This window comes from Apium graveolens, chromosome 9, assembly GCF_009905375.1.
Source record: "Apium graveolens cultivar Ventura chromosome 9, ASM990537v1, whole genome shotgun sequence".
Taxonomy (NCBI): Eukaryota; Viridiplantae; Streptophyta; class Magnoliopsida; order Apiales; family Apiaceae; genus Apium; species Apium graveolens.
Genome location: NC_133655.1, coordinates 269616744 through 269687542, shown reverse-complemented (window position 1 = coordinate 269687542; position 70799 = coordinate 269616744). Strand labels below are relative to the sequence as shown.

The following is a 70799-nucleotide window of genomic DNA, read 5'->3' as shown; positions in this document are numbered from 1 at the left end:
TTGTTGATATGAAGCCTAATACTGCACAGATCAGAACATATCTTGGTATTAAGGGACTTGAATTCAATCTGGAGTCTGACAAAGCTTATGTCATAAGACTAGATCAGGAGTTGAGAAAAGCAAAGATCAATGATCTCAGAGCTGCAATCTTTCAAACTGGTGAAGATACTGCAAAGCTTAAAGATGTCAAAAGGAGAATGATTGATGAACTCAGATATGCTGAGAAATGTTTGTTGAAGAACTATCTCTGAACAACTCCTGACATCAGGGAGATCAGATGATGAAGCCAAGTCGAAGATCTACAACTGCTTAAATTCTGATATTTATACAGACTGAAGTTGTTATCAGAAGTTGAAATTGGTAAAAGCTTTAAGGACTGCAAGTTGTAGTTATCTAGTCTAATTCTCACGCATTTGTACTTAATGTTTTTGACATCATCAAATATCTGTTAAACTTATATATTATGCTAATTTACAAGTTGGGGGAGATTGTTAGATATATTTGATAATGTCATGGCTAATATAATTTATGTTTAGATTTCAGATCTTACTTAACAGGACAAATCAGTACTTAACTGTTGATCAATACTTATACTGGAAGTCAGGACTTAAGGATATCAGTACTTATGTTATCAGGAGATAATCATCAGAAGATAGATATCAGAACTTAAGTGCTGAAGGATGATTAGATAAGGACAGTAGCTGATTAAAGGAAAGAAGATCAAGATAAACATAAGAAGAGATATGCATGAAGAAGGAATTCCGTGAAGAATGGAATACTTGGAAGAAAAGATATCTGATTGATATATTTTAGGAAGCAGAATTATATTCCATATCAATTAGCGATTATCTTGTAACTGTATAGTATATAAACACAGACATAGGGTTTACACTATAAGTGTTATCATAATTCGAGAAGATTATTCATTGTAACCCTAGCAGCTCTCGTGATATTGTTCATCACTGAGAGGTAACAGTTCCATACTGTAACAGAGTTTATTGTTTCAATAAAGTTTGTTTTCTGTTTCTTAAAGTTTGATTTGAGTGTACTATACACTGTATTCACCCCCTCTACAATGTGTGTGTGACCTAACAATTTATATAAGGCGTAACAACTGCACTCCTGCCCCGCAATAACCACTCCGATTGCGATAAAGTAGGTTTTTGAAATCCTTGATTTTCTTCCCGATTCTTCTCCTTGCCAATATGACGTCCCCATTCAATGTCACCCTCCTCCCTAAGCTACTTACTCTTACTTACACCGACCGCCCTGCGCGGCTGAGCATGCAGCCGATGCCCTCATTCCTTGCTAACCATTTCACTGCATGTTTCAAGTTTTTTCTTACAAAAATGCTCATTATTGGATAAGAAGCCACATATGAAGCAGAAATCACCCAACTTCTCATATTTACAATTAACTACTACCTCTGTTTTGTCTTTTTTTAATATTTTCTTCCTCCTCTTCAAAGGTTTACGTACATCCAGCTTGATTCTCAGACGCATGAATTCTCTCCAAATATCGGAATTATTTTTTAAATCATAGTGTAAGAATGTTCCAAAAAATATTCCTAGCTGTTTCCTGACCACTTCTGTCATGTACCCTATTGGAAGATCATGAATTTGTACCCAAAAGTCCACTTCAAACAATGGCACCTTGATTGGATCCTCTCCTGTTTTGATAGTGTTTAGAACTAGCAGCGCATTATCGAACGTCCATGGGCCATTTGAAAGTACCTACCCCATATCATCTTTATGATAGAACTGGAAAAGAAAGATCCCGGGTTTCAAATCTTTGATGTTGATTCCCAGGGCTGGCTTCCATAAATCGTCTAGCTTCGTCTTCATGGAACGGATGTTTATGTTTTTCGCCGTCAGAAAATGACCTACTAGGCGCAACTCAAATCTATTTACCTCATCTTCCACCCCTTCATCAAAAATCAATTATTCATTTTCCTCTATATCGATGTTCATTTCAGCCATCTGCATTTTGATTACATCCATAATTGCTACAAAAGATAAAGATCTTACAATCTCTAGGATAGGAGAGACAAATTCACCAACTCTCACAATCTAGAGGATAGGAGAGAAATTCATTTTTTTTTACTATATAAGAAAGGGTACCTTAATTTAATGGGGGCAGTTGTGTGTTAAGCTCGTGATTCCTAGCTCTTCTCTTCCTTTATCTCTACTTCACAGAGGTAAAGGTTACGCACCATCATTATTTTTATTATTTTCTCTTACACATCTATTTTAAAATACATGAATATTATTTTATTTATTTTCCACGTATTAGGGCTACTACTTAGTACTAACTAAAATTGAATAAGTATATTTTAAGTTTGAAATTGTAATTGTAATAGAAATAAACAAGGGAGGTAATTAAAGAAAAAAGTTTCTAATTAATTAGTTAAAAAATAGCAAGATAGTTATGTTGGTGCCAAATTATTTTCAAAATATTTTTTTCCGTAATGATCGGACGATCCGACGGTTTATATCCCAAGTTTGTTGTCGGGTCATATTCAAACGATTAAAAACCTAGAAAATCCTTAAAACTGCATCACGGTAACGATTTTCAATCTGTTATATATTATTAATATTTTGTTTATAATGTATATTTGAATTCACTTCTTGGTTTATCTGTGCACATTCATAAATTACTTCAAATACATTCTTAAAATTAATTATCATTAGTACTTTATTTTTAGAAAATGCATCCTTAAAAAATATGTGCTTAGTTATTATCATTACAACAAGATAAATCAAACAGTGCAGCTTAAGAACTCCAAGCTTGAAGCAAATATGCTTGTTTTTGTAATAACATATAAGTTATGCGCGATATTGTAAGATGAGCAAAATTATGTTAATAACACAATTGAAATTCAAACTTCTTAAAAACAAATAATCTATCACAAAGAAACTGAAAAATTACAACATACTGTTAAAGTTTGTGAGCACAAATTGTTTTTTAGAACAAATAAAAAAACCAGGGTCTGAAATTAACAAAAATAAATAAAAAGCAGGACATATTTTATGAGTCCATCCGATAATAGCATAGACAGATTATCTAGCAGCTGCATAAGGTCTGAGACTCCCTATTAAATGGTAATTATGACCATTGAGCTTAAAACAATATGACACTTCTCCATTGTTGATTCTACAATCTATTTTCCCCCGATTGAGGTGAATTGGAACATTGAATTGTATGTTCTGATTTTCAGCTTGAAATGATTTATTTTTTCACCTTCGGATACCAAGAAAGCAAGACACGGAGGAGGACTTCTTTTGCAGGAAGCTTGTAAATTACATGTTAAGATAAGTATCATTTTGTATTACAGTAATTACTTCTCATTAGAAATGCAGAATGGTTGATCTATATTTGTATGTAAAAATCTATATCATATTAACATATCCAGTTAATTAACTTTCGCTATATACTTTTCTGAAAATATCTTGTGCTACAACAGCAATATAAACACGGAGAAAATTTCAGAGGTTCTGGAAAATGTAAGTGACTGGCATATGAAATGACCTGGTGATGTTATGTCAATTTGGTGCGAAAAATCAACTCCATTAGGTCTTCGCTGGGACAGTATGTTAAGAACTGTAGCACCTCTCGAAAATCCAAAAAATTATATGACAAATAAAGGTTTTAAATGTAATGGTTTACGGAAAAATAAACTGTATTCCATCACTCAGATTATTATTTAATCTACTAAGGACTGGTAATAAAAAACAAATAATCTCCTTTATTTAAAAAGGCCATGTAATATTGAAATATTCCACAGATTCACATAGCATCCACATATATGGTACATGTGAATGCTTCAACTGCAAACTTTGATACCTAGATGAATCCAGAGATAGAAATTAAGATACATGATTGCTTTAACCTTTACTAAATATTCACGTACAATTAGCATAACTAAACATTCCTATGTTTCAACAGCAAACTAATATACCAATATGAATTCAAAGATAGAAATTAAGATATGTGACTCCTATATGTATTGACCTGGTGATGTTCCGTCTTGTTGTTGAGAAAAATCAACCTCAATACCAACATAAATTTAGTTGGAAATGCCTTGGAGACTGATATGAAGCCAAGCAGCAAGCTACTGAGATGAATGTACCCTTGAAAATATAATTTCAATTCTACATGAGTCGATGACCCACACATCAAATCATAAAGTGCTTGCTTTCCTTTTTATATGTGCAACAAATAAATATACTTCAGCACAAAGGATAGTACTACGTAAGTAACGTTCATCAAGTATAAAAGAATTTACTCCATTTCAGCACAAACTATCAGGCAAGTAAAATATTTTATTTTGGTGAATGGGCAAATAACAATTTTTTTAAAGAAAACAATATTAAAATTGAAATACCTTTAAATCTCAACTATTATGCCTGTTAAGAATGGTCCATATCAGCTATACTAATATTAAAGCATTATAATGTTGGTTTTTGTCTTAATACTCATTTTCTAAAAAGTAAAAATAACAGAGATAACTATCAATTTTTAAGCTCACTAATGTCAATTTTTTGTTCATCTAGGATCATTGAAAATAAAGATATTAGAGAATAAGGATCCCAAGGTAGACCTTAAGAAAATTTCCGAAGGTAATGGTTGATTTGGGTGTTTTAAATTTTTTATCTATTTGCTTACTTTCCTAGTTTCAAAGCCTTGCAAAATATATGGTAAGTAAATATTTAATAATAAATGATTAGAAGTACTTGTTTACATGTATTTGTGGTGATCTTAGGAAATGTATTCTAAGGTTAACCTTAATTACGATCTTTATTCTCAAGATATTATAAATATAAATAAATAAGCTTAGGGAAGTCTAACCTAAGTAAAAAAATGCAATATGCAATTAAGATAAAATAATGTCAACAAATAACTAGGCAAAAAATAAATTTAGGTTAGCGATTCCAAATAATCTCACAGAACAAAAATCAGGTTTAAAATTTGATTAGCGGAAAACATTCAAACAATTAGCATAGTTAAATTTAATCAATTACAGACCTGTGGAATTCTGAAAATTTGTATTAACACTTGGCTGAGAAAATCCATCAGCTCAACATTTACTGTGTAATATACTTTTATAAATTGACGCATCTTTTTCTTAAACAAAAAAGGACAACGGTTATTTTGTCATGCATAAGGCACCGAATGGAAATGAAGAATTATGCAAAAGTGCTTTAACAAAAATAGCCGAAGTAAATATATAAATGAAGCATCAAAAGGTTTCTTTATCTTTAATTAATTTACAAAAATAATATAAAATAACCTGTTAACAGACTCCCTTTTTGGCGCGATAGTTCAGCATAATCAAATGTCCCATTAGACGGGGTATCAAGCACTGTAGAAGATCCAGGATTCCCGTAATATCCTGAATCAAATAATTTAAGACATCTTAATGAACGTTATCTGTTGAATGAAATGCTCATATGAAGTGCAATGACATGTATCACATAATACAGAACACGAAAATGGTTGAATCCTACAGACATGAGGAGTTCTGGAGATTTCTTATTGCATTTGCTTGGGTTGCTTCAAATGTTGTTGTCAATTTCCATTGTGTCAGCCACTTTGGTTTTTCCACAGTAAGCTCTAATAAACAGAGGACTAAACAATTAAAAGATGTACATACTGTGTATAGTGTTATCAAAGGGGTTAATAAATATAATAAGTTTTACAACTCAACATGTTATATGCTGGTAGAGACACATGTTAACAACATAAACGAAGCACAAAATAAAGTTTTAGTATTTATAAAAAATAAAGTGCAAACCGCAAACATTACCTCTGGTATTTGATGAGTGCATAACATTGGGATCACTATTCTCAGTAACTATGGAATGAGACATTGATTTGTCATCAACATTTACTTTATGAGATGCATTAGATGGTCATTTTTGGATACTACATAAAGAACAATCAAAATATAATGAAGAAACAACACAACTAAAAAAATGAAAAATGAAGGATGGGTTAGAAACAAACCATTATATACTGATGAAGGAGATAATGATTCAAGTGGGTTTCGTTTATGACCTTAAAACAGAGGTAATGTTTTCATTAATGCAGATTCAATAAGAACATCGTAAACAAAGATTGACATGTATATATTTACCATCTTTGTCCATAATAAAGTTTTGAATATTGTGACTGAAAATAAGAACGACAAACGATAACCACTGCATAGAAGATTGCTGACTAACTTTATCTTTTTATATTTATGATTTAATGAATAGAGTGGTTTCCATGATTGAATATGGTAACCGTGTTTTTAAAATTTAAAAATTTATTGATTATAACTTCCAAAGGTGATAGGAGATATGGTTATTGAGGGAGTTATTAAACTGATTCCTACAATCACGTTATTTGTAGACAATTTAGAATTATGGGCCGACAGAAAGATGGATAGTCCTACAAAATCAATATATTCCTTTGTATTTCTCAAAATGATTAACCCGACTTTGATTTGGATGGTCTGCATAATTTTTTTGGACAAAAAAGGACATCTACAGGAAGTTTGTAAAACAAAGAAGCAGGGGTAAGTACTGTAATTTGCACAACCTAATGCTAGTAAACATAGGAGTATTTTTATATTGATAATGATATTGATTAGTACTTTATTTTAGAAAATTGTTTTACAACTCGTTATCTTTACTTAGAGCACCATCAAGTAGTTTCACCACTATTTAACGCCTATTATATTGGATTATATATATCAAAGTTATTGTTCAATTATTATCCAAATTTTGTACTAAAATTATTGTTACAAGAAATTTTATCAGAAAAAAAAAATTATTTGATTAATTTTTCAATAAGTTACGTAAAAAGAATGGACCGATATCCGCAAAAATCAAAACAAATAATTTTTACCATCAAAATTTTTACTTTTAACCGAACACACTTATTTCAGTTTTTCAACCTTAATATCCTTCATTTTTATTTAATCAATTAATTAAATACTTACGCACATATAAATAACAAGAAGTTTCACAATTACATTACATATATACTAATTTCTCCCACGCAATCAAATTTGCCCAAAACCCTTCTTTCTACTTAATCTTCTCAATTCAATTTTTTCTTCAAAAAAACATATATGGTCCCAACCCAACCGTTTATATCCCAAGATTATCGTCGGTCATATTCAATTTCACAGCTCAAAACCTAGATTATTATGAAAGTTGCATCAACAGTAACGACTTTCAATCTGATATACATATAATATTATATTGTTTATGTTGTATATTTGACTTCACTTATTGCTCTATCTGTGTACACCCGTAAATTATTTCAACTACACCTATAAATTCTATTAACATTAATACTTTATTTTAGAAAATTTCTTTACAAACTCGCTATCTTTACTTATAGAACCATCAAAAAGTTTCAACACTATTTAATACCTACTATTGAATAGTATATATCAAAGTTATTGCTCAACTATTATCTAATTTTTGTACTAAAACTATTGTTACAAGCACTTTTATCACAAACAAAATTTTAATTTGATTAATTTTTCAATAAGTTACGTAAAAAGATTGGACCGAGATCCAAAAAAATCAGAACAAGTAAATTTTACCATCAAATTTTTTATTTTTAACCAAATATACTTATTTCAAATTTTCAATCTCAATATCCTTCATTATTTTTATTTTTGTAGTATCCCGAAAATCAAAAAGGATTAAAAAAGAGGAAAAGTTGGAACTTTCTTAAGACTAATCAATTTACAAGTATTAGATATTATTATCATTATTATAAAATATTTAGACAAGAAATCGTAAACTTCCTTTGTCAAATCCTCTTAATCAATTATGTTGTGCACGACATGCCTTAACATAACAAGACTAAGTCATATTGAAAATCCTAAAATTTAGTTAATTTATAATTTTATGTAATCTGTAATGATGTCTCTTGAGTCTGTAAAGTTGTTTGAATAGACTAGACTATAGCATTTTTTAATAAACAGCCAACAAGCTAGGAATAAATCTCTGGAAGAAGATTTAGCTTAATCATGTCTCAGAATGAAGATAAACTGTTTCTTGAATAATTAAGATGTAGATTAAAAAATATTTTAAGACAAATGTCAAGAAGTCACAAATGTATATCGAGAAGTCAATTTGTCCTGTAGAGAAATCACTTCACCTATAGAGAAGTCACTTTACATATAGAGAAGTCACCTCACTTGTAGAGAAGTCACCTTACCTATAGAGAAGTCACTTTACTTGTAGAGAAGTCAACCTGGCCTATAGAGAAGTGGAGATATCAATAAGTCAATTTGACATGTAGAGAAGTGGAGATATCGATAAGTCCAATTGAATTGTAAAGAAGTGGAGATATCGACAGGTCAGATTACATGTAGAGAAGTGGAGATATCGACAAGTCAAATACATATAGAGAAGTGGAGATATCGATAAGTCATTCTACATCTCGATATGGACATCTCTATACAATATGAAGATCTCAATACCAGCTTCAAAAATAACAGAAAGCATCAACCCTGAAGATTCAAGATTATTTGTCAATAAACCATTTTATCATCAAAATGAAAAGTCTACAAATGCAGCTTGAGGAATGCAAGATCAAGGGCTAAGATGAACTGGACAAAGGAGGGTCACAAACCTAGAAGATCATATGCAGATTTGCTGCACTTATAATAGAAATAAACAAAAGGACTTTAAAATATGTGTTAGTTTATTTTAGTGCAATCTCTGTAAACTGTGCATTTTGATTTATAAAACATGTCACAGGTTATTAGTTCAGTTGTAAGAAAATAGATCTAGAAATTATTGTATTCTCTCAACGAAGTAGTTGTGCTCTAAAGTATTCAAGAACATAGATTTGTAGCACAACTAATTTGATTCTTAATAAAGATCAAGTAAGTTTTGATAATTATTTTTCTGTATTTCCTATAGCCAATTAATTATCACTACAAATTTCATATAGCATGTTAAGTTCCAAACCTTAAAAATATAAAATTTTATTTTCTTGAAAGTAATTTATAAAATCCAAAAGAAATCAAGAAACACATATTCACCCCCTCTTTATGCATTTCATACCTAATAAGTGGTATATGAGCCAAATATGAAACCAAATATGAAAGTAAACATATTAGATCTTAGAAGTGTGAGTGCACAAAAACTTAACAGTATCAAGATCCCTGTCTTTGACAAAGCAAATTATACTTTAAGGAAAAGAAGATGATGTTGTTTATGAGGATGGCTCATCCACTGTATCTTGAGATTCTCGAACATGGAACCTTCATTCCTATGGTGAGGGTACATGAAGTAACTGAAAGTGATGTAGTTATTCATGATCACTATGCTCCAAAAGATCCATATATATACACTGAAACAGATAAGGAGAAAGTCTCACTTGACAGTGATTTGCAACTCATCCTTATAGAGTCTCTTGATAATGTCATGTACAAAAATATTATCAACTGCGAGTCAACAAAGCAAATCTGGGAGAAAATAGAGATCTTGTGTGAAGGTACTGGGGAAGTGAGATTAAACCAGAGAAGAATTTTAATCTCACAATATAAGGGTTTCATGGCTAAACCTAAAGAAGGCATTACAAAGGTTTTTGAAAGGTTCAACAAACCAATAAATGATTTGCAACTGCATGACAAGTTCTATGATACTGAGGAGATCAACCTGAAGTTCTTGCTAACTCTTCCTGATCATTTGGAACAAAAGATCTCTGCAATAAGAGAAGGGGGAGATTTAGGCAGAATACCTTTGAAAGTTTTATCTGGTATTCTTAAAACCTGTAAATTGGAGATGATGAAGAAAAAATTATTAAAGCTAAGTCAAGGACATGTTGTGGATGTGTCAAGTGTCTTGATAACTAATAATCAGAAAATGACGGAAAATGAAACTGGATCTCAGATTCAAGTTGTGCAGCCTGTTGATCAAAAGAATAAGGAACCTCAAAAATAAGTCATTCTAGAGTTGAAAGAGGATGAATATTACACTCTTGATGAGTTGGATGAAATGGATCAGTCTATGGCCTACCTGGAAAGATAGTTCTCAAACATAAGATTCAAGAAGCCCAGGTATTTCAAAGGTAAAGGTCAAACCTCCTAAAACAACAACTGGAAAGGAAAATCTCAGACAAACACAACTGGCAAAGGTGGCTACAAGTCAGGATATGTTGACAGATCTAAGATTAGATGTTATAACTATGATGAGCTTGGTCACTTTTCCATAGAATGCAGGAAGCTAAAGAAGGTGAAGAAAGATAATACATACCTGGAGCTTAGAGTTAAGTATGAAGAACTTATAAAAAAATAACATGGAAAAGCATATATTGCTGAAGGAAAGAGTTAGGATGACAAAGATGATGTAGATGACAATGAAGAATATGGAAATTATGCTCTCATGGCCTTGGAGGAAGGAGAATCATCTACATCAAAATTTGAGGTACTCATCCTAACCACCATTGATTTGAATGCCTCACAATATAAGGAAACTGTTGAAAAGATGAGTATGAAAATATTTCACATTCACACAAGCATGGTGGTTGCCATTGAGAAAATGAGTAGATTGTCAAAATTGAAGGAGCAACTAAAAATTGAGAAACAAGAAGTAGAACTGCGGCTTGTGAGCCTAGAGTTTGTTAGGCAAGAAAATGAATATCTTAAAAACAAGCTGAAATGTGCAGAGGAAATAGAAGTTGTACTAAGAGAAAAGATTGAGAAAAATGAACTTAAACTTAAGTCATTTAAAAATGCTTCTGAATTAGTTGGCCAATATCATGAAAAGAATAAACTCTGTGCTAACATAGTAGTTGGGCTATACTATGAGGCTAGTTCATCTCAAAAGAAAAATCAAGTTGATAAAGGCAAGGAAAGTATGAACAAGGAAGTTCATGTGGTGCTTCAAAAGGTAATTGTACCCTTGTTTAAAGCATGAGAAGTGAATTTCAGTGAGGAAGAGCTCATCATTAAGAAATAAATTGCAGATGAGGATGAAAGCAAGAAAATTATTAAATTAATTATCAACACTGAAAGTGAGAAAAAGCCTGAGACTAGTCCAATCATCAAGACGCCTAAAACTGAAGCAAAGAATGAAAGCACATGGAAGACAAAGAAAAATAGGAACGGGAAAATTGGATTTAATAAAAGTAACAATTATGCTTATGTTGCAGATGCCCCTAGAAAACAGTGTCAGAAATGTGGCTCAAAAAATCACCTAACTAATCTTTGTAAGAAGACTGTTAGTGAGGCAAATTATGGGGCATGTAAATACAATAAAGCACAAACTGATGATCCTAATTCTATTTGTGATAAGTTTGAATGCATACCCTGCAAACATGAAGGTTATGACTAGCTGTCATAAACTAAGAAAAGAAATAAAAGAAATCAATCTTGGATATGAGGTCAAAAATGAAAATGTTAATCAACCTAAGAAAACTATTTTTTGAAAGCTCAAGCTCTACTCCTTCTAACTCTGCAAAGAAGAAGAATGTGCCCAACACTGCTTGGGTAGCTAAAAACACTTAAAACTCATTGTGTGCATGGTAAAAAAATAAGGTCATGTGTATCATTGATAATGGATGTTCCAGGCACATGACAGGTGATAAAGCCCCGTTATCACGGTTTCAGGAGATGTCTGACCCTTTTGTGACCTTTGGAGACTACAATAAGGGATTTACAATAGGATATGGCAGTTTAGTTTGTGGTAATGTTGTCATTCAAGATGTAGCACTGGTCGGAGGACTTGAAGTTAATCTTTTAAGTGTCAGTCAATTTATAGTTAAAAGTTTTAAAGTTGCATTTGACAAAGAAGATTGTTCAATTACAAACAAAAAGACTGGTGAAATTGCTCTCAAAGGAGTAAGAATATGAAGCCTTTTTATTGTAGACATAAACTCAACAAGCAAGGATAAAGTACGTCGCTTCTACACTAAGGCATCAAGTGAACAATCCAGACTTTGGTACAAAAAGCTTTCTCACCTAAACTTCAAAGCAATCAACACTCTTGTGAAATGAGAATTCGTGAGAGACATGCCAGCGTTGAAGTTTGTCCAAGATGAAGTCTGTGAAGCTTGTCAGAAAGAAAAGATGAAGGGATCAAGTCACAAAATAAAAACTGTGAACTCTATCAATGCTCATATACAACTTATTAATATGGATTTGTTTTGTCCTGTGAATGTCATGTCTATTTCTAAGAAAATATATGCACTAACATTGGTGGATGACTACTCAAGATACACTTAGGTGGAATTTATGCATTATAAAGATGAAACTCCATATATTATCATTGAGCATATATAGAAGATTGAGAAACAGGCCGAAGATCATAATTCTGTGAAAAGATTGAGAAGTGACAATGAACTGATTTCAGAAACTCTATACTAAATGATTTCTGTAAAGACAAAGGTATCGCTCAAGAGTTATCAGCTCTAAGAACACCTCAACAAAATGGTGTGATTGAAAAAAAGAACAAAATTCTAGTTGAAGCTGCAATAACAATATTGCAGGATGTCAAGTTGCCAGCAAGCTTTTGGGATGAAGTTGTTAACATAGCATGTTACACTCAGAACATATATTTGGTAAAAAAAAATATTGGCAAGTCACCTTACTCAATCATGCCTAAGAAGAAGTCTATTGTTAAACATCTTCATGTATTTGGAAGCAAATGTTTTGTGTTAAAAGAAAACTCTGAATATGTTGGAAAATTTGACTTTAAAGTATTTGAAGCTATCTTTCTTGGCTATTCATTGGAAATGAATTCTTATAAGGTCTATGTACTAGAGAAAATAAAGATCATGAAGAGAACATATGTGACTTTTGATGATGACAAGTATCCCGGTCTGGAATGTCTTGATGAAAGTAAAGCTGAAGATTTGAGTTTTGAAAATCTCAACCTAGTTAGTGATTCTGAAGATGATGATGGAAAGAATGCAGAAAGTAGAGAAGAAGAAGCTAGTGAACCAATAATTTATGTGCATGAGGATTCATCTCAAGATAGAAATTCACCAGAATTTGATAACACAAACTCAGGGGGAAAAGTGAAGGGAGTTCTGTAAGTCATTCCAATAATGAAGAAAATAAAGACACCTCTAGTCATCAAAAGTAACACACCAGAAAATGGGACATGAATCACACTAGAGACACTATTATTGGTGATCCTAGTACTGGTGTGAGAACTAGAAGTGCCACTGTAAATGAATGTCTTCATGCCTGCTTCCTATCTCAAATTGAGCCTAAGAAAACTAAAGAAGCTCTACTTGATCTTGATTGGATAAATGCCATGCAGGCATAGCTAAATGAATTTGAAAGAAACAAATTTTTAAAGTTAGTTCATGTACCAAGAAACAAAAGCATTGTTGGAACAAAGTGGGTGTACATGAACAACATGGATAAAAATGGTATTGTTACTAGAAACAAAGCAAGACTTGTTAACAAAGGCTACTCACAAGAAGAATGAATTAATTATGATAAAACTTTAGCTCCAGTTGCAAGACTGGACGCAATAAGAATATTTCTTGCATTTGTTGCACATTCAAACTTTAAAGTTTATCAAATGGATGTGAAGAGTGCATTCCTTAATGGTGAATTGGAAGAAGAAGTCTATTTGCAACATCCTCCTAGCTTTGAAGATCCAAAATTTCCAAATTTTGTTTACAGACTTCTAAAGGCTCTCTATTGTTTGAAGCAAGCACCAAGAACATGGTCTGACACCTTGTCAGAATTCTTGATCAAGAATGGATTCACTAGAGGCACAATTGATAAAACTTTATTTTTCAAGCAACATGCTGATGACATTATCCTTGTTCAAATATATATGAATGTTATCATCTTTGGTTCTACTAATGAGAAATTTTGTCAAAGGTTCTCAAAACTCATACAAAATGAATATGAGATGAGCATGATGGGAGAATTAAGCTACTTCTTTGGCCTTCAAGTTAATCAAAGAAGTGATGGAATTTTTATTAGTCAAACTAAGTATGTCAAAGATCTTTTGAAGAAATTTGGAATGGTGGATTGTTCACCTACATCTACTCCAATGTCTACAACTACCAAATTGAATGAAAATAAGAAATGAAAGAAAGAGTGTAGAAATTTCAAGTTATAGGGGAATGATTGAATCTCTAATTTATTTTAAGTTTGGTATGGTTGATTGTTCACCTGCTTCTACATCTATGTCTACAGCAACAAAGTTAGATGCAGATAGAAAAGGCAAGAGTGTAGACATTTCAAGCTATAGAGGAATGATTGGATCATTGATTTACTTAACTGCAAGTAGACCATACATCATGTTTGTTATATGTCTGTGTGCAAGATATCAAGAAAATCCTAAAGAATCACATTTAATGGTTGTCAAAAAAAAATTCTGATGTTTAAAGGGTAATCCTAACTTGGGATTATGGTATCCTAAGGGAACTGGTTTTGAAGCTGTTGGATACACAGATGTAGATTTTGTTGAATGCGGGTTTAACAGAAAGAGCACTAGTGGAAGCTGTCAATTTCGTGGCCAAAGACTTGTATCCTGGTATAGTAAAAAACAACAGTTTGTGTCTGTTGGATTATTTATTTAATCTAAACATAATTAGTTTAGTTGCTTTTATTTGTTTGAATAAGTCAGGTGTTAAACGTGGATGTATGCATCTAGACCTGGTCATTAGGAGTTGTATCTGTTATGGAGTCGTGGAGATAAACTAGGAGCAATCCCTAGTTTATAGTTGTCACCTTAGAAGTTTTAAATACTTTAGACATTGTGTTTTATTTTCTTATCTCTTCAATTTATGTAATCTTCATTCAGAAATAACCATAAGTTTGCAAACACTTTGTGTTATACATCTTGTTTAAATTCTATATCTGGAATCAGAGCCTCGCTTAAAAAACTCAACCTACTGACCAACGACGGAGACCGGAAAGGGCAGAGAGAGTTCATTCGGAATGAGCTATCCATTACTCTGAAAGACTAACTATACGTCATGGGCTATAAAGATGAAAATCTTTATTCAAGCACACGGCGTGTGGGAAGCAGTAGAACCAAAGGACCCTAAGGTTGTCGTCGAAGATAAGGTGGACAAATGAGCAATGGCTATTATTTACCAAGGAATTTCGGAGGACTTATTACTGTCAATCACAGACAAAAATACATCATAGGACGCATGATAGGCGATTAAGACAGTACACCTGGGTGCTGACAAGGTGAAAATGGCAAAGGTACAAACTCTTAAGGAAGAGTTTGAATCTCTTACTACGAAAGAGACGGAGCAACTTGATAATTTTTGCATGAAATTGAATGGCTTGGTAGGGAACATCCGAGCATTGGAGGAAAAAATTGAAGAAGCTTTTGTGGTTAAGAAAATTCTCCAAGTTCTGCCTGCTAAGTTCCTACAGATAGCGTCAACCATAGAATAATTTGGCGATTTAGAGATAATGTCCATATAAGAAATAGTTGGGTCTCTTAAGGCTCTTGAAGAGCGACTGCGCGGGAAAACGAAGAATCAGAGTGAGCAACAGCTTCTCCTTACAGAGGAAGAATGGATTAAGAGGGAGAGTAAAGAAGGGCAACTACTTCTTACATAGGACGAGTAGCTAAAATAGAGTAAAGGGGGAATTCGCAACCAAGTTGACACTGGTGGCAGAGGTTTTGTGCGAAGCGGAAGATACATGAGCAAAATATATTATTTTAACTGTAGTGCCTATGGGCATTATGCGGCGGAGTGTCATAAGCCTAAATGGGATAAAGAATAAAGAAACAAGGTGAATTTGGCTCAGGTTACTGATGACGAACCTACATTCTTACTTGCGAAGTGTAATGATAATAAAGAAGTGGTTTTGTTGAACGAAGGAGTGACATCAAGGTTTTGCAGCACAGAGAACGGAAATGGTGCTAAGTCGAGTATATGGTATCTCGACAATGGCGCTAGCAATCACATGTAAACTTCCAAGCTATTCGGGAAACCAAGAGTATGTGTTTTTAAGCAAAAGCAGAAGTGGTCTCATGGTTGTGGAATTCGAGGCTGGGCCATATAAACTTCCAAGCTATGCTTTTCATGTCACTAAACAAAATAGTACATGGGATACCTAAGTTTATTTCTCCCAAAGATGTGTGTAAGGGATGCATAATGTTAAAGAAGGAGAGACGTCCGTTTCCAAGTCAGACTAACTTTTGTGCGAAGGAGCAATTCGAGTTGGTACATGCATATATTTATGGCCCGATATTACCATCAACTCTATCTGGTACAAAATATTTTCTACTATTTGTTGATGATTTTAGCCATGCCTTGTGGATATATATATGCTTAAAAACAAGGACGAGGCTTTTTCGTGTTTTAAAATGTTTAAAGCTCAAATAGAGAAAGAATCAAAGCAAGATATAAAAGTGTTACGGACATATAGAGGTGGTGAGTTCTGTTCTAAGTATATTACCACTTACTGTGCCGAGAAGGGAATTGTTAGACACTTCACAACATCAGACTCCCCTCAACAGAATGGTGTGGTGGAATGTTATAATTGAACGGTCGTAGCCATGGGAAGAAGCCTGTTAAAGGAAAGGGGGTTTCCTTCGTGCATGTGAGGAGAAGCAATCAGATACGTAGTCCATTTATTGAAGAGGTTTCCCACTCGTGCAGTATCCGGCAAACCACCGTATGAAGGATGGTCAAAAGTAAATCCACAGTTGGATTATCTGAATGTATTTGGGTGCATAAACTTTATGAAGATTCCTAGTGTACATGTAAAGAAGCTGGACAATAGGAGTAAACATGTGCTTCATCTTGGAAGGGAACCAGGAACAAAAGCTTAACGGTTGTATAATCCTGAAATGAGAACGGTGCATATAAGTAGGGACGTCGTATTTGAAGAAGAAAAGGCTTGGGTTTGGGAATAAAAAACAGACAATACATAGGCAGCATCGTCTTTTATAGTTGCAGGAATCCAACTCGAGTTGGAAGACAGAGACACAGTCGAACACTCTCATGTCAGAACAAATGAAGAAAGTGAGGATATGCAAAGTAATCAGTCAACACCACAGTTATTTTCATCGAGTTCATTAGGCACGGAGAGTTCACAACAGACCGAGAGTTCACAACAGACTAAAACAGATGATGATCATGATGAGAGTGAGCCTCCACGCAGATTTAGATTAGTCAGTGATATCTATGATGAGACAGAGGAGGTCGATGTCGAGCTACTACTGGTTAGTGTTGATGAACTTGTATGTTACAGTTTGGAAATAAAAGAACGAGCATGGAAGGTAGCTATGGACTGTGAGATCAACGCTATTGAAAAGAATAAAACCTGGGAACTAACAGATCTCCCTGCAGGTCATCGTGCTATCGACTTGAAATGGGTTTACAAGGTAAAGCGAGACACAAATGGAGAGATATTGAAACATAAGGCACGGTTAGTCGCGAAGGGATACGTGCAAAAATTTGGAGTAGATTTCGAAGAGGTTTTCGCTCATGTCACAAGGATGGAGATGGTTCGACTCTTACTGCCCTGACAGCTAAAAACAAACGGGAAGTTCATCACTTGGATTTGAAGTCAGCCTTCCTGAATTTCCAGCTATACGAAAAAGTTTATGTCAATCATCCGGAAGGGTATGTGAAGGAGGGAGCATAAAAAAAGGTTTACAGGTTGTTTAAGGCATTGTACGACCTTCGACAGGCGCCATGGGCGTGATATACAAATCTTAATAAGTTTCTTAAAAAGCTTGGATTTACAAAGTGCCCACTGGAACATGCGGTTTACACTAAGAAAGGAGGAGAAGATTCCCTGATCGTAGGGGTTTATGTTGATGATCTGATTATCACAGGGATGAGTGTGAAGAATATTGTTAGATTCAAGTCTCAAATGAGCAGAGAGTTTGATATGTGGGACTTGGGAAAGCTGTCTTACTATCTCGGGATCGAAGTTGTTCAAGGGAAAGGTTTTTATTGAGCTTAAACAAACAACTTATTCTAAGAAAGTATTAGAGAAAACCATGATGTCTGACTGCAATCCGGTGAAGTTTCCCATGGAACCTAAGTTACAATTGCACAAGGATGAAGATGGCAAGGCAGTGAATTCTACATAATTGAAAAGTATAGTGGGTGGGCTTCGATATCTGGTGCATATACACCCATATATTAATTATGCGGTTGGAGTTGTAAGTAGATTCATGGAGCGACACACTGCTCTTCATCAAGCTGCCATTAAACGAATTCTGAGGTATGTAAAAGGTACTCTCAACTATGGATTAATATACTCCAAGGGTCGTGGGAACTATTTTTTGTCAAGGTTCTCAGATAGTGATCTAGCATGAGATATTGTAGATAGGAAGAGTACAGGTGGAATGGCATTCTATTTGGATGAAAGTTTGATCACTTGGGTATCGCAGAAATAAAGGTGTGTAGCACTATCATCATGTGAAGCTGAATTCATGGCAGCCACCACAGTAGCATGCCAAGGAATCTGGTTGTATAAGTTGTTGAATCAGATATCAGCTGTGAAAGGAGGGCCTATAGTCATCTACATCGACAACAAAAGTGCTATAGACTTGGCCAAAAATCCAATTTTTCATGGACGTAGTAAGAATATAGATGTGCGATATCATTTCATCAAAGAGTGTATTGAAAATGGGCCAATTGTCATCAAGCATGTGAGTACGGAGCAACAGTGAGCCGATGTTTTAACCAAAGCTTTGTCAGTTGTTAAGTTCGAGTGGATGCATAAACTTTTCGTAGTTAAAGATTTAAATTATGTTTAGATTAAGGGGGTGTTTGTTGAATTATTTATTTAATATAAACATAATTAGTTTAATTGCTTTTATTTTTTTGAATAAGTCAGGTGTTAAACCTGGATGTATGCATATAGACCTGGTCATTATGAGTTGTAATCTATTATGGAGTCGTGGAGATAAACTAGGAGCAGTCCATGGTTTATAGTTGTCACCTTAGAAGTTTTAATACTTTAGACGTTGTATTTTATTTCCTTATCTCTTCAATTTATGTAATCTTTATACAGAAATAATAATAAGTTTACAAACACTTTGTATTATACACCTTGTTTAAATTCTATAGTGTCAACTTTTATAGCTGAAGCTGAATACATAGCTGCTGGAAGTTGTTATGCTCAAGTGCTTTGGATTAGAAATCAACTAATGGATTATGGATTAGTGTTATAAAAAATTCTTATCGTGTGTGATGATATTAGTGCAATATCCATTGTTGCTAATCATGGTAATCATTCTAGAACAAAGCACATTGATGTAAGGTACCATTTCATTAGAGAACATGCTACTAACGGTACCACTGAGCTCATTTATGTTCCAACGGAAAAACAGTTAGCTGACATTTTCACTAAACCTTTGGATAAAACTACTTTCAAAAGACTTGTATGTGAAATTTGTATGCTTAAAATTCTTCACCCTAAGGCAAGAACTTAGCTAGCATGTTGCAGCAGATTAATTCTTAATGAATCAAAATTAATTTAATTTAATTAGGAATTAACTAGAATATGATTTATAAATATTTCAGAAATCTCTATATATTTATGTTTCAAAAATAAATTAAACTTGGAATTTTTCTAATTCTAAAAAAAAACAGTCCAAATGTTAATTCATATTATTGATATGTGAAATTGATACAAGACAGAGTAAAGTTGAAACAAAAGTATGCAGAGAATTGAGTTCTCGATAAGTCTAAAATGACTTATCGATCAGTCTTTCATGACTTCTCGTAGAGTTCTCAATAAGTCTTTTTGTGACTTCTCGATAAGTCATGTAGAGATCTCAATATACTTATCAATATTAGGGCTGCCAAAAAAATTGAAAAATCCGATATTCATCCGAAAAGTTCGCATTCGTATCCGAAATAAAGCGGATTTTATTCGTATCCGAAACAAATTCGATATTATCCGGATTCGAATCCAACAATTACGGATATGGATACGGGTATAGGCATATTCGTATCCGATAATATCCGAATCTGAATAAATATATTATATTTAAATATTTATATAATTTAAAATTTATTATATTAAATTTATAGTGTGTGTGTGTGTATATATGCACACACACATACATATATACATGCATGCATATATATATACATACATATATACATATATATTAAATATTATGTCTATACAAATTTTATATAATTGTAAAAAAATTATATATATATATAAATTATTTGAGTTCAACAATTTCAAGATAATAAATATATTAAAAAGATAAATAACAATTGATTTTTAAATAACTTATAATAGGGTTAAATCGCTTTAACTCTTATTTTAATTTTTAAAAATGATATTTAAATTTTTACTATATATCTTTTATTTTTTTTGAATTTTTAATATTAAAATAAAAAATCAGATTGAAAATCGGATTTGGATATTATCTGTATCCAGATAGCATCCGTCAAATTTGAATTTAGATATTATTCTTTAAATATTTTCGGATTCGAATACGGATACGAACATGGATTTTCGGATTCGATTCAGATACGGATATATGCAGATCTGTATTCAAATTATCCGTTTGACAGTCATAATCGATATGGAGTTCTCTACAAATGCAAATCTAGACTTCTCGATAACTCAGACTAGGATAATCTAATTTAATAAATTATTTTCTGTAAAATACTTTTGATATCGAATTAATTTTAATTATAAATTGTTTTTCACAATATAATTTAAAATAAATTTAGTCCTGAAGGGCAAACTGGGTATTTTTACAACATATTGATATGTCACTATCTAGTTCTCGATAAGAGTCCAATAAAAAAACATCTCAAGATGAGTTCTCCACAAGTCACATGTGACTTCTCGATATAACTTTTGACCATTTTTTATTCTTCTATCGAATAATATATCTTTACACTATAAATACCCATAAATCTCGATATAACCCCTGTTTACGCTTTCGAGATCTCAATTGACCTAATTACAGTGATTTTTCACTATTTCATATCTTTTCAAGCGCTCTCTCTCTCACAAACACTTAGGCACTCATTTTTATTAAGCTTTCTAATGGCATCCAACACAAACAACAAGAGAGCGAAAATTTCCAAGGATGGAACCAACTACTTAGCTTCTGTTGATCCAACACAGGCACCTGACAATTTCAAGTGTTTTGTGAAGTTTGTGTATGACTCCTATCTTGCAGGTGCTCTCACTGCTAATCCAACCTTGTATTTGGATGTGTTGAACGAATTCTGGAACATTGTTGTTCTTCATACCAAAATAGATGATAACCAAGCAGTTTTTATGGTGGTGAATTGCACAATAAAAGGTATGGTTGTGGAGTTTAATGCTAATGATATAAACAAAGCACTGGGCATCTCCACAGAGAACATAGTTGAAACTCCTAGCTCTCGAGACCTGGCAAAATTAATGAACAACAAGAAAAATCTGAGAAGAGAGTGGTCTTTTGTGTTTGACACAATAATAAGGGCCTTCACATATAGGAAGACATGCTATGACAACATATCAAGTGTGGTCCGGAAGCTGGTCTACTCGATGGCTCATGACAGACAACTTGATGTTGGAAGCCTCATACTTCGAGAGCTGAGCACCATGCTAACAATGCATTTGATAAGTAGGGGTAAGGAAATTTTCTTTTCTAGATTTATCATGTTTGTTTTAAACTATAAGGTGAAAGATATTCAACAAACATCGGGCTTTGATACTAGTAAGATAGGAATTTGTAAATCAGTGTCCCAAATTATATTTGGGTCACTGAATATATTTGGGTCACTGAATACAAAGAACCAGGTAAAGGTGAGCCTAAATGTCACTAACTTTATGTTGGAGAAATTTATGACTTACCCTTAACCCATGCCTGACACGAGGAGTAGTGCTATTGCTAGTACAACTATGGCTCCTGGTCTTGTAGAAGTACAAATACAAGCACATCCACAGGAGCCTACCACAACTGAAACCATTTTTTCTCAACCTCTAGATGTTAGCAAACCAACTACTTCATCATCTCAAAAGGGTGGAGCCGGTAAAATGAAGAGAAAGTAAATCAACCTAGTTGTAATTAATGAGAGTGAAGAAACACAAGCTGAAGACGTGAGTCACCTGGTCAAGAAACTAGGGAGAAAGAAGATAGAGCTAACCACTCAAATGACCACCTCTGCATCTTCTCAACAAGGTGCAGTTGTAAATAATTTATCACTTCATAAGGCAATGTGCGGAACACAGTGAAGTTTTTATCAAGCATGTTAACAGTGAAGGACAGAAGGCGGATATTTTGACAAAGGCCTTGACAACAGTTAAGTTCGAGAGGATGCGCGCATTGTTGGGGGTCAAGAATTTAGGAAAGCAAATCTCAGATTAAGGGGGAGATTGTTGAGTTTTAATCTGATATTTGATTGCTTTCGAATTGATTTTATTTGTCTGAGTAATAAGTGTTGGACGAGATTACATACAGCTTGATCGTGGCAATCAGTTGAGTAATTTTTGGAGCCCCAAATCAGTGATAGAAGTTCAGTAGGAGTTTTCCTTATTTATTTCCTAATTTTTAGATGTTTATGTTGCAATAGTCCTTTATATGTACCTTGCAGGTTATTAATAAAAAAGCAATTCTTTGACATTGCATTACTGGTGTTCTTGTTTCTTAGGTTCTAAATATATACACTTAATATATTAGTACTTATATATATTCTGTAGTGTAAGAACATGCTTGATATGTGTAGTCATTAATTACACAACTTAAACAAATATATAACAGTTGGTTTGGCTTTAAAAGTATGTTACATTTACATGACTGCTTCATCTCTCTATCAGAATATCTTCATGTTATATATAATTGTGTACTTTGCAGCATCCACAAGATAATAAGTCCAGAGTCTGTATGAGTAAGATTAGCTGAAGCACGATCAAGATTTCACAGTGGAAAATTGATTTTAAGTTCCCTGAAAAATGCATCTATTTAAAGAGAAAATCTTTTCGGTTTTGCATACTCCAATTGTTAATCTTGATGAGATTAAAATCTTGTTGAATTTGTATACTCGAATTGTTGATCTTGATGGGATTATTACAACGTTAATTATGTCAAAAGTGGGAGACAAATATTTGGAAAAAGAGTTCCTTCTTAGTATATCCTATGTGCAGATACCAAGAGGAGAAAATGAAGAGGGTCAAATTAAAAAAAAATAGGAAATTATGAGGCAAAGAATATCATCATTCATCGTAGTTTAGAACTCCCCAGAAACTATTATCAGGCTAACAACTGGGGTGGTGCTTCTCTAATGTTGGCTAATAATGTGCCCAAGAAGTCCCAAGAGCCAAGTTACCCCAATCACAACTGTATTTGGACGAATGGAGTCCCAGGACATGGTAACGTATGGAACCTTTCTTAGTGAAGTTGTTGAAGAGATTTTGTTTGCAGAGGTGAGGATAAGATTTGATTGCAAGCAGGCATCCTTAATGAATCCAACTGATTCAGATAAAGCTTATCCATAAATCTCGCATCTGATATACTCTATTTAGTTATGATAAGAGTTGATTAATTTTATTGTAATGTTTATCATGTAAAATATACATAACAGTAGATAAGAATTATCTTAGTCTTTGTACTCCGATACATATATAAATAACATTGATCTGATGTAAATATTTCATCAATAATACAATTGTTAGGTCACACACACTGTAGAGGGGGGTGAATACAGTGAATAGCACAATCAAATCAAATTCTAATAACACAAGTAACAGAAAATAGACTTTATTCAAAGCAATAAACTCTATTACAATGCGGAAATGTTCTCTCAGTGATGAACAAATATCACGAGAGCTGCTAGGGTTACAATAAATAATATACTCGATGTTGATAACACGTATAGTGTAAACTCTATGTCTGTGTTTATATACTACACAGTTACAAGATAATCGTTAATTGATATGGAATATAATTCTGCTTCCTAAAATATATCAATTAGATATCTTTTCTTCCAAGTATTCCATTCTTTATAGAATTTCTTCTTCATGCATATCTCTTCTTACGTTTGTCTTGATCTTCTTTTTCTTTCAATCAGCCGCCTTCCTTATCTGAACGTTTCCTTTAAGTCCTGATATTATCTTCTGATAAATATCTCCTGAACCTTAAGTACTGATAACTTAAGTTCTGACTTCAGTATTAGTGCTGATTTCAGTTAAGTACTGATTTCACCTGTTTAAGTAAGATCTGAAAACTAAACATAAATCATATTAGTCATGACATTATTAAATATATCTAACAATCTCCCCCAACTTGTAAACTAGCATAATATACAAGTTTAACAGATATTTGATGATGTCAAAAACATTAAGTACAAATGCATGAAAATTTGACTAGATAACTACAACTTACAGTCCTTAAAGCTTTACCAATTTTAACTACTGATAACAACTTCAGTCTGTATTCATATAAGAATTTGAGCAGTTGTAGATCTTGACTTGGCTTCACTTTCTGATCTCTCTGATGTCAGGAGTTGTTCTGAGATAGTTCTTTAACAAACATCTCTCAGCATATCTGAGTTCATCAATCATCCTCCTTTTAGCATCTTTAAGTTCTGCAGAATCTTCACCAGTTTGGAAGATAGCAGCCCTGAGATCATTAATTCTAGCTTCCTTATGTCCTGATCCAGTCTAATCAAATATGCCTTGTCAGACTCAAGATTGAATTCTACAGCCTTAAAACCCAGAAAGGTAGTTATAATCTTAGCAGAGTTAGGCTTCATCTCAACAATATCACCCTTGTGATCTCTGTACTTTGGAAGATATGTGCTGTCAGACTTTACAAAATAAAGCCATTTCTGTCTCTGAATTTGATTCTTCAAATAGTTTGCAGCACTTTCTGTTATTCTGTCATTCACTTGAAGTAAGAATAATACATGTTCCAATTCTTCAAAATACTTCAGTGGAATAGCATTTTCCCTTATATGATAAATCCTACCATCTGTCATGAAATACAACAAGATGTGTTCTTTCAAGTAGGTATGGTAAACCATCTGTACAGATTCTAGTTGGTTCAATCTTTCAGGAGTTGCTCCAATACCTGGTTCACTTAAGGAAGTTGGATCATTGGTTGTGTTCTGTACTCTTCTTTCATCAGCACTACCCAATCCAGATTTATCTCTTGCTTCCTTTTCAGTAACCACTCTTGCTTCAAAACCACTTGATGCAGTCTTCAAAGGTTGAGTATGTTTGGCTTTGGTGAATCCTGGTAGGAGTAACTTTGAGGGTTTAACATGAGCAATGTCAGAGGTTTCCTTTTCCTTATCTTCTGATATCAAGTCAACTTGAGCTATGTCAGAGGTTACTTGCTTCTTTGTAATATCAGAACTAACTATATCTTGACTCTGAACAACTTGAGCCATGTCAGAGGTTGTCTTATAAATCTTCCTTGAAGTTAGAGTAAGATCAGCATCTTCAACAGTAATTTCTTCATCCACAGGAGGCACATAAACCTTTATAGGTTCACCAACTTTTTCTTTGCCCTTGGACCTTGGATCTATCTGTAATTGTGATTTGACCTTGGTTGCTTCAGGATTTGTCCTTTCTTTTATCACAATGCCTTTGGCCTTAGGAAGTTTCTTTTTACCAACAGAAGCTTCAGATTTAGAATTGACTGTTTATGACTTAAGTCTAGCTTCTTCTTCCATCAGACTCTCCAAGTCCATTCCTGGATTTTCTTTCAGAAATAACTGTCTTGAAATTTCTTCATCAAGATCCAAAAGTTCATCAGAACTTATTCTTTTACCAGTATCAGAAGTAATTCTTTTTCCAGTATCAGAATTTGTTCTATGACTTGTAGCTTCAGTTCTTCTTGATGAGAAACCACTACCTTGACCATGACCTCCACTCATTCCAGAGTTTCCCTGGTCATCTTTTTCATCATCCTTCCCCTTCAGTGTCTTAACAGTTTTGCATTTGGACTTAATTACCTTCTCCCCCTTTTTGGCATCAGCAGATAATAGAAGAGAGACAGACAATTCCACTGAGGATTGGATTTCATCGAGTTGAGATTGTTGAGAAGCTTGATTTTTCAAAATATCATCAATCTGAGACTGTTGCGGGTCTTCTCAATGTAAGCAACTCTGTCAAAGGTAGGTTGGAAGAAAGTTTTCTTGTCAATTTTCTTAATCATTTCTTGCTTGAGCAATTCTTCCTGAATTTTATGTAACTCTCCATGAGTTGTTGAATGTAGACCTTGCAGATGTCTAGTACCCAATGCAGTGACTCGAAGTTGTGTCTTGAAATCAGCATTAAGCAACATCTCATCAGCTTTTGCCAAGTGCTCAACAAGAATCTTTTCATATGGAACAAAGGTAACTGTGTTCCATTCCTTAGTCCACTCCTGTCCTCTAGGAGTTTCACTCCAAGGTACTGGTGCTTCTCCTCGAACAAACTTCTTGACTAGTTCAGATTTAGAAATAGTCTGTTGAGGTACATGTCCTGAAGGACCAGCTTCATCAGCATCTGCATTTATAGCAGCATCACCAGTATCATCAGCATTTGCAGCATCAGAACTGACAGAATCAGCATCTTCTGTTAAAAGAACAGTATGAGAAGCAATTAAGACTTCAACATCCTCCTCTAAGTGCTGATATGCTTCCAAGTTCTGATCAACATCCATAGTCTAATGCTCACCTATATTCTGATCATCAACATCTAGATGCAGAGAAGGTGTTGCAGATAATTCTGGAGTTTCATTAGCATCAGTAAGTGGTGTTGTTGATGGATTTATTATTGTTGGAGCTTCTAAATAGAGAACCTCAGGCACAACTAGATTGTGAATATCAATTTTAGCACTTGTGCCTGGGTCTTTAGTAGATATTGGTTCATGTACAGGAGACACAGGTGGTGTAGATGCTTTATCTGTAGCAGTAGCTTCATGAGTTGGTGACAATGAAGAGGGAGATGCAGTAGCTCTAGCAAATTCTGGCTCTTTTGAGATCAGAGATTCCTGATCTCCTTCCTTAGCTGCTGCTTCCTCATCATCTGAAGCTGGCCTGTGAGCTCTCTGTTTCTTTCTTTTCTTTGAAGGTGTAGATTCCTTGGGAGTTTCAGCATAAGACATTCTTCTAAGCCTTTTGAGAAGCTTAGATCCCCCAATTCCAGTATCCTTTTGAGAAGAGACCTTCTCAGCTTCTTGTATAACAGGTTCTGACACAGGAACCTGTTCCTCACTATCTGACTCATCTTTCAGAACAAACTTCCTTCTCTTCTGTGTTGTCTGAGGTACAGTCTTTGTCCTCTTGGGCTTGGAAGATGAAGGCTTCACAGTATGTACTGATGATGAAGGTTGAGGTAGCTGTGAAGTTTTGAGATATGTCCTGACAAAAGGTTGAGTAGATTGAGGTGTATGTGTGGTATGTTCTGATAGTTGTTGAGTTGTCTGGGTGGTGGTGGTGGGTTGTAGATCAGGGTAAACAGATCTGTAGGTTAGAGGATCAGCATTTACCAAGATCTTTTTTACAGACTGAGGTATCTGTAAGGGTCTAACCACCTTTTTCTTAAGGTCAGCATTTACCAAGTCATTAAAAGCACGTTTTGTAAGTTTAAAAGGTGGAAATAAAGAGCTGGCCGATTGGGATTCATTAGCACAACCAGGAGACGCAAGGAAAATTTAATGCTGACAGGTAGAAATAATTCTACCTCATCTCCCTAGACTGAGGAGAGTAAAAACAGCCATTGGAAGTGTAAAACAGGGTTTAATGCGCACAAGAAACAAGTAAATATTACTGTACATGGACATGTACCACTAACCCTAATTGTATTGACTGTTAATATTCCACCCAAACATATTCTGATTTAAAATAAGACTGTTTCAGATTTTAACCACAAATAAGTCAAGTAAAGAATCAGAATTTAATATCAGCACTTAGACTTATATCAGAACTTAACAGTCATCTGAACATGATTTCTTAACTCGAAAAGTGAATGCCTATCTTTGTAATCTTCACACAAATTCTGATTTCAATTCTTCAGAACTTAATCATCAAAACTTTCATCAGAACTTGTCCTCAGAATTTATGCAATCTGACACATAAACTGTTCATCTAAAACAACATTGATCACCACAGTAATTTTCATCATTCATATGGAGTGTAAGTGTGTGCATTAAGCTAAATATCAGACAAAGAGTAAATTTTGATTCACTTCATTACATCTTAGAAATAAGGCATAACTAAGAACTTTACTTAAAACCTGTCATTATTCTGAAGCCTACTATTGAATGAGTTCATGCAGGAGTCCACCTCAACTGTTTTGTGCTTATTTTATGCATCTTTTGAAATTCCATTTTACAGTGGCTTCTCAGTGTAAGTGAGTCACGACTGCTTATCAGAATTTATGCTATTATCAGAGTATTTCTCCAGTAATCATAGAGTGTGAAAAGTCACCAAGAAAAATAATTATTGGCTTTTCTGATGCATATTACTTAATACCAGCAATGCACTTGGGTCGTCCCTTCCACATTTTTACTCTAGATCTCAAAGGAGTACCTGATTTTTATTCCTTGTTCTTTTCCTTTTTTCTTTTGATAAGTGAGGTTTATCAGCACTTAGTACATTCAGCAGATTTACTAACATCAGAACTTACAGATGAGAAGCATTATTCTAGTTTTGGACTTAGTAATAAGATAGAAAAAGTAAACTTAACTAAACTCAATATCAGAATTTGCTTGTGTCAATAGATTTCCACATAAATAATTACTTCTAACATGGAATCTCTAGTATAGTAAAGACTACAAGGTCAGCATCTAGCACAGTTATCCTCATAGGATTGAATAGTCACAGAAATATTCATATCACTATCAGAGTTTAGAAATTCACATCAGACAACAATCAGTACTTAAACAATATTCAATTAAGCATAGAATACACAAAGAGAGTAATATCTGTAAATACTGATCATAAAGTCTGATGCATTAGAACAAAAGATAGGCAGATTTAGAGAAAGAACCTGAAACTATTCCAAGTTCATTTACCAATCTTGTAAAAGTAGCCTCACACAGTGGTTTTGTGAAGATATCCGCTAGTTGTTGATCTATTGGAACAAAGTGCAATTCCACTGTACCTTCATCCACATGTTCCCTTATGAAGTGGTACCTAATGCTGATGTGCTTTATCATTGAGTGTTGAACTGGATTACCTGTCATAGCAATAGCATTTTGATTATCACAGTAAATAGGGATTTTAAAATATGTTAACCCATAATCCAGTAACTGATTCTTCATCCAGAGAATCTGTGCACAACAGCTTCCTGCAGCAATGTACTCTGCTTCTGCAGTTGATGTGGAAATTGATTTTTGTGTCTTGCTAAACCAAGAAACCAGTCTGCCTCCAAGAAATTGGCAGCTTCCACTTGTGCTTTTCCTGTCAATTTTGCAACCTGCAAAATCTGCATCTGAGTAACCTATTAGTTTAAAATCTGATTCTCTAGGATACCACAATCCCAGGTCAGCTGCTCCCTTAAGATACTTGAAGATTCTTTTCACAGCTGTTAAGTGAGGTTCTCTTGGATCTGCTTGAAATCTTGCACAAAGACAGATAGCATACATGATATCAGGTCTACTAGCAGTTAGATAGAGTAGAGAGCCAATCATACCTCTGTAATCAGTAATATCTACTGATTTACCAGTATCCTTATCCAGTTTTGTTGCAGTGGCCATGGGAGTGGATGCACTTGAACAATCTTGCATTCTAAATTTCTTTAGCAAATTTCTGGTGTACTTGGTTTGACAAATATAAGTGCCTTCTTCATTCTGCTTGACTTGAAGGCCCAGAAAATAGCTAAGTTCCTCCATCATACTCATTTGATATCTTGCCTGCATCAGTTTGGCAAACTTCTTGCAAAGTCTGTCATTTGTAGAACCAAAGATGATATCATCAACATATATCTGAACCAGAAGTAAGTCCTTTCCATGATTGAGGTAGAACAGTGTTTTGTCTATAGTTCCTCTGTTAAATCCACTTCCCAGAAAAAACTGAGCTAAAGTCTCATACCATGCTCTTGGAGCTTGTTTAAGGCCATAAAATGCTTTATCAAGCCTTTAGACATGATTTGGATATTTGGGATCTACAAAGCCTGGAGGTTGTTCAACATATACTTCCTCTTCCAATTCTCCATTGAGAAAAGCACTTTTCACATCCATTTGAAAGAAAGTAAACTTTTTGTGAGCAGCATAAGCCAAAAATATCCTTATGGCTTCCAATCTAGCAATAAGTGCAAATGTTTCATCATAATCAATTCCCTCATGTTGAGAATATCCTTTTGCAACCAACCTTGCCTTATTCCTTGTAATTATGCCATCACTATCAGTTTTGTTTCTGAATACCCACTTTGTACCAACAACAGATCTGTTCTTTGGTCTTGGCACTAGGGTCCAGACTTTGTTTCTTTCAAATTCATTTAACTCTTCCTGCATTGCTTGCACCCAATCAACATCTTGAAGATCTTCTTCCACTTTCTTTGGTTCAGTCTGAGAAAGAAAAGAATTGTAAAGACATTCACTTGAAGTAGTTGTTCTAGTTCTGACACATGCATCAGGATTTCCAATTATTAAGTCAGGTGTATGTGATTTAGTCCACTTCCTTGCAGATGGAAGGTTTTCTCTAGAACTGGATGCTCCCCCTTGATACATGCTATCTTCATCAACATTTTCTGATTCTCCCCCTGAAACTATGCTCTATGAGTTGGATTCTTTAGAATTTAAGTTTTCAGAACTATCAGTACTTGGCTTATCAGAACTTGACGAATCAGAACTTGAAGAGCCAATTGTATGTTCTGATGCTTCTTGAGATGTGGTTGAATCTTCAGTATGCTCCCCCTGCACAGGTGCATCTTCCTTTGGCGTAGTCACCATAGTTTCAATAACATCAGAGTTTAATCCATCAGAGTTTGCAGTATCAGGATTTAGACTGTCAGGATTTTCAGTATCAGAATTTAAGTCTTCATTTTCGAATCTCAGTTGATCATGATCATTGAAATCTTCAAGTCCAGTAATCTTCTTATCATCAAAGGAGACATTGATAGATTCCATGACAACCCTTGTTCTTAAATTGTAGACTCTGAAGGCTTTTGTGGAAAGTGGATATCCAACAAAAATTTCTTCATCAGCTTTTAAGTCAAATTTGGATAGTTGTTCAGGATGAGTCTTAAAAACAAAATACTTGCATCCAAATACGTGAAAATACTTCAGATTTGGCTTTTTTTTCTTCATCATCTCATATGGTGTCTTTCCATGCTTGTTAATGAGTGTTGCATTCTTAGTAAAACAAGCAGTCTGCACAGCTTCAGCCCATAAATAGGTTGGTAGCTTTGCTTCATCAAGCATAGTTCGTGCATCTTCAATGAGAGTTCTATTCTTTCTTTCAACAACTCCATTTTGCTGTGGAGTTCCAGGAGCAGAAAATTCCTGCTTGATTCCATGGTTTTTGCAGAACTCTTCCATGATCAAATTCTTGAACTCAGTGCCATTATCACTTCTTATTCTCTTTACAGAATCTTTGACCAATTTATCCAGTTGCTTGACATGATCAATCAAGATAGATGCAGTTTCACTTTTTATGTGCAAAAAATACACCCATGTGTATCTGGTGAACTCATCCACTATGACCATAGCATATTTCTTCTTTGCAATAGACATGACATTCACTTGACCAAATAGATCAATATATAGTAGGTGATAAGGCTCAAGAATTGATGATTCAGTCTTACTCTTGAATGAAGATTTCCTTTGTTTAGCCTTCTGACAAGAATCACAAAGGCCATCAGGAGCAAATACTGACTTTGGCAGTCTTCTCACAAGATTTTTATTGACTAGTTCATTTATATTGTTGAAATTTAAATGAGAGATTTTCTTGTGCCAGTTCCAGCTTTCTTCAATTGATGCTCTACTCATCAGACAGATTGCAGAGCCATCAGTACTTGTTGAAAGCTTGGCTTCATAAATGTTACCATGCCTGTATCCTTTCAGAACAACTTTGCATGTAGATTTACTTACAACTTCACAGTGTTCTTCAAAGAAATCCACATGATAACCTCTGTCACAGATTTGACTAACACTCAGCAGATTGTGTTTAAGTCCTGAGACCAGAGCTACTTCTTTAATGATGACATTCCCAAGATTGATATTGCCATATCCCAATATTTTTCCAATGTTGCCATCTCCATAAGAAACACTTGGGCCAGCCTTCTCCACAAAGTCTGATAGCAGGGCTTTATTTCCAGTCATATGTCCTGAACATCCACTGTCCAGAACTAGGATGTTTTTCCTGTTGCCCTGCAATCACAAAGACCACTAATTATTAGTTTTAAGGACCCAGACTTGCTTGGATCCTTTGGCCTTATTAAGTTTGTTAACATTTGCAGCGGATTTAGTATCAGAGTTTATGTTAACATTTTTCTTATCAGAATTTACACTATCAGACATTGAATCAGAACTTACACTAGAAGGAACAATGCTAACTTTCTTTAAAGAAGGTTTTATTTGATAATAATCATAGTACAGACTATGATATTCCTTACAAGTATAAATGGAATGCCATAAACTACCACAATGAAAACAAGGATTTTGTGGCTTATATCTAACAGACTGACTCTTAACTCCTGACTTTGAAGGTAAGAAGTTTATGTTCTTATTCTTCCTGCAAAAAGAAGCCAGATGGTTAGAACTTCCACAGTTATGACACGTTTTTCTAGGAGCATCAGGAACAGGCTTATAATCATTGCTTTTATTCACACATTTCTTTCCATTCCTATTTTTCCTAGGTGAGTTTACCTTGTTTGCATTCTTAACATCTTTCAGCTTATGCTTAAGCTGCTTCTTTGTCATTAAGCCTACGTTTACTTCAATTATCTTTTCCTGTTTTAGTTTGTCAGAAGTTATTTCCTTTTTAACTTCTGATTTCTCAGTATCAGAATTTACAGCTACAAACTTAACAGGTTTTAACTTTGATTTTTGTTTAACAACTATAGGCTTAATTTCTACAGTTCCTTTATCATTCTTATCATCTCCATAGCCTAAGCCATCTTTCCAGTTTCCACTACTTAACAAATTCTGAGTTGTTCTGCCAGAGTTAGTCCAAGTCCTGATAATCTCTCTTTCCTTTTCTAACTCAGCTTTTAGAGATTCATTCATTTTAAGTACTTCATCCCTAACATGGAAAGCATCATCTCTATCTTTCTGAGTTTGATGGAACATGACTAACTCTTTTTCTAAATAATCATTCCTCTTTTTACAAGCAAGATTTTCAGAAGTTAATCTTTCACATGTTAAAGTTTGGTCTCTATAGCTAATGAACATGGTTTTAAGATATCTTCTCAACTCATCAATATCATCAGTATGAAAGGCATAAGTAGTTTAAGGTATCTTTAACTCAGCAGCTTCAGTACTGCTTTCAGTATTTGCCATATCAGCATTTGCCATCAAGGCATAGTTCTCCTCACTTTCAGAATCTGAGGTGTTTGTCCAGCTTTTCTTCTTTGTGACAAGAGCCTTGCCTTTGTCACTCTTTATTTTCTTGCAATTAGGAGATATGTGGCATTTCTCACCACAGTTGTAGTATTTGACATTTGTGTAATCTCCTATGTCAGACTTTCCTCCTTTGCCTTCAGATTTTCTGAAATTCTTCTTATCAGAACTAGCACCTCTCCTGGAAAACTTCTTTCCCTTCCTGAACTTCCTGTATGCAATCTTCGTGATTCCTTTTACCATAAGAGCACACAGCTTCATCATCTCTTCATCAGCATCCGTCTCAGGCAGGCTTTCAGTTTCTGAGTCATCATCACTATCAGAACTTGATGACTCAGTATCAGACTTTGTGAAGATAGCTTTACCCTTTCCTTTCCTTGAGGTAGCTGTCTTGGGAGATTCTTCTTCAGCCTTAAGAGCAACTGTTCTTGACTTTCCTCCTTTCCTTTTGCTTCTTTGTTCCATCTCAAGTTCATGAGTCTTGAGCATTCCATAGATTTCATCAAGAGTTGTTTCATCAAGATTATAGTTGTCTCTTATAGTTGTTGCCTTCAAATCCCAGCTTTCAGGAAGAGCTAACAGGAATTTAAGGTTTGAATCTTCAAGATCATACTCCTTATCAACCATTGACAAATCATTCAAGAGTTTGACAAATCTATCATATAAATCAGTCAATGACTAATTAGCCTTTGAGTCAAAGTGTTCATACTCTTGAGTGAGTATTGTCTTCCTGTTCTTCTTGATCGTATCAGTTCCCTGAAACCTTGTTTCCAAGGCATCCCATATCTCCTTTGTAGTCTTGCAGTTAATTACCCTATTTGACATTACATTATCAATGGCACTATGCAGTAAGTGTCGTACCTTAGCATCCTTAGCAATTGATGCGATATCTTCAGCAGTGTAGTCACTCTTCTCCTTTGGTACAGACTTTGCTGATTCACCTGCAACTGCAACTGCGAGTTTTGTTGGATTGTGAGGTCCTTCCTTGATTCTATCAAGATATTCTGGATCTGTAGCTTCCAGAAACATAGTCATCCTCACCTTCCATATGGGATATTCAGATGGTTTCAATATGGGAACTCTAATAGCCTCATATCTGCTATGGATTTGTGTCTTTGGAGGTTCTTCAGTTTTGGTGGGCTTAGTTGGAGTTTTTACTTCAGACATGATTGTTTTTGGATCTTAAATTGTTTGTGTGTTAACAGATAGGCTCTGATACCACTTGTTAGGTCACACACACTGTAGAGGGGGGTGAATACAGTGAATAGCACAATCAAATCGAATTCTAATAACACAAGTAACAGAAAACAGACTTTATTCAAAGCAATAAACTCTGTTACAATGCGGAACTGTTCTCTCTCAGTGATGAAGAAATATCACGAGAGCTGCTAGGGTTACAATAAATAATATACTCGATGTTGATAACACGTATAGTGTAAACCCTATGTCTGTGTTTATATACTACACAGTTACAAGATAATCGTTAATTGATATGGAATATAATTCTGCTTCCTAAAATATATCAATCAGATATCTTTTCTTCCAAGTATTCCATTCTTTATAGAATTCCTTCTTCATGCATATCTCTTCTTACGTTTGTCTTGATCTTCTTTTCCTTTCAATCAGCCGCCTTCCTTATTAGAACGTTTCCTTTAAGTCCTGATATTATCTTATGATAAATATCTCCTGAACCTTAAGTACTGATAACTTAAGTTATGATTTCAGTATAAGTGCTGATTTCAGTTAAAGTACTGATTTGTCCTGTTTAAGTAAGATCTGAAAACTAAACATAAATCATATTAGTCATGACATTATCAAATATATCTAACAACAATACCCAATTCCACTCTGCGGTACCTGTTTTGTTATGGTATCAGAGCTATACATGTTCTAACGAACCAAATCCTACAATTTTTTTTCCATTCTTAAGATCAAAACTATTCTCCCAATCATATACCTCATGGCATTAATTATTCCTACAGACTCAACAATGACAACAAATACAAATGTCCTGACCCAGTATAATCCCACAACACAATTACCTATCAAACTTACAGGTAGTATGAATTTCACAACCTGGAAAGCTCAGTTCGAACTTCTCTTTTTCGGTCATGATCTGTTGGGACACCTTGATGGTACTCTCTTTCCGCCACCAACTAATATTCAAGAAGGTGACAAAAGTGACCCTAACCCAAAATATCGACTATGGCTTCAACAAGACAAGCTAATTCAAACAACACTTCTTGCTTCTGTGGAACCTAACTTGGCATATATGGTTGCCACTGCGTCCTCTTTAAGTGCTGCATGGGATTCATTACATACAGCATTTGCTAACAAATCACATACGAGGATTTTTAGTTTCAGAGACCACCTCAGTCGCTTGACAAAAGATGCAAAGCCTGTTGTGGAATATTTACGACAGATTCGTACTATTGCTGATGAACTGGCAGTAGCTGGTTCTCCTCTTTCAAACGAAGAACTTGTGGTGAAAGTATTGAGTGGTGTTGGCCCTGATTTCAGTACCCTTGCTTCAACCATTCGTGCACGATCGTCACCAATATCTTGGGAAGAATTAACAAGATTGTTGCTTGATGAAGAACTCTCACTCACAAATGTTGAATCGAAGAAGCATCTACATTCTATTACTGCAGCTGCTGCTCAACATACTGGCCAACAACATAATTCAAGGTTTCAGCAGCGTCGTACTCAGCCTTGGCGCCCAACTTCTTTGCAAACTCGCAACAACAATAATTCTGGATGGCATCCGACCTCTATGCAGCCCCAAATTCCGGTACAACCTGATACCAACAGGTATGATACCAACAGGTGTGACACTATAAATCGTTTTGATAATCGTCCTCGATGTCAATTATGTGATAAGCCATGACATATAGCTAAAGTCTGTTGGTCTCAGTCTCATAACCACATGGAAGCCAAAGCGCATTTTGCTAGTCGTTTTCACATTCTGCCACTCCTTGGATTGTTGATTCTGGTGCCTCGCACCACATAGCAGCTGATGCCAGTAATTTTAGTGAAGTACAGGCATACATGGGGCCTGATAAAATTGTGATGGGAAATGGTAATATGATTCCTATTTCTAATGGGAAATGGTAATATGATTCCTATTTCTAAAACTGGTACAGTAGAACTCAAAACACACAAATCCAATTTCATCTTATCTAATACTTTGTGTGCTCCAAAAATTAAGCAAAATTTGTTATTTGTTTCCAAATTCTGTTCTGATAATCTTACCTCTATTGAATTTTTTCCTTCATATTTTTGTGTCAAGAATTTGAGTACGGGAACAGTTTTGGAGGGCGACCCGAATAAGTCCGGGCTCTATGAATGGTTTCCATTTTTTTTTTCAAATAATCATCAACCAATTGTCAATCATGTTGTTTCTTTTGTTTCGTTGTCACTGTGGCATCAACGGCTTGGGCATCCCAATCTTAGGATTTTGAAATCAATTATAAATAATTTTTCTTTAAATTATTGTCATTCCAAATATTTTACATCATGTAATTCATGTTCGTGCAATAAAAGTCATTGTTTATCATTCTCCAGTAATTCATTGCAAACTCAAAGATCTCTATAACTTTTATATAGTGATTTACGGGGTCCATCTCAAATTCCCTCAATTGATCAAAAATTATATTATGTGATTTTTGTGGACCACTACACCAAGTATATCTGGATGTATACTATCAAGCATAATTCTAAAGTGCTCTCCATTTTCAAACAATTTCAATCTTTAGTTGAGCGATACTTCCAAACAAAAATTTTCATACTCTATACATATGGTGGGGGTGAGTTTCAAGGCATGTCTACCTATCTTGCAGCTCAGGGAATTGAGCATTTAGTTTCCCCTCCATATACCCCACAAAGGGTAGCTATGGCAGAACGGCGTCACCTTCATATAGTCGAAACTACCAAAACACTACTCTACGACGCCTCTATGCCATAGAGTTTTTGGTCTTTTGCGTACTTACATGCTACATATCTTATTAATAGACTCCCAAATCAGGTTGATCCTCATTGTTCACCATACGAAAAGTTATTCAAAAAATCACCAGATTATAAGCATTTACGGGTATTTGGATGTCTTTGTTTTCCATGGCGTCGACCATATGCTTCACATAAACTTGATCTTAATTTCACTATGTGTGTTTATCTTGGTTTCTCTATCAAATACCATGCTCACCAATGTTATGATCCACATACATCCAAAGTATATCTCTCATGTGATATTGTGTTTGTTGAGCATCAGTTTCCATTCACTGATCATTTTGCACATTTTCGTCCGTCTTCCACCACTGTCAGTTGGGTACCCATGTCAACAACATCTTCACCCAGCCCACCCAATGTGTCCTCACCTCCATTGTCCCCAGCTTCTACCATTCCTTTAAATGTGCCTGTACAACCTCTGTCAAAGACTCACACTTGTATGTCACCTGCTCCAAATGGTGAAGTTACCATGTCACTTTCTGCAGATTCTCTTCAAGATTCACCAAACCGAACTCCCCCATCTAGCTTATCTGATGTCAATCTGACTTCAAATATATCCTCTCCGGCCACATCCAATTTGATACCACTTGAACCCCAAAGTGCAATCTCAACTTCTAGACCAGTTACAAGAGCATAGAATCATATTTTTAAACCAAATAAATTCTATGGTTTTCAAGCTATTGCATCCTCAATGTTCACGCCTACAACTTTTAAATAAGCCCAGAGATATGCCCATTGGCGTGATGTAATGTCTGCCGAATATGATGCTTTGCTCAGAAATCACATTTGGATTTTAGTGCCCAAAAATTCTTCTCAGAACATTGTTGATTGTCGTTGGATTTTCAAAATCAAACATAATTCTGATGGGTCTGTTGAACGCTACAAAGCTCGGCTTGTAACAAATGGATTCACCCAACGTCCTGGTATCGATTTTCACGACACTTTCAATCCGGTTGTTAAACCAACAACCATTCACCTGGTTTTGTCAGTTGGAGTACAACGTGGCTGGTCAATTTGTCAATTAGACGTGAATAATGCCTTTCTTCAAGGCAGACTTGAGGAAGAAGTGTACATGCGCCAACCCCCTGGTTTTGCCAGCAAACAACATTCTGATTACATCTGTAAACTTTGAAAATCAATTTATGGTTTAAGGCAGGCCTCTCGCGGATGGAATATTGAGTTAACCTCCACTTTGCTTCAGATGGGTTTTAAAAAATCACATTCTAGATAATTCATTATTGATCTTGCATCATGGTGATGTAATTGCATATGTTCTTGTTTATGTTGATGACATTGTAATTACTGGATGTGACTCTCTTATCACTCGCATCATTCAGGCTCTTTCACGACGTTTTTCACTTAAAGATCTCGGTAATCTACATTACTTTTTGGGTATAAAAGTATTTCCTTATAATGGAGGTCTTGTTTTGTCCCAAACGAAGTATATTTAGGACCTCTTGCATGACTCTAATATGCATGAATGTAATGTAGTAACTACTTCTATGAGCTCTTCTTTATCGCTGACAATTGATTCAAATGCATCCGTTGTTGATGTTACTGCATATCGTCGCATTCTTGGAAAACTTCAATACCTCTCATTTACCAGGCTAGATATTTCATTCGTCGTCAATAAGCTGGCACAGTTTATGCATCATCCGCAACAATTGCATTGGCAGGCTGTCAAAAGGTTACTACGTTATCTTAAACATACTGCCATGTTTGGTTTATACATCAGCTCCAAGTCTGACAATGCTCTGTATGCCTACTCCGACTCTGATTGGGCAGGGAATTTGCTTGGCAGAACCTCTACAATAGGTTATGTGTTATATTATGGTGATACTCCTATTAGTTGGTCGTCCAAGAAACAAAAAACCGTAGCTCGGTCATCTAAAGAGGCTAAATATCGCGTTGTTGCTAGCTCTGTAGCTGAACTAAATTGGGTGATGAATCTTTTGACGGAAGTTAAGCTTCCCGTTTCATCTCCTCCTCCCATTTTTTGTGATAATATCGGGGCAACGTACTTATGTCATAATCCCGTGTTTCATAGTCGTATGAAACATATTACTCTTAATTTTCATTTTGTTGGAGATCAAGTGCAGCGCAAGCTGATTACTGTCCATCACATTAATTCCCTGAAGCAGGTGGCTGATCTTCTTACAAAGCCGTTGTCTAAGTCCTTGTTCCAGAAGCAATTTAGCAAGCTTGGCCTCGTTGACACACTTGGTTGCACTTGAGGGGGCGTAATGAATGCAACTGATTCAGATAAAATTTATCCAGGAAATCTCGCATCTGATATACTTGGTTTAGTTATGATAAGAGTTGATTAATATTGTTGTAATGTTTATCATGTAAAATATACATAACAAGGATTATCTTAGTCTCTGTACTCTGATACATTTATAAATAGTATTGATCTGATGTAAATATTTCATCAATAATACAATACCCAATTCGAGTCTGCAGTACTTGTTTTGTTAATCCTACCTATAGAGTGACACTGCATTAGCTCAGTTCACACTCTTTACATGGCTCAACGATGCAAGTATACTCAAAAAAATTATATGCGACTGTCACAACAAATGTTAGAGCAATCTGTTAGTTAAGTATTTATGAAAAGTTGCATAATTGACTTCTAATAGTATCATTCTGATGGGCTGGTTTTTTCTTTTGTTCGCAGATTTCATCTAATCTGCAATTGCAATTCCAGTGCAAATGGTTCAATGCACACTTGAGTCATCGATAAACATCGTACAGTTCTGCTGGAAATGCCGGTAAGAGCAAATGCCATGTGGAATGACGTCGCTTGACACCCTAGTTAGCACTCCATTGGAGTTGAGAGTTGAGGGATGCCATTGTGTTCTCAATGGTGCATAAAATATCATTTCTCTAATATATTTCTATTAAGTTTTTTTATTTATTAAATTAATGAAGTTGACATCTTGGGATGCCAATCATTGGAGTGCTTTTTGAAAAAATGATGCTAAAAATGATATGAAAAAAAGGGAATTTAAAATATAATATTTTTAATTATGTGCGCGAAGTTGGCACCCTCCATTGAAGTTATCTAAGTATACTTGTAGCATGCTCTTATTTTCTTTTTCTTTTTCAATTATTCTTGGTGTTGCAGGTATTGGTGCATTGGTGTTGTTTTACCATCTCTCAGGCAAGTAAACAGAAGCCTGGAATCATTTTTTCCAGAATATTGATTTCCATAGTTCCAATTCCAAATCCTGCACACTTCTCAATAAATATTCAATATAAAAATAATCTTGATCTAGCCCTGAAGGATTTCAGGCAGTGATACAACTTATAAGTGAATACAAGAGCTGACATAGGCTCTTCTTAAGGGTCATTTTCATTATGAAGAAATCATTTTGAACATGACAATCCATACATGCATGGAAGAGAAAGTTCTTGGGCCGGACGGCCTGGACCTTCTCTAAAATCCTGTTTTATCGTCCAACTGGTAGCGATGTATCGTGAGGGTGGTAACATTATCATGCATGTGTTGCCTCCCACTCATGAGTCCAAAATGGCCCCAAGACCCAAGTCAAAATGAGTCCACTCATGAGTCCAAAAATGAGTTAAATCAAAGTACATTACCAAGAACTTGTTATGGTTGCATATTAAGAGAAGATGTAATTTAAATACAGTCTCTGGGAATACCAATTGTGCAACTTCAGTTTTCACCAACTTCTAATCAAAATGACAATCACAACATAGGATACCCTGATTCTAGTGAATTTTCATTCATTTAGACAGCTAATCTTTCATCAGAAGTGGCATTCTTCATCACAATGCATGTTCAACAGATCACTAAACACTGGATTACACACACAAAAGAAACACTAAACACTGTGTTTTATTTTTTGCCGTTAATATTGACTTTTAAGTGTACATATGATCTTGAATATCAATTATCACTCATTGCCAAGAAGACTATAAGGACTCACCTCATAGATTATACACTGTACATGTTTGTAAAAAGCCAAGCTACCATATCTAAATACCATGATACTGTTTCAGTATAACTGTATAACAATCACACATAACAAACACCACATATATCGCATCTATAATCTGCCTTGTATAGTTTTATAAGAGTATCTCTAACCCTAGAACCTAAAACTGTTAGCTAAAACAAGCTTAGCTAAAATTTTATTGAATCTTTAAGCACTTTTACTTCAGTGATAATAGCATTAGCTATATTCAATTTTTTTTATTAAATTCAAATATATATTAGTGAAAATAAAATTATAATATTTAATAAAATATATTTAATGCTAATAGTAGAACATTTTTATATTTATGTCAATAGTAAAATTTATAAAATAAAAATAGATATTTATTAAGATTGATTGAAAATATAATAACATAATTAAAAATAAATGAAAAAACAAACATTACTACACATAAATTAAATATATGATGAACTAAAATATATCTTTTATATAAGAATTTTTATAAATTTAGTTAACAATAAAATAACATTTTTATACTTAACATTACATAATATTTATTATGTTCTAAATAAAATATAAATTATGCATCTATACATATAATAAAATAATGATGAACATATATAAATAATTTTTATATTATATAATATATACATATACACCCCTACTTATCAACTAGTTGTACAAACCTATTTTCACACACCATTAAAATTACATAAAAATAAAAATAGTAACACCAAAAGATATCTAGCATCTATGATTTCAACTTGCTGATGAAAAAAGAGTTAGATACATAGAAAAATAAGGCTGAAAATGACGTGCAATAATATAGAGGACGGGAACAGGATCAATAAATATAGAAGATCAAAACCGGATAACTATAATTTTATTTAACAGGTAGCTAGGTTGACTACGGTTGGAGATGCTCTAAACTACCTAAAGTAGGAGAGAGGAAGAGGTAACAAGAATGATCAAAAGGGTGGCGTCATAATTGTAAATTTATAAGTGCAGATTCATATGAAAGTTGACATTAACCCTACTTTGTCCATTTTTTGTTTGTTAAATTTGCACAATAATTATCTCATTCAAGAAGAGATAAGAAACCATATAATGGACTCACTCAACGACGCATTAATAATTTGGTTTCCATTCGATTATGCATACACATAATTTCGATTAAGAAAGCTGAGAATATTGTTGTCCCTTTGTCGATCTGTGTTTTGGATCCATCTCCTAACAGACTCTCCACGATTTACTGAGTTTTTTTACTAATCTATATTTCAATGAGTTTGATTGAAGGTGCTTGTTCAAAATTTGAAATTGCACGACATTTTCACCATTTTACTAGTAAATATAATTTGTCGATATTGACCATTTATCACATATATTCTTATAATGTTTCTACTATATTGTATCATTATCAACGAGATCCTAACAAAGTGATTGTCTATATACTATTAGTCACATGTTTAATTTCTCCTATCCTAAGTAACTGCAAATTTGCATACATTGTCAAATACCATGTACATGACTTATTGTTTGCATCACCATTCACTAATTAGCTAAGTTTGATGATAAATCCACAATAGATAAATATGGGTACTATATATTTGCAAGTAGTAGCCCTACGAATTCTTGGAATCATATTATCTAGAGGTCTACCTATAGCTAGCTGAAATTTTTTGACCCTAAAATAAAATATCATTACTTTTAATCCTACTTTGATTATTCTCCAAATCTATGCCAAGATACACATAATCAGTTTAATGATTTATAATCCATATATACTGTAACATAACACAAATAGTAACTGAGAGCAGCCAATTCAAAAGCTTGTTTTGATACAAGTTACCTTGGTACGTGAATATTAATTATTGATAATTAGACATGTAATCATGGTTACTTTATTATGCTGTAAATAACTTTTAATTTGGGATTAGAAATCAATAGCATGCAATTATCACTTGAGATCACACTGATCACACTGCTAATGTGAATCATTGTGACATACTGATGAAGATGTTGAGTTGGTACTGCACAACTAGGATAACTATGTTTTCATCGACGATTTTTCTGGTGTATTCTTGTTCACACATGTTAAGTTTCAAAAATTATAGATTTTGACATCAATTATTAAAAAGTAGTAACCGATCAAGATGAGATAAATTAATGAAATTTAATGTTTTTTGTATCGGCCACACTTGTAAAATCCAAAATCGAATTTAACGACCGATATAAATTCTGTCGAAGTCATCCTATTTTTAGTGACTAAAAAATGGTCGCTTAATGCTGTCGTAAGCGGCCACTATTTGTGGCTAAAATATGTCCCAAATTATACTACATTTAGTGACAATAATTAGTGGTTGCCAATATTAATTACCGCGATTAGTAGCTAAAACTCGTAATTTTTAACTGATAATTGGGACAGAATGTTGTCTCTAAAGGTGATCGCAGTTTTAGCGACGATAGTTTAGTCACAAAAAGTTGTAACTATCACTAGCGACGAATTTCTGTTACAGAAATAGTCACTGTCACGTTAAACAATGTCAAGTCACTACCAATTTAAATTGACGATCGGATCGCTATTAAAACGGTCGCCAAAAGACTTTTGTTACAGAATTCAGTTACGGATAAACAATCCTGATCTAGTAGTGCACTAGAAAAACCGTCTCATCATTTCTTACTTTTCTTACCAGCCGCGCAGGTTGGTGATTAAAATTCGACCCGTTGAATTAATAGTAAAAATATACAGGAATGAAAGTTGGACAAGGGCTAATAATGGCTCTCAAATGCCACTCAATTGAAAATAGGTTGGCTGGTAGTGGCTACGAAATTAACATGACAAACAAGGCCAAGTGACCATATAAAGAGGACAATGGGAATTGAGGTGTGTCACAACTTTTACTAGTAAAATCATTGGTGGAAAGAGCTAAAAATAAAGGGTACAAAATAATTAGGGTTTACAGTATTTTTTTTCTAAAAGGGCATTGATGTGTAAATGAGAAGATAGGAAGATGAGAAACAAATAATCTTTACTCATGGATCATGTTGTTGGCCACATTGACTCTTACCATTCAAAATCACTCATTTGAATTTACACTTTTTATGAATGTTATCTACATACTTTTTCCATTCAATTTTTTTTTAAAAAAAAAATAGGTTTCATTGGTGTATTTTATTTCATTATTTTTCTTGATTTTATTCCAAGAAAATTGTTAGTAAGGTTTCTCTAAAAAAATTGTAATTCCAGATCGTATTACAATATTGTTAAAGGTCGTTTGTAACTTAATATAAATATTTTTTATTATGGTAAAATGGGCATTGGATTAGACTAATTCTCACTAAATAATGTCCTCGTAACCACTGCTATTTGAAAAAAGTTCAAAGATAAATTTATTGAAATCTGTCCCAAGACCAACCTTAAGATAAACTAGGGAATTTTGTCCGCTCGCTCTTAATAAATTTTTACTTTTTAAAATTATTTTAAATTCTATAATTATATTAAAATATTGAGAGAGGTGTTGATATTTTCTTTCTGTTTTTTGTATTGTTCAATTTTTCAGTTGATAAATATCGTTTACTTGATTTTTATATTTTTTAAATATTATTTACGTGAACTTTTAAGTTTATACACAGTTTTTTACGTGGATATATTTTTTGACGTATATTGTAAAAATGTATTTAACACATTAAATATATGAATTTGAACTCAATATTACTCCGCATCGCCTTACAGTGACACCTCGTACTTTATACTTTCAAAAACTAAAAAATGTAATTATTTAACAAAAATATTTTTTAATATCTGTTAAATTGAAAATCACAATGTTACACCTTAATGTATAAAATCTGCAAAATGTAAAATTAGAGCATTAAGTTTACGCGAATTTTTCAGTTTATAAACATTTTTCACCCGGATATTTTTTTTGCATATATTGCAAGAATATATTTAACACATTAAATATATTAACTTGAACTCAATATTACTCGGCGTCGACTTACGGAGACACCCCGCAGCTTAAACTTTGGAAAAATTAAAAAATATAAATACTCAACATAAATCATTTTAAAATTCTGTTAAACTGAAAATCACAATGTTATAGCTTAATGTTTAAAATCTGAAAAATGTAAAAATTAGAGCATTAAAATAAAAGTCAATTGTTTAGCTAATGAAGAATTTTTTTACAAAAATTCGTTTTAATATTTCCCGACGGCGTCGTAGGGTGGCGCATCGTAGTTTAATCATTATAAAATTAAAATATTAAAAATTGTAAAAGTAAGGTATATGCTTAAATTTTTAAGTTTATCAAATAAACATTTAAAAATTTTAAATAATAGAAAATTACATGATCTCCACTAATAACACTTGGTACTCCACCGTTAAGGACACTTGATACTTCACCGAGAAGGAGTTTTACCTACTACAATATTTATCAGAATCATAATACACCAGATTTACCTACGCTATATATCCACACACATTGTTATTACAATTCTTTTTTCATTTTGAACCCTGATATTATTATCATAACAATGTACATATGTAACATATTTACACATTAATATTTCTATCTTTTCACTTATACCTATTACTCTTTTTGGCATTATTAGTGATTCAAAAACCATATTAAAAGATAATTCTCTCGATTATGTATATTAATTTTCATATATTTCATTGAGTCTAATTATTACTCGACGTCGCCTCACGGCGCCGTCTCACATTTTGTATAAGATAAATTTATATGGTTAAAGAGGAAGCGGGGGGCGTTACAGTAATTAGTGAGGATTGCGATTGCGAGTGAATTTAGGAACATGCAAATTTAAATGATTTACGTAATACTTTAATTAAAAAATAATTTTATAAAAATAATTTGACCACAATTTCTTTCATGTGAAAATACTAAATCTTGGAGTAATTTGACATTTTTTAAAATCTTCAAAAATTTAAATATTAAAATTTAGGTTTATTTTTAAGTGAAATTTCATTAAATTTTATTAACTTATACTTAAAATATTATTCTTATCATGTTGTTCTTAATATGTTATTATTTCTTATATAAATTATATTGAAGCATGTTTATTTTAAAAATTTTATAAACCATTTTTAAATTGGATCTTTCACGTGCATTAATTTAGCTACCAAGTAAAATTAATAATACGAGTTTGAGTTTTACAAAATAATTTTTTTTACCATAATATAATGTTATTGATGTTACATCAATCCCAAACAATCTTATAAGAAATTATTTTGTAAAATTCAAAATTATACTATTATTTTATAAGAAATATTTTTTTTTGCGTAATTTTCTACTTGTAAGAAATTATTATAAAAAATTACATTCGATAATTTAAATTTAGATCTCATATTCTTATAAGTTTTATACTTCCCCAATATTTTGATAATGGTTAAATGTTAAAAATATAAATAAAATAAAAATATATATAAAAAGAATTAAGCTAATTACTTTGAAAAATAATTAATATATACCTATTGTGAACACATGTAAAATTTATTGATATATGCATAGTATTTTTTTTAAGTATTTTAAATGATTTATGCTACTTAAAATTATTGTTAGTAATATATATTTAATTCAATAAATAGAATTGTTTCATATATTTTTTTCGTCTCATCTTCATTCATTTTTTCAAATAAACACAGTTTACGCAATATTTTTAGTTTATAAATGTTGTTTACGTAATTTCTCAGTTGAACACTAAAACAACATTACTCTTTTAACGCTTATATTTTAACGGGAATAATATTTTTGACATATGTTACAATAATATATTTAAGGGACTAACGCAACATTACTTGTAAAATATTACTCCGCGTCGCCTTACGGCGACACCTTGAATGATAACATGTTCACATAATAGCATCAAAGAGCACATCAATAGCATAACCACCGAGAAAAGAAGAATATTCATTACTTTTGTAAAAGAAATTACATTTGAGAAAAATTTAGCAAAAATAATCTCCCACTATTATCTTACAATCTGCATTTATTAAAGTTTTTAAAATTTGCCGTGTAACATAAAAATGTTAGGCACAATATAAATGTCAAGAAACTTATAATAAAAAAAGTTTATAAAACATAACATATAAATAGATATATACTTGAGATCATACGTTCTACTAATATAATAAAACTTAAATTTTATGACATTTTATGACATTAGAATACATAGAATTGACGTAAACTATTCAAAAACACAAGTCTTATTGTGCAATTGTTGCAATCTATATCCATAGATCCTGCTAATGTCCCTGGTCGGCTATATTGCAAACGTGAGCTTCACATGACTACTTCTAATGTTGTCGCATATAGCAGGTGTGGTACTATTTGTAGATCATATTCACAAATGTTAGCATTCATATCTGAAAATATTTTAAAGTGAATAATTTTTACTAAATATTTTGTTAGTAATATATATAATTAATTCAATTGAGAGAGTTGTTAATATATTGTTTTCGTTTCATCTCTGAAAGTTCATTTTTTCAGTAGATAAATATTATTTATACAATTGTTGTAGGTTGTAAATGTTGTTTTTAATACGATTATTTCAGTTGATAGTGGTTCTAACACATTAAACATATAAACTCGAAATCATTTTTTGTCTATTACTTCTCTAATAGAATTAACATATATAAAATTTTGATATAAAATTTAGTTCAATATTACTCGGCGTCGCCTTACGGCGACACCTCGCACTTTAAACTTTGAAAAAATAAAATATGTAAATACTCTACCTAAGATTTTTTAAAATATGTTAATTGACAACCACTATTTTCTTTGATGTATACAATTTGAAAAATTAAACAATTACTCCATTAAAATTATTTTGCTAACGGATTTTTTTATTAAAAAATCATTTTAATAATATTGAAAGTCGTCTTACACTAACACCTCATAATTTAAACATTATAAGATTAATTCTTCAAAAAAAATATTATAAAATTAAAATATTTTTTTCTCGACACAGTTTCTCTAAAAAAATTAAACTTAAATAAAATTACTTTAATTGTTAAAATGTAAATATATACTATAAACAAATGAAAATTATATAGTTATATTCAAAATAGCTGAATTTTGATATACAATTTAGTTCAGTATTACTCGACGTCACTTAGGGCGACACTTCGCACTTTAAATTTTAAAAAAATAAAAAATTTAAATACTCTACATAATTTATTTTAAAAAAATTAATTGACAACCACTATTTTATATTTGATGTCTATAATTTGCAAAAGTAAACATTGGTGCATTAAAATTATTTTGCAACGAAAACTTTTTATTAAAGATTAATTTTAATATTACTAATAGCCACCTTAAACTCACACCTTCAATTTAAAGCATTATAAAATTAATTCTTCAAAAAAAAGATTATAAAATTAAAATATTTCTTTTCTCAACAAAGTTTGATGTAAAACAATTTTAAAATTACATAATTACCTTAATTGTCAAAAGATAAATATATACTATAAAAAATTGAAAATTATATAGTTATATTCAAAATAGCTGAATTTTGATATACAATATAGTTCAATATTACTCGGCGTCGCCTTACGGCGACACCTCGCACTTTAAACTTTCAAAAAATTAAAAAATATAAATATTCTACATAAGTTATTTTAAAATGTGTTAATTGGCAACCACTATCTTATATTTGATGTATACAATTTGTAAAAGTGAATGTTAGTGCATTAAAATTATTTTACTTAAAATTCATTTTAATATTACTGATAGCCACCTTACACTAACACCTCTTATTTTAAACATTATAAAATTAATTTTTCAAAAAAAAATATTATAAAACTAAAATATTTATTCTCTCGACACAGTTTGCAGTAAAAAATTTTAAAATTACATAAAATATAACAATGATTTTGAAATGCAAATAAATATAAATCTTCGAAAATATAAACTGTGTATGCATATATTATTGAAATGCATATAAAATATTACATAAATATTCACTTCCATGAACGTTTATTGTGACATGACAAAATTATAATTAGTATGAAATTATAGGATAATTTTAAAAGTAATAATAAAAAAGCTAATTGTAATTAGTACATATAATAGGATATCCTCGTCATCATATTGTATATACAACATGAAAATCTGCATAGTAAGAATTTGGAATTTGCAAAAGAATTAATATAAGGATATTATGATTAAAGAAAACTACATCTGAAACAAATTGTTATATGCTCAAGTGATTTTTCATCTACTTCATTGAATGCTGATAACATATTTTTGATACCAGAGTAGGTAGATGGTTCATCAATTTTTTGTTGAGCACAGTACACATCATTGTTACTTGACCAAGATTGTAACCGGGAATGTAACAATCTATACTCCTTATACACATTTTTTAGCCCTTATTAATTTATTTCACATTAGAGATTTCCATATCAAAATACATTAGATCTCGTGATCTTTCATAACATTATGTAAGTTTACTTAGTCCAAACTTTTTCATGACATTACTCATATCTTACTACTATAATTCAATTATTGTTATTTAGCTGAATTTTATAATATTTAATCTTTATTACCATCAATTTATTCACTCACTCTTCATATTCACTAATACTATTCACATCCATATACTTAGCCACCTTTACTAACACCTCAAAAGATTAATATTGATAAATTGGTTTAATTATTATAAAGTACATAACTAAAGATAAGAATTTTTACAAATTAATTAATTTTTTAATTTACGAATCCATAGTTATATAAATTTCAAGAATTAATATTAAATGTCAAGTTGATCCAAGTGTCTTTAATATTAATGAAAAATATTTAAATATAAATACAGTACATGATATGGTAAAATATGTTGTATGACCTACATTTACATGTTACATGCAAGAGAGATTAGTTAGCTCTGTACATGAGTGATGTGTAGCGGGAGTTCAGCATAGTGAGCCAGTATTCCTTACTATTGCTACTTACTAAATTATGAACTACTAATATTGCCGGGACTTTAAGCTTACTTTTGTAACTATTACTAACAGAAATGGAGTAATAGTAACGCATCATCAAACAAATTTAAAAAATAGAGGTCAACATCTCTCTGTAAATCAAATATAATACTTTTTTCTTCACATGTCAAAAACATACACTTATAGAGCATTTATACTTAGTTGAGAGAATTAATTGTTGACCCCGGTTAAAATGTATTAAATTTTAGAAATAGTATCTCGTGCTGCAGATGCAACCGTACATCCATCCGGACTCTGCAAGGAAGGTGTAACAGAGTTATAAAAAAATACCAAGTGAAAAGTATTATCGTGTTAGTTATGATTGTAAAAATAGTCCAGAAAAAGATAGTTACATGAGACATGAAGATCACCCTATATGTATGGCCAGTAAGTTCTGCAATCTTGACCATTGATGGGTACTTCCAAAGAGTCAGCTGATTTTGGGTGAAACCATGAGAACTAAGCAGCTCACACTCATTCTTATTCCACATAAAACATACATGTGAGCCAGTGTCAACCGAATTTAAACTATCTCTATCAAACTATCGATTTAATTCATACCATTCTACCATAGGGGCAAGGTCAGCGTATTAGCATAATGTCTTTTCTTCATAATGTAAGGAAAAAAAGAAGGTAAGCGCTTCATGTTTCTAAGAAATTAACACAGATGTACCTCGAGATGAAAAAGGCCAAAGAAGTTTTATTTTGGAAGAACTCAAGTTCCTTTTCCTTCAAAGTTTTGTGTTCCCGAAAATATTACATGCAATCATGTCCCGAATATAAGCATAAATGTTCCTACTAAATACATATCTGTAAAATTCAACTTATTAAATACTAAACATGCCAGAAAATTATTCAACTTATTAAGATCGTGTTATGTAATAATAAAAAATTAACAAATTTTAGCACAATTATTTTATAAAACAAAGCAGGTCAGACAACTATTCAACTTATTAAATACTAAATTTTATAAGTAAAATCACCCAAGTATCTTGAGTAGTGTCCCGTACTGATCAGAAGAGTCCTAAGATCCACTGCTTCAGTTTTGCTATCTGTACTTATAGAGCGACTCTTGCTGAATATAAGTTCATACTGGCAAGGATCAAAGAAGACAAATGAATACAGAAAAATCACATGAAAGTATGTTTCAAAAAAATATATTCAACCAGATCCATTTATTCCATTCTAATATTTTTCAGAAATTTCAACCATTTGTTCCTCAAAGTGTGGTATAAAGTGTGGTCGGCATCTAATATTTTTCAGAATTTTCATAAGCCCTCAACCTCTTGTTCCTTACCGAATTTTCAAAAGAAGCAGAAACTGTTACAATTATTATAGTATAATAGGAATCATATGAATATCGGATACCTGAAAGAGTAGAGACAGTCTTCACAGTTTTCATGGTCTTCCTCTTATCTTTGACATCTTGCACCTCCAATTTCAGAATGAATTTCTGGTGAAAACAAAAATAGGAAAAGCTCTATCTTTATACCAGTATACAATCTACTTGCAAACAACCATCAACTTAATATCTATTATGTGTTCAACCATATAAAAATAATCAAGATCAGTTATTAGGATTATACAAAGGATGTAGTTAATGATTAATCAGCAAAGTATCTCTAAACGTTTGCCTATATACACATGTATGTGTAACCAGATTACCAAACCGAGTTGACATAAGTCTTGGTTGAGCCGGTGAGGTACTTGAGAATATGAACGATGCTGGCATTTACAGTGGGCTGCAGCAATGGACCAAGCACCAGAACTGGACTGATCACCGCCATGTCTACTCCTCTTTGTTTTGCCTCCTCCCAGGCAGACTTTTCTTTCACTGCTTCTCCGTAGCAGTACCAATTCTGCATAATAAAATTCAATTTACAACCAAATGAACTAAACCTACTGATTTATCAATTTACACATATGAAGCTAATGATTAATCAGCAAAGTGTCTTTGAACGTTTTCTTATATGCATTTAGTGTAACCAGATTACCAGACCGAGTTGACATAAGTCTTGGCTGAGCCGGTGAGGTACTTGAGAATATGAACGATGCTGGCATTTACAGTGGGCTACAACAATGGACCAAGCACCAGAACTGGACTGGTCACCACCATGTCTACTCCTCTCTGTTTTGCCTTCTCCCATGCAGACTTTTCTGCCACTGCTTTTCCGCAGCAATACCGGTTGTGCATAATAAAAATCAATTTACAACCAAACGAAATAAACCTACTGGTTTATCAAGATGTTATACTAAAAAACGGATCAGGACACTAAAGTTTAATTACCTTGATGGATTTGCAGAATTCAAGATCACTCCGACAATCTTCATTAATAACCTCATCAGGGCCTTTGTTAAGGTACATGTAAACTGCACCAATTGATGAAGTGAAGACTACTCGTCGTACTTTTCTTTTCGCGGTTGCAACAATCACATTTATGGTTCCAATAATAGCTAGTTCCACCATTTTTTCCTGCACACATAATGTCACCACCATTATCAGGCCAAATCATTATCGAAATCTTTAAAAATTAAATATGCACGTACATGATCATCGGTGACCGGAGAAGCAGAGTGGAAAACACCATCACAACCACTAATGGCATTGCATAAACTCTCATAATCAAGAAGATCAGCTATGCATAATGTCAATCTATCTTTTGCACCTTCCAGCTCTCTTAAATGACCATTCTTCAGTTCATCTGATAAAAATACAAACCACATAAGTACTCAATTTTTTGTAACTGAGATGTTTGAGATTTAAAATCAAATAGTTGGTGTACATACCTTCATTCGTGATTCTATAACCACTACTATAGAATTAATCAACTCATAGTTATCTTCTGCCTAAACTAATATATGTACAGAATAATAGTACAAACATATTATCAATATAAAAACAATACTAAAATTACATAAGAAATGAGTGTAGAGACGAATTAAATGAAAAACAAAAAAAAGAAGAAATATGATGTACTAACCGGTTTGATCATTGTGTTGCATTAGCAAATGAAACTCAATTAAATTCTGCATGTGACCTGCAAAAAGGAAGAGAGAAAATGAGATTCTGAGATTTGAAATTTGAGAGAAGAAGAGTAACATACGTGTATATCAATCTAATTTAACTCAATTTAGAAATCAAGGAGTGATAATTTCCATAGATAAGTAATTTGAAATTCAAATTTAAAAAATATAGTAAATAAAGGAGCAGATCATGCATGATTTAATTTTGTTGGTTTTACTGATAATGAGGAAGTTACCAAAATATGAGAGAGATGTGGAGGAGATTGATCGAGAGAGAGAGAAAGAGAGTATAACAGACCAGAGACAATTATGCACGATTTGATTTTGGTAATTTTTTTTACCCATGGGTAAATTAAGAAGTAGTTATTAAGATATATATATGTGAGAAAATCATGCAAATCTTTTCTTAAATAAGATGTTTAAATTTTAAAATTCAAAAAATTTCCATGTTTAGTGTGTTGATGGGTAAACTTATATGGATATATCAATGGATATATATATTTTATACTTAATATGGGTCATGGGTAAATTTATTTACCTATTGGGTAAATTTTATGGATATATCCATGGATCTAGTGATTTTATACTTAATATGGATTATGGGTACCCATTTGAAAATGGGTAAATTAAAAAGTAGTAATTAAGAATATACAGATATAAAAGTGTTTTAATCTATATGTTTTCTTATAGACTTGTTCCGCAATATTTTCCCCTGCACAATTTTTGTAAAACTATCAGTTGAATCTTTTGGAATATGTAAAATTTCTGAGAATGAAATTATGTTGTTTTTACTATGACAAATGTAGTGGTGCGGTGTACAAACGATTCACTCGGCCGCTTTTACATCTCACAATTGAACTGCGTTTTCTGGATAATGATGAAATGTAAATTAATTACGGATACATTTTTTTACTAATCCTTTATTCGCAATTTGAATACGGTTTGAAATTTATAAAAATCGTAAATCGATAACTTTAATCACAAGTTACAATATATTATATATATATACATATATAACTAGACAGGTGAAATTATAATTTATATTAGTATAAAAATTAATTAATTATACACGCATTTTTTATTTAAATTATGCTCATATTTTTAAGACTTCTTCTTTTTTGCTAAGCTTTTTTAATATTTTTTTCTCTTTTAATAAAATTCTAACTCATAAGTTCTAGAGAATTTATCAAAAATACCAAATTTTCTAATTTTTTTGCGATTTTACTATCTTCTAATTTTTTTGCAAAAATACGGAATAAATTAAAATCAACCAGATATGCAACTAGTTGAATAACAATATTTTTAGACTTAAGTATTTTTCAAAAAAGCCCTAAATTTTAGACCCAATTACATATCCACTACCTTTATTTACCCGACATTCATTATATGTTCAATGAATTTTGATGTCTTGGAAATAGATTAGAGACTCAAAATATCATTATGATATTAATATGATAGAATAGTGATCTTTCAAATAATATTGTATTGAAAGAAGTATTTATAGACTCAAAATATCACTTTAATATTATTATAATAGAATAATGATCTTTTTAAGTACTGTCGTATTTGTAATAATACTATGATTGTATAGTGACCTTTTAATTAATATCATATATTGAATTAAGTATTTGACTGCTAGACAAACCTCGCCTGAACTTTATAAAGTTCCGAGAAACCATGTCAACTAGTCTCATTTGGTATGCTTAGTATTCTCAATATTTTGTCATTTGATCTGGTTATTTTCATTGAACAAGGGTTGATTCAACAAAAACTCAGCCATTATACTAATTACTCGCAGATTATGTATTGAATGTCGTTCAACATTAATATAAGTTTTAAAATGGGGTTAATTATCAAGTATGTCACTTACTGCATCCAAATGAAATATCATTTTATCGTTAGTCTAAATTCTTTAAAATATTATATCTTGAATTTCACACATTTTTTATGAATAATATTACATGTAAATGAAAGATTCTGAATTCTAATATTTTAGATAATATTTTTAGATTTATAAAAATTTATCTACTATTTATTTTTATTTAAATAAAATAATAAAAAAACTTTAAAATAAATTGTTGATAAAATTTTAAAAATCTAATAATATTATCTAAAATAGTATAATTCGGAACCTTTTATTTGGATGTAATATCATTCTTAAAAAATGTGCGATACTCAATATATAATACTTTTATAAATTTCGATTAACGATAGAGTGATATTTTTGATACAAAATTTTAAATCAGTGACTCATTTGAGTCAGTTTTGTAATCAGTGACTCATTTGATACATTTAGACGCAATGAGTGACCTACTTGATAATTAACCCTTTTAAAATGTCTTACAAAAGGTTGAACACATTTTCAATCTGGATCTGAAATCCGAACCCGACCGGGTCTACCGATCCAAGACCCGAATCGGACCGAACATAGCCGGTTCGGTCCCCGATTCTTAAAATTGAAAAAAATCCGGTATTCGATTCAGTCCGGTCCAACACCTCAAAAAATCCGGTTCAGGCCTGAATGAATCTGAATTCATCTATATTATTATTTTACCTTAATCTTATGTCTCGAAAGATCATATATAAATATTTAATATTACACATATCATATTTTAATAATCCAAATTAATAGGTGATACATTAATGTAATAAAATAGATTGATATTACACTCTAAATTACTAAACTTCGCATTTCATCTGATAAAATATTGAATTCATATATTTAAAAGTTAATATTTAATTTTAAAATAATAAGATATGTATCATTTTTAAATTTTTATTATCGTACGAAAAAAACTTTTTTATCTATATAAATTTGAAAGAAAATTTAAAAATAAATTATAAAATTAAAATTTTAAATAAATATCAATTAAACCGGTCCAAACAGGTCTTTTCCCAAAACCAGATAGAACCGGTATGTTCTTCGGTACGTAATTTAAAACAATTCAATTTCGATCCGGTCCAATATTGATCCTTTATGCAGCCCTAAATATGTTATTTCAATTTAAAGTAATTTTTCATGTTTTATATAAAGTAATTGAACCCTAAATTAAACCGTATTAACTTTAAATTCGCAAACTAAATTATACATGCACACACGGTGGTAACAAAAAAATCAACCGGTGCACGGGTTCAACCGATATAATTTCAACACTTGAAGGGGCTTAAAGGGGTGCGTACTACACATTCGAACACAAAGCTGTTACCTTAAAAAGTTGTCCCAACTAAACAAGTAAAATCACATCCCCTCACACTACTCTCATAATAGCTTTTTCTTTTTACATCAAAATAAACAAACCCCCATTTGTTTATTTACTAATTACTGCAAATCTTGTAAAACAATGGTGGGGAGTTGAAATTTGGTGGCTCAAGATTCTCTTGGTTCCAATCCAAGCCACTGTAAGTTAAAGCAAACAGAAATAAAGCAACCCCTCTACAAATGATTAATATTGTTAACAAAAAGTTTAGATTTTTACAGTCATTAGTCAAAAAAGTTGTTATTTTTCTGTCTTGCCATTGTCTTTTTCTTTATAAAAGCTTAATCTTTGCTTATCTTTAACTCATATACAACCGATTCTTGCTTCTTTTTCATTCATGTCGACTGATATTCGATAAATTTACCATCTTTAGATAAACCCCATTTAGATAAATTGTTCTTGAATATAATGGGTAGAATTTATATAGATGATCTTGGAACTGATAGTTAAGTTTGAGGGGGTTAAAGGGTTGGTCTTGCTTTGTTGTTTTAGTTGGTGATTCTTGTTAAGTTATAGCATTGTTAATTTAGTTTTTGATTAGTTTTCGGGTTAAAAGAATTTTATAGTTTGCGATATATATGGCAAGATTCTTGATTACAGTAGTTTGTGTGGAGATTTCAGTGATTGATCATTTTGGTTTGGTGAAGTTTTAGGGGGATTTTTATTTGGTGTTGGGGTATAGGGTTTTAAGTTTTGGGTAAGATGGGGATGGACGGTTTGTTGCTTCCCACGGTAGGACCACCAATTAAGAGGAGAGCTGGGCTGCGGAGGAAGCAAGCAGGAAGAGGTTCTTACAGAGGTAGCTAGGGTATTTGGAGTCCGATAATATTTGTGGGGTTTATTTAATTTAACCTGGTGGGGCGATTTTTAAGTAGGGGTTTTTAAGGTTTCTTGATTTTTGGAGAAAATGGGTAGTCAGTTACGCCAAGCACTCAAGAGCTTGTGTTCTGGCACTTGCTGGAATTACGTGGTCTTTTGGAAATTTGAGCATCGAGCCCAAATGTAAGTTGCATAAATATTTGGCCCTTTTTGTTCATATTTTGCTTGTCCCTGTATTTTTCTCTGTGATTTTGCTTACCGTGATATACTGGTTTTAATCTTCTCAACTCTTCCTCGAATGATTTTTGGGTTGATTGGCAAAATTTAGTGTGCTTTTATATATGAGTATTTCTTGAAGTAGCTATTACAATGTCCATCAGCTCAAAACAAAATAAAAGGTTACCATGTCTAAGATCACGTGATTGTGAATATCTTTCAGGTGTTCTGTATCTAAACTACAAGTAATTTGTAGTTGGACAAATTTTCTTTAATAAAGATCCAATGATGTAGGTTTTTCGTTAAGGATTTTCTGCTGCCTAACTGATCTCTTCTTTTTTATCAGAGATTGCTCTTTAGCTTCATGCATTAAAGTGTATGTATGAAGTGACTGTTTATGAGTTTTCTTGTTGCCTCTGACCCTTCACGTAGCAGACCCAATTCTCATTTCAAATTCAAATATCCATGCTAAACTTAATGGTTCTGGCTTTTTTCCATTTACCAAATATTTTATTCTATATAAGAGGGAAGTTCCAAGACCATTCTCATTGAGCAAAAAAGAGTATTAATATTATTACTAAATAATTTGATTCAGGTATACTATATTCATTTGTAGTGTTTGAATTTTATAATTTAGGACACACATAAATTGGTGTTTGTCCTTTGAAATATTAAGTTTTAAGTTTCTTCTGTATTATTGAACTGGAATATCTACAGGGTATTGAAATGGGAAGATGGTTACTATGACAACCATGAGCAACCCGATGCTTTACAAAAAATAGCTGGCTATTCCTATGATGCACAATCTTCGCGTGACTCGCTTGGGTTGGCTGTGGCAAAGATGTCACTTCATGTATACTCACTTGGGGAAGGGTATTACTTTGTCTTCAATTCATAAGCTTTCAGTAGCATGCATGGAATTCTAATTTCATGGGCATTTTTTTTTAGTTTCCTTGTTACTTTTTTGGGAAGATTGTGCTCTGTGGATACTGTTTAAATTCTAAAATCATCCTAGTTGCTAATTATTTTCATCGTCAACTCCAGACATCTCTGTATTCCATGTTCAAGTGTTTGTTGATTTGAAAACCAATTAAAATTTGGAATCATTTCTCAATTTTACTTGTGGTTTTTGGAATTGATTCTTGCATGCTCTTACCATATCTGTTTTACTATACTTCATCATGTGAAACTTAACAGTCAATCTTGACATTTGTTTGTATTACTATAACAGGATTGTCGGAAAGGTTGCTATGACTGGTAAGCATATGTGGATTTCAACAGATAAGCATGTACTAGATTCGTGCTCCTTGCTAGAGGTGAGCATTAGTTTTAATAGGTTTAGGTGGAAAGTGGAAACAAGTATGATGATCTGAACCCAATATAATGTTGCATCAGTACTTACAAAGTTTTGTAATATTGCAGTACTCTGACGGGTTGCTTCCTCAGTTTTCATCTGGGATTAGGGTCTGCCTTCTCTCCTCGTTCTAGTTCAACCTTTCTAATGTAGATAGTACATTGCCTTTATAGTGTTTAGCGTTTGAGAAGGGCGTGATATGTTTCCTATTTAAGTTACTTCATCACGCTCGTGCACATCACATCAATGAATCTCTTTGTTTTCAAACTTGGATACACGATAATTACTGCAAAATCACAATTTCATTCATAAGAAAGAGGTATACCGTTGGTGTATATAAAGGCATCATTTGCGGTGGACTAAATTTTCTGATGATTTGTAGCTGGTAAAATTTGTAGCATTCTTTGGTGGTACAAATAATAGATGGCATTTAAAGTTAAGTTTAGGAATCAGGATCCAAACACATTATATGGTATCTAATGTAGTGATCTGTCGAACTATATTATTATCTCTTTGGAATTCACTTGGATTACTCTTTATTCATTGAAAGGATTCAGGCTTTCTGTATGTAATAAACGAAGTTCAAATGTTTGTTTCTATATGTTCATCTAGTTATCCTGCTTTTATATTTATGTAGGTGTTCACTCTTTATCCACTTTAATTTTGCAAGATTACGCGGTCTCTTTTCTTTGACAAGTTGAATTGTGTTACTAAGTTTTCTTATCAGGTGCTACATGAAGTGAATTTTTTTCTTTACTATGCAGACTATTGCTGTTGTGCCTGTTGTTCCTCATGGAGTTGTACAGCTTGGCTCTTTAGATATTGTAAGCTGACCTCATTTTCTGCATATTAAAAATGTATTCACTGCACAATTTTTTGATATGATTCTCGGAGAGGGAGTCCCACGACTCCCACCTATCATAGATTTTATGATTAATAGACTTCGTAGGATGTATCTCGAATTGCGAAGAATCCTGTATGGAACCATTGGAAATATCCTACAAGATAATGTAATATATATTAAATATTAAATTAAGTTTGATGTTACTACTTTATAGATTTAAAAAAAAACTATAGGGATTTTACTAATGGGTCCCGATTCATAGCAAGTGATTGTTGCACTTTTCCGTACCATGGTTATTTTACTGCGTTATGGTGTAAAGCAGGGTTTCTAGGGTAAAATGCATGGAAGGTTCATTTTTTAACGTAAGGTGGCTAGTTACCACGGTATTGTTTGTTGTCAAAATTGTTTGATGTGGACCACTGCTCTTTACTTATTCTCACTTGAATATTTAAGAAGTTTTTTGAGCTAATAGATTACATAAAAATATTTGATAATTGTCATAAATATTTAAATTTTATGATGCTTTTCACCGATTCAAGAACCGTGCCCTTTTATATAATGGAGTTCTCGTAATGGTCCCCCTGTGATTATGATTTTTGACTTTTCCGATTGGTACCATTTTTTATAGTATTGTGTTTTCGAAACACAATACAGTTAGAGAGTAGGTAGTGAAGATTAGACGAGTATGATAAATATACTAAGTTGTTTGTTACTTGTGGAGAAGAGGAATATTGAACTGATTTAATCTTCATCTTTGTTCTAATATAGTTAATGACAGTCAATGAGTATCATACTTTGACAAACAATAAGAGTAAAGACTAACAAGTCAAAAATTTAGGTGCACGGTGAATAAGTCAAAAGTATGAAATGCTACCATCGAAAAAAGTCAATACTACGATGGTACCATTGAGAACGTCACTTATATAATTACGTTCTTCTCTAATAATTTTTCTTCTTTTCTCACCTTAATGGGAGAGGTGCAGATTGATGAAGACCTGATGCTGGTCAATCACATCAAAGATAATTTTTTTGATTTTCAAGCTCCTTTATCAGGACATCATAGTAGTATAGACAGTTCCTCATGTTTGGTAACACTCTTTCTCTAGCACTCCCTCTCTTTCACAGACAAAATAAAGCTTTTACTCTATGCACAATAGAGACACCAATGCATGCACCAATTTCAAATGCATTTCTTTCTATACTCACGTGTTTCTTTACTTCTCTTCAGTCGAGTGTATCTACTAGAACTTCACTTTCAAGAATGTATCATCATTGCGTAAGCAATGCAGACAAGGCTTTGAAGAACAAGGGGAACATGTGGTCTCCTGCGGTTCCGTCTCTTGAAATACCTCTTCATCATTCTTATACTGTTCCAGTAGCTGATGTTCATTCCAGGAAGATGGCACCAATTGTCAAAAATTATGAGCCTGAATACACGGTCTCGGGGGTTGGTGAGACTTCAGTAGTACAACCATTTGCATCTATGGATAGGCAGAAACAAGTAGACGGCCAATTGGCAAGTGAGAAGATACCTGATGGGCAGACTAGTGGCATTAGGGATGTGGGAGTGGTATCTGAATCTGAAGACAATGATACTCCATCTCTATCTAATAGCCATTGTAACAAATGTAATCTGTATAATACTGCATTTGGGGTAAATATGTCATGCCTTCCTTCAGCTTTCCAACATACTGCAACAGGCAATTATTATAGTGGGTTGCTGGTTGCACCTGAATTTTCACAAGAGAGTCAAGAATCTTTGGTAAACACATCAGAGTTGAAAGCAAAAACTAATCATATGGACGCCTGCGAGACATGTTTTAGGTTTACTGCTGGATGTGAGTTGTTTGAAGCACTAGGGCCATCTTTTAAGAAACAAGATACTAATTCTCAATGGGAGACGGATAAGACTAATAATGGAGCACTTGTTCAGATATCTGACGGTAGAACGAGCAACAGTAACCATATGATGATAAACAATGGTGCAGAGCATCTTCTAGAAGCAGTTGTGGCCAATGTTTGCCAAAGTGTTTCAGACGTTAAATGTGAAAATTCCAAGTTGAAAACAGTGGAGCCGCTATTGACTGTTGAAAATATACTGGAGCCTTGCATTAGTGATAATCCTACTGTTGGTTCAGCAAATTATTCATATGATCGATCTTCACTTGTTGAGGATTGCTTATCCTTCTCTGAGGTTTATGATAACAAACCATTAAAAGGAATCTCATCAGCAAGTCCAAGTACATGTAGTGAACAGCTAGAAAGGCCTCAAGAGCTGACGAAGATGAACAAAAAGAGGTCTAGACCTGGAGAAAATTGCAGGCCTAGACCTAGGGACAGACAATTAATCCAAGATCGTATTAAGGAACTTCGGGACCTTGTACCAAATGGGTCAAAGGTAGTTTCTATCAGCAATATAACATGATTTGTTGTATGGTGTTTACTATGTGCTAAAATGTTTGATAAATACAGTGCAGCATTGATTCTCTTCTGGAGCGAACAATCAAGCACATGCTCTTTATGCAATGTACGACCAAGCATGCTGACAAGCTTAAAAAATGTGCTGAATCAAAAGTAAGCTTATGGAATTGCCACTCATGTGATCATAATAGTAAACACTTGGACCAAAATTCCCTTGGGAATTCTCACAAATTCGCAATCACTCATTTGATGTGCAAGCACACATTTTTTACACACCTTGTCCTTTTGTAAAGCAGAGAACAGGGTAAATTTCGTTTACGGTCATTCTGGTATTTAATTCCGTGTGATTTTGCAGTTGATTGACAAGGAAACTGGTGTACATGTATCCACTAGTAATGAGCAGGGCTCAAGCTGGGCAGTGGAAGTAGGAAGTCATTTGAAAGTTTTTCCAATAATGATAGAAAACATCAACTTGAGTGGGCAAATGCTGATAGAGGTATGAAGTCCAATGCACTTTGACGTACTAATGGTTAGCATGCACGCATCGTCTTTTATCTAATGTTAGCATGAACCTAGAGCGTTGGCTTCCGAAAGTGCTAATGTTGTTTTATAGAAAGTTGTGAAAGCATTTTATCTTCTTCATGTAAATTTTTGGATTTATATGTAGATGCTTTGTGAGAACTGCAATCGGTTTTTTGAGATCGCGGAGGCAATTAGGAGCTTGGGTATGACAATTCTAAAAGGTTCTACAGAAGCCTGTGGTGGGAAAATATGGATATGTTTTGTGGTCGAGGTATACTTTTACTATGGTTGAGATGTTATATATTTAACATGATTATTTGGCTAAAATAGAGTTGAAGTTCTCTTTCTATTGATGACTATTTGCAGGGACAGAACAATAGGAATGTTCACCGAATGGATATATTATGGTCACTTGTGCAAATACTGCAACCAAAGACTGTCAGTTAAGTGCTGCAACGGATACTGTGTCATTATCATGTAGAAGGAAAGTTGGTTCAGTAGCTGAGCACAGCGCAGACATGTATAGCTTGGGGGGAAAAAGCAATCTGATTGGTAATAGTCTATGTGGATCCAAATCTTGATATCTGTTTTGTGGGTTAATTGTGAATTTTTAGTTAAAGAATTTGAGGCCATCAGCTTGTAATGGTGCAAGTCAACTCATATCTACAAGAAATGTATATCTATGAAGTGTTTTACCACCATTCTCCTGCTGCTACAAGTTGATATAACATGCTGTTTCTATTCTGTTATATTTTGTTTTTCTTTCTTGTCTGTAATCTAATCTCGACTATGGCTTGAGGAATACTATTCTATGATTTAGTAATCTACTGTGAAGAGGTTTTGGGTAATTGTTTAGGCGCAGCTCATAAGTCCAATAATTTGATGCCAATCAACGGAGTATTTTTAGAAGTTGAGCTTGATACACAAGCATGTTTATCGTTGCCCATTCATCTGCAAGACTGCAACTCAATTGTATCAGTGTCTCTGTTGCTGAGATATTCAAGAAATCATTCTACAAGATGAGCTTTGTTGAATACTACCATCATCACATAACAACTCTAAACAAGTTACTTAACAGAATGACCCTGGTACGTCGAACACATCCTGGCATTATAATGTCTATCTGGGAACTTGTCTAGAAACACTGCAATGAAAGAAACATACGAGTTCTCCACTAGCCATTTGACCTAGGAATACTACACTTAATAATAGGAAAATTGTAATATCCATCTGATACTGAAACAATAGTACTTGTTTGTGAGTTATCACAATATTTATTGCAGGTTGAAGTGATAATGAAGAACTGATGGATCTATCTAACACTCGTAAAATAAACCTGGTAGTCATGTGGGAGGAAGAACTGGGCTGTATGTACAAGGAAGAGCTGAGGGGTCTATACAACATCAATAGAATACGCTTAGTAGTTAAGAGTTATCACATGGTTGGAGTTTCAGATCATGATACAATACAACTAGTAGTTATTGATTATTACTCTGTTGCAGCTTGAAATGAGGAAGAGCTGATGAACCATCGAGTCCTTTAGACTTGTAGTAAGCATGATATTCTTTGTGGCTCGTTTCTCTGTATCTAGGTGGATTCTTTTCGGATAGCAAGTCCGGGATTGGCCTGTATGGTCTAGAATTACTGGCAGTACCTGGGTAGAAGAAACATGCTGCTGATATTCTCGGGCCAGCTCGTCCAGCTAGTACTCTATGTTCGACACTTTTGAACTTGTCATTGGTAATTAGCTACACATCAAGAAAAAAATTAAGTCTGAGTATTTATATTGTAACTAATTAGAGCGTAGCACAAAACGTGTACCTGCATTAGATCTCCGATATTAGCTATCAAAGCTCCGTTTATTGGATGGACATCGATCCACCGAGTTTTGTGAAGAACTTGAAGGCCTCCACTACTATCTTGAAGAAGGATAGTGAGGAAAGATGGGTCTGAGTGCTTAGTTGCACCTAGAGTCAATTCGGGTTCTGGGCAAAATGGATAATAATGGCACACAAGAGATGCAGTTTCCATGCAACCAATACTTGCAAGGAAGTCACTTCTGATCCCTAGTGCTTCTGAAAGAACCTTGGATAGTATATCCTTTAGTTTTATCAAGCTCTTCATGTAGTTGCCTATTGCTTCCCTACAGTACAGGTGTACAACATAAGCTTAGTACATACTATGAACTGTTAAATCCATACACTTGGGCATTGCTTTAGAAGAGGATTGAGACTGACCAAGATTCTAGAGATTGCAAAGCTAGGTGTTGGTTTATAGGTATTGAAATTCAAACTAAGCTAGGTAGTTGCAATGAAATCTACATGGAGCTATGCCAGACTAAGATAAAATGCGTACCTTATTTTCTTCTAATTTATTCCTTCAAGTAAGAAACTGTAAACATATCTAACTGAAGACTCTTCTCCACTTAATTAACAAGGTAGATACCGCTCAATAAATTTATAAATATTATTTTAGATTATTTACTTATTTGTAAAATATATCCCTAGTTTGGTCAAAATATATTTCTTTATCTATACCTTATATAACTGCACTTTATTATTACTCCTTCTATTTTAATTAAATTTGTTAAAATTCTTAGGGGCCTTCCACCATGCAAGCCTATTCTTCACTTTATTTTATGAAATTAAAATATTTAATTATAATTCGGTATTTATTTAAGTTTTTTAGCCCTTTAAACGATACTTTTCAAAAAAATTAGAAAAAAATAGAAGTTGTAGAGAACGAAAAAATCTTCTCGAAATAATAAGGTTCAAAATTATCAAAAAGTTAATGAAGCTAAAATTAAATAAATCTATACTTAATGAATTTATTAAAAAAATTATAAAAAAAATAATTTTGAAACTTATTATTATTTCGAGAAGATCTTACATATAATTAAATTTTTAATTTTTTTTCGAAAAATATCGTTTAGAGAGTCAAAAAACTTAAATAAAGATGTAATTTTAATTAAATATTTTAATTTTTTAAAATACCCCCGGGGAATTTTTTTTTTTTTAAGGGAAATGATGCAATTTGTGTGCTGAAAAGAGTAAGGTGATGCAAAAGAGATTTATATAAAATATAAGTAAAAAAAAGTATATTTCAGCCAACAAGGGGATACATTTTACAAATAACTCTTATTTTAACTTAAAATTTTAAATTAATTTTGATATTCTTACTTGATTTAAAATTGTAAACTTTAAAATGTATGCATACATGAAAGTAAATCGTAAAATTTAAAATGTTTACATACATGAAGTCAATTTTTTCCTCTTCCTTGAGGTATATGCTCAATTAAAGTACCACGGTCACTTGGAACACTTCCTTTAAAGTCTCGAATATCTCACTTGGAACACTTGAAATCTCTTGTAAATTAGAATGGGTAAAAAATCAAAATACCCATAATTTGGGAAGATTTATCCAAAATACTGATTGGCGGAGAGTTCCGTCCTAAATATCCACTGAATACGCATTGTTCACATGCGGATTCTATTTTTTTAAAAATTTGTAAATAACACGCATGTAAAGAATGCGTGTTCCCTTTTTGAATTTTAGCGAATACGCATTTTCAAGATGCATATTCTTACTAATTTCAAAAAAAAACACGCATTCTTGCAATGCGTGTTTTTTACAATTTTTGAAAAGTCTGAATACGTATGTATGTAATGCGTAATCTGTGGATATATAATGCGGAACTCGCACACACGGACATTTTGAGCACTAGAAGCTGAAAACTGGTGTATTTTGGGCATTTTTTCAATTAGATATTCATTTGTTTCAAAAAAAATTCGCCCTTCTAACTATACTAAATTATTAAGATATTCAATGAGCTAATAAACGAAGTCGAGTAGGGCTGAGAAAAATCGAACTGAACAGAACCGTGTTAAATCAATTTGATTTGGTTCGGTTCTAATTTTTCAGAAAAATAAAAATTCGGTTCGATTGAGTTCCTTAAAAAATATTTTGGTCCGAACCGAATAAACTGAATAGACTAAAATTATATATATATATATATTACACATATCTTAGAACTTATAATCATAATTTTTAATTTTTAATTATATTTATACACACTTAGAACTCCATATGTCACATTACTTTAATTATACTTTAGCTTTTTTAAATTTTGGTTTAATTTTTAATATAATTTTCTTTCTGAAAAAAATTTCGGTTTGTTCGGTTTCAAAACGGACCGGACCGAGTTATTTAGGTCAGTCTGGTCCATAATATAACTTGGACCCCATAATTCGGTCCGGTCCGGTCTGATCTATAATATAACTTCGGTTCGATTCGGTCCAAGAAAAAATGACTATTCGATTTTTCAGTCTATTCTGTTCGGTCCGATTTTGGACCGACCGACCGACCGAATGCTCAGCCCTAAAGTCAAGCTTTGTTTTGGTTTTTAATGGCTCGTTTTTCTTCTCGAACAAAAATTATATTTGAGCTCGACTTGTTAACAAACCGAGCCGCATTCGAGTTTATATTGAACAAAAGTTATTTAAGCCGAACTTGAGCCCCAGTTCATGAATAATAAAATTTAATTTAAAAAAATGGTTAAAACTTACTTATACCGACTTATTATTAATTTTTGCTACAAATTAAACTCAAATTTTAAATATTATCCTTAAATAATTAATAAATTAAGTATGGAGGTGTAACTTTAAACTTAAATGTTAAGAATATTATTAAATATTAAAATATTTTTATGTTTTCTTTTCGAATTTAAATGAGCTTAGTTTAAGTCGAATCAATTCGAGTCGATCTTGAGGCACATATTAAATCTGAGCTCAAACTCGCTAAGCTTAACGCACAAATTTTAAAAAGTTTTAAATCGTTTTCTTAATCAAATCGAAACCTTAGCTAAAGACTGCTAGCACGGATTGATGGTTAGTATTGGGCTTAAGATTTATTCATTATACTTCTATACTTATTTCAAAATTTATTGAAAAATGAATACTATTGGTTTATACATTTTATTTAAAAATTTATTAAGGTGGATATTATACTTTAGTTTTTGTTATCTTTTATGGTAATTGTCACATTTATTAAAAAGAATTGTATACCAAATATTAAAAATAATTTTATATTTTAAATATTTAAAGTATTATTGAAAATCTAATGAACTTGTTAAGAATATAATTAATTTAATATTTTAGTTTTAATTCTTAAAGATAAAAAAAGATAATACTAATTTTGTTTAGTTAGATTTAATTAAAAAAATAATAATTTATAATTATATAAGAAATAATTATAATATTTAAATTTTAATACAATTACAATCAATAGTTATATAATGGCTTAGTTCAAAATTATATATATTAAAAAATAAAAATTTAAATAGATATTAAATATAAGATAAAACTTTATAAAATATTTAATAGAGTTGTAAACTAATTTTAGTTAATAGAACCTACATCTAGCTTAGCAAAACATTTTATTTACGGTGAGCATGATTTTGGCTGATACAAAATAAGTAGCTTATTGGCTTATAAGCCTGTAGTACTTATCCACTTATAAGTTGAATTTAGAAATTATAAGTTGATAATTTAAAACTGATATAGTTTTGTTAACTTATTTTGATTTTTCACTTTTTTATAAATTTTTATTTTAAAATTTATGTTTGTAAATGTTATTTAAATTTAAAATTCACGAATTAAGAGAATTATATTTGAAAATTATTTATTTTAGTTCATTGAGGTAAAAAAAAATTGGCTAAGTAAATTATCCAAACACTTATATAACTTATAAGTTTTTATCTATTTATCACTTATAAGTAGCTTATGCATTTTAAGTAATAAGTTAGTTATTTTAATATTTCTCAAACAGACACTTAATATCGGGTAATAAGTAATGACATTTTTTGCTCATCAGATCAACATACTAGTTTGTATTTGGCAGTAGGTGTCTCATAAATATTTACAACAAGATGTTTTATATTTTACTAACAATAATAAGATTAGAGAAATATATAAATAGTTTTTAATCCAAATTTATTATTGAAGGTAAGAAAATGAAAATACATGTGAATAAAATAGTCACTTTCACGCTTCAACATTAAAAGATTTAAATTCATTTTCCAACCTCATGAATAAATTAGAAATAATTTGACTGTGTTTTATGGAAATGTTATGTTGAAAAGTTTAAATTTTAATTAATTTTTTATAAAGTTTAGAAATGCTCAAAGAAATTAAAAATTATTACACTTGAATATCAAATAATCAACAAATATGATATATTGGTATTATTTTTAGTAAGTAAATAACAAAAATATAAAATATTATTTTTTGTGCATAAATAATTAATTATTTTCATAAAATTTATTGACCTTCAAATTACTAGCTGTAATTTCTGAATATTAATAATCATCATAATATTTAGTGCGCTCCTTCATATAATTATTACTTTAATTACATGAATGTATTAAGGAGTAATTACAAGTAATTAAAGTATATTAACAAACTTTTTAATTATACTTTAATTACATGTAATTTATTGTTCATGAATGTTCGTTTCTTGTAATTTCTTTGTACTAATTTATTTACTATTAAATTGATATTTTATTATTAAATTTTTTAAAAAAATTAAAGTGCACAGTTAGCTAAAATATATATAGCATCAATATTTTGACACTCATCCCTTAAAATTTATTAGCTTTGAACGGCACTTTATTAATATTTTTTTATATTATATATAAACTTAACATTATAAGACTTAATTTAATATGTTGTTGGCGAAACTTAAAACATGAAATATTTGTAAAATAGTATATTGTTAGTCAACAATAGAACTTCCATTTTTTTAAGTACTTTGAATCATTTAATTTGAACAATTTGAAAGGTTATGGATTAAGAGAAATTATAATTTAAAAAAAATAAGCAAATTATATTATAATTATAGATTATAGTTTAATTAGTAGTCAAAATAAAAGATCCATATATTAATGTTGTTAAATATTTGTGATCACAGTGATTTTTTTGTCAATTTTCCCGGTAGCTGTAGGGCAAAAGATGATTAGTGCAGCAAATTACAAAAGAAGATTTTTTTGTCAATTTATTTGTAGTACTGCTTTTAGTTCCAAAAATCTGGGGGGATGTAAAACGAACTCATAATCTACCTGCAAACAAGTGGCAAGGCATTTGAGTCCAGCAAGCCATCATCAAAGCTGCAAGCTATGGAGTCCCTCCAGTTTGCTGCTTTGGAGACAAGGAGATCTCCATTAGAATAGTACCTTACTTTACGCTTAGGATCACGCGAGTACCATTCCATCTTCACTTCCTTTGGTTGCTCATGGAAACTCTTGATGCCTTGTATCATTTTTTCCATGACACTCTTTGAAACTCCATGATTCACCATTTGAAAGAATCCCCATGTCATTGATGCTTTACAAATATCATTCAGCAGCTCTGCTCGTCGACAATCGAAGCCTTGAAGATCTATCACTGGAATCTGAAGCTCACCATCTGAGATGTCTGTGGTTGAGATTGTGTTTTGAAGGTGTTGTGGTGAATGAATGAAGATTCTGGGAATTTTGACTAGCCCAGAATCTATGAGTCCTTTGACTCCAGACTTTGTATTATCAAATTCCTTCACTTCTTTAACCCTGTCATAATCAGATGGCTGCTTATTTGTGGTGCTGCCCACGAGTTCCATTTTTAGTAGTGTTCTTCAAGACTTGCAAATGTAAGAGAATAGCTGGTAGAAAAGGTAGAAATGTCTGACAAGCTAAGTGTGCATTATTTAATACATTCAGAAATGTAGGCAGGATATTAATCATGGCCAGAAAATGCCAAAATTATTAATACGTATGTTAGTGATATTCCAAATAATTTAAAAATAAATAAAATTATTTGGTTTGAAATTTTTAATTGTCAATAGGTTTTTGACTAATACTTCTAACGACTGTTCCATCCCCGATTGATATTTTATTTTATTTAAAAAAATACATCTCA

At 32.6% G+C, this 70799-nt stretch overlaps 3 protein-coding genes across 5 annotated transcripts; 1 reads left to right on the top strand and 2 right to left on the bottom strand.

Moving 5' to 3' along the window:
- Positions 1-50468: 50468 nt before the first annotated feature.
- On the bottom strand, positions 50469-53502 carry LOC141686626 (cinnamoyl-CoA reductase 1-like). Of its 3 annotated transcripts, none has more exons than XM_074491661.1 (8): positions 53375-53502; positions 52941-53095; positions 52681-52866; positions 52388-52556; positions 52101-52252; positions 51762-51846; positions 50747-50872; positions 50469-50648 (listed from the first exon to the last, which is right to left on the bottom strand). In XM_074491661.1, the coding sequence occupies exons 1-4, from the start codon at positions 53493-53495 to the stop codon at positions 52512-52514; spliced, it is 507 nt and encodes a 168-aa protein (XP_074347762.1). In that variant the 5' UTR covers positions 53496-53502; the 3' UTR covers positions 50469-50648; positions 50747-50872; positions 51762-51846; positions 52101-52252; positions 52388-52511. The 3 variants fall into 3 exon arrangements, with proteins under 3 accessions (XP_074347762.1, XP_074347760.1, XP_074347761.1); XM_074491659.1 differs by having other exon boundaries at positions 50470-50648; positions 52059-52252; XM_074491660.1 differs by lacking the exons at positions 50469-50648; positions 50747-50872 and adding an exon at positions 51148-51485 and having other exon boundaries at positions 52059-52252.
- A 3141-nt stretch (positions 53503-56643) lies between these two features.
- LOC141684636 (transcription factor EMB1444-like) lies at positions 56644-63599 on the top strand. Its single transcript, XM_074489705.1, has 11 exons — positions 56644-57676; positions 58427-58582; positions 58941-59025; positions 59132-59173; positions 59828-59887; positions 60891-60995; positions 61136-62305; positions 62380-62481; positions 62684-62824; positions 62996-63121; positions 63217-63599. The coding sequence occupies exons 1-11, from the start codon at positions 57582-57584 to the stop codon at positions 63295-63297; spliced, it is 2163 nt and encodes a 720-aa protein (XP_074345806.1). The 5' UTR covers positions 56644-57581; the 3' UTR covers positions 63298-63599.
- A 457-nt stretch (positions 63600-64056) lies between these two features.
- On the bottom strand, positions 64057-70571 carry LOC141684637 (1-aminocyclopropane-1-carboxylate oxidase homolog 1-like). Its single transcript, XM_074489706.1, has 3 exons — positions 69965-70571; positions 64672-64993; positions 64057-64598 (listed from the first exon to the last, which is right to left on the bottom strand). Exons 1-3 carry the CDS (start codon positions 70498-70500, stop codon positions 64329-64331), a joined length of 1128 nt encoding a protein of 375 aa, XP_074345807.1. The 5' UTR covers positions 70501-70571; the 3' UTR covers positions 64057-64328.
- Between the last annotated feature and the right edge of the window lie 228 nt (positions 70572-70799).

What these genes read in the sequence shown, in the direction of transcription:
- LOC141686626 (XM_074491661.1), bottom strand. Translation starts at nt 53,495, where the DNA reads ATGTTACTCTTCTTCTCTCAAATTTCAAATCTCAGAATCTCATTTTCT. An exon ending in GCAACACAATGATCAAACCG is followed by an intron (nt 53,096 to 53,374) that starts GTTAGTACATCA and finishes TATTTTTATCAG; the next exon opens with ATGAACTGAAGAATGGTCAT. An exon ending in AATTCTGCAAATCCATCAAG is followed by an intron (nt 52,557 to 52,680) that starts GTAATTAAACTT and finishes GCGGAAAAGCAG; the next exon opens with TGGCAGAAAAGTCTGCATGG.
- LOC141684637 (XM_074489706.1), bottom strand. Translation starts at nt 70,500, where the DNA reads ATGGAACTCGTGGGCAGCACCACAAATAAGCAGCCATCTGATTATGAC. An exon ending in GCCTTGCCACTTGTTTGCAG is followed by an intron (nt 64,994 to 69,964) that starts GTAGATTATGAG and finishes CCTGTACTGTAG; the next exon opens with GGAAGCAATAGGCAACTACA. An exon ending in ATATCGGAGATCTAATGCAG is followed by an intron (nt 64,599 to 64,671) that starts GTACACGTTTTG and finishes CTTGATGTGTAG; the next exon opens with CTAATTACCAATGACAAGTT.
- LOC141684636 (XM_074489705.1), top strand. Translation starts at nt 57,582, where the DNA reads ATGGGTAGTCAGTTACGCCAAGCACTCAAGAGCTTGTGTTCTGGCACT. An exon ending in AGTTTTCATCTGGGATTAGG is followed by an intron (nt 59,174 to 59,827) that starts GTCTGCCTTCTC and finishes TTTACTATGCAG; the next exon opens with ACTATTGCTGTTGTGCCTGT. An exon ending in TTGTACCAAATGGGTCAAAG is followed by an intron (nt 62,306 to 62,379) that starts GTAGTTTCTATC and finishes TGATAAATACAG; the next exon opens with TGCAGCATTGATTCTCTTCT.